Source organism: Amphiura filiformis, chromosome 10 (assembly GCF_039555335.1).
Source record: "Amphiura filiformis chromosome 10, Afil_fr2py, whole genome shotgun sequence".
Taxonomy (NCBI): domain Eukaryota; kingdom Metazoa; phylum Echinodermata; class Ophiuroidea; order Amphilepidida; family Amphiuridae; genus Amphiura; species Amphiura filiformis.
The window spans coordinates 3254005-3326093 of NC_092637.1; the positions used below are offsets into that span (position 1 = coordinate 3254005).

Below are 72089 nucleotides of genomic sequence, written 5' to 3' on the forward strand. Positions count from 1 at the left end.
AAGCCACCACAACTCTGTTACTCCTAGGATCTTAATATTGTTTGCAACCATCTCCTTCTCCACAACTTCAATCTTTCCTCCTGACATACTGCGTACATTCCATGTAGCAATATTTATTGGCTTCCTTAAAGGGGTGCTGTTCCTTTCCTTCCTGGGACCGTCAAGAACAGGACTTCCTGTAGCAGGCTTTAATCCTGATCTGTCATCACCAACAGGTGTACTCTGAGCAGCATCTCTCTCTTCCCCAGTAGCCATTGACGTATCTTCCGGCCTGCGGGTCGCACCTTCCGATACCATCGTTTTCTTTTGACTTTGTACTCTCATGCTTACATTCAAGGCCAAATAGTACGGTGGGTGGCCAGGTCCTTCCGTACCAACAGTAGAGGGCCATTCCTGAGTTCTTACAGTACTAGCCTCCTCTTGACACAAACCATCTCCCTGGATGCCAGATGTGAGCTTTGTGTAATTGTGTTTTGTCGTTGACTATACGGTTGATTCCTCCGGCGCAACACATACATCAATGCTGTTGACCATTGACGACTATTTAAACCATAGCTAGTATTCGCTATTTACCCATAGCTGGGTTAAAGAAGGTTCACCCTACGAAAGTGTCCCTTCCTTCTGCCTACTCATACCACACTGGCGAGATAACATGGTAGAGGCTGGATGAGCTCCGAGTTGGAAGAGAGGAGTTCTTGAAGTCAGCTCTTGCTGTTATACTGACAGGGGGTCTCAGCGCCCCCTGAGAATCCACATCCTACACAAAACACTATGATTGGGACAGCAAGAAAGAAAGATGAAGAGAAGAAGTAAAAGTAAAAGTCACAACACAAGCTGGCACCCACACTAGCTTTTACCCGACAAAAGGAAATGGATGATGTTGTCCGTCTGTGGACAACCTTTTAGTCCACAGTCCGGATTTAATTTGACAGTATCGCCCATTTCCTGATGCCCGTGTGGGGTTACGCTGTCACCTTCACACTGGGGATCTGTGTCCTGTACCGCCAGTGTGATATGATTTATGTACCCATCAGTACTGGAATTCAGCGCCTTTACCCTAGTATGTGGAATAAGAACTCCCATCCTCTACGATACTTAGGACGAAAGCTCCAATACAAAAACAACACCAGACAAAAAACAAACTACCAAGCCAACTAACTTGGCTCACCTTTCCTAACCAGCTGTGTTGCGAAAGGAAGTTTTAAGGTAGAGAAGGTAGACAGATAGAAGGATGAAAAAATAGAAAAGGATGAAATATAGAGTAGTGTAGGTAGGAGCATCCAAAATGGGACAAGGTGTAAGTACCCAATTGGAAAAAATCCAGCATAGATGGAAAGAGTTGGCACAAGTGCCAAAATGCTGGCAAAAGGTAGTTTTAAGCTCCTCGACACTGGGATAAGGTGTCTCCCTTTAATGAACCACTTATCTTGAATCAACGAAATTTCATTGAAGTAATTGGATTCCTTGCCCCCCCCCCCCACTCCAATATATTGACATACGTCATGTGCCCATGAAAAGCCTGACCCCGGTTTTTTGGCAAATCCTACACCCAATGACCGCGTTTTTTCAGCAGCCTACACTGAATGATCCCCTTTTTTGAACAATTAGTCCTCAAATTTGAAATTTCAACGCACTACGCTCGCATTTTCAGCAAAATGAACACGTTTTGTCTATTTACTGTAAAATTGAGTAAAAAGCTATTTTTGATTGTCAATGATGTGAAATTTTGGGTGCTCACATACAAAATCACCTCATTTTTACGTTGCCAACCCGAATGATCCCTTTTTTCAGAGAGAGAGAGAGAAATAAATAGACACTTCATATAACGTAACACGGATTTTTATTTGACTCTTCAAATTACGTAACATGGATTTTTGTTTGATAATCAAACCATCGGTCAAAGGTCCCGACCAACACTAGATTAACTTATTTGACATTATACTGTATTACATGCATTAAAACATGTTATTAAGGTATATGGTTTTCAGTTTGGTGTTCCATTATTCCGAAAAAACGGTGAGTGCCATAATGTCAACCGGTTTTCTGTAGCCGTAAAAATAAGGATAATAATTGTGGTCAAGATGGTACATTAGAATTAAAATTCACCTTTCATATAAACGTTTGACGGCTCTCATGTGTTGATACTTGTGTGCAAATTTAGGCAAGCAATACACGCTTTGCTGTGAGAGCTAGAGGTTGTGATGCTATTATTTCCAATCATTAAGCAAACAAATTGAGTTCTGCAATCTAAAATTTGACCCCTATTGACCACTAGACACACTGATTGAATTGTTTAAGCTTATCGTTTGCTGATCTAGAAACGTTGATTAGAAGTATATTTCCGAGTGTTCACGTTAGGCCTTCCTTCCAACTAAACTAGGAAGTCTGCATGTTATTACCTAAACATGCACTGAACACATATTTTCGATACAGATCTTAAATGAAAATTACAATTGCAGGTCGATTTAAATAGCAGTGCATTAGGTTTACCGTGGTCCTTGATAAGTAGAATAAGATCAACAATTTCTTTTCTTGTACGAGGACTTGCATATAAATTGGTTTTGAATAAGTAATTTGTATTTCTGTTTTATTCAATTATTCAGGAAATCGCGCACTGTAATTTGTCTAAATGCGGCACGAGAGGATATAATAACCTGGATTATATTACCTCCAATCCATTATTTAAAACCACGCATTGTGATTTGTCCAAACGGGTTCATTAATCTTAAGTAACCTGATTGCAACTAAAGTTTGTTTCGGCTTATATTACAGTGTACTTACAGGTTATATTTATAAATTGCGCTTTTATAAATACGCACGTGACCCATCGGTACGACATACCAAGACCAATAAACGTGACCAAATCCTCATGCATTGACCACTATACACAAAAGGATAGGAACTCTGTAAATAAATATCATCAAATTTAAGTATTAATTGAATAGCAAAATTATTACACACATTGCAATTCCGAATTTGTAATATGTTATCAAAAACAACATTTTGAAAGTATTTGACGACGGAAAAAGGTGAACAAAATATAATTTTTTCCGCCTTTTCATTCAAATGTATAGGAAGTATGTAGAAGGTCACTTCGAGATTTACTGTCTATAAGTTGTTATGGCAGCGCGGAGGAAGTCACGTGCGTATTCATAAACGCGCATTTATAAATATAACCGAAGTACACTGTATTAGGTGGACAAAATAAGACTCATGACATCTGTGTATTGATATAGATTCCATGCACGCAGTTGAGCGAAGCACTTACGCTACACAGGGTGTCCCTGAAAGAACTGTATCGTCGGAAACGTAATTGTTTGGGTATTTTAATGCCACAACTAAAAATTGTTACGCTGTCTCTACTGTCTCTCAGAGTAGGGGCTACAATGAAATATTTTCAGAGGTGAAATATGGACTGTTTGAATGAAAATATTCTTTGCATTTAACAGAGAATCTGTTAAGGCTAAGACGACGAAAAAAAACCTGTTCTACTTGCAAATGACGCCAAAAATCACCAAAATCAGTAAATATTTTGCAATTTGGGGAAACTGTGGATAATGTATATTGTTAGTGAAACAAATATTACAGTTTGCACCAAAATGCATCCCCTTTATTTTCTTTTATATTAAGTATAAGGCGCCTCGTACAGTTTGGTCCCATGTGCTATTGTTGTCCCGATGGGTACCGATGGCTCATTGTCATACCATGCAGATGTAAAAGAACTTAAGAAACGATATCACGTAATTTTCAGGGTATGATAGGAAGAGCTATATGATTAAACTTGACGTGGGGTGGCGTATTTATTCTATGGAACATATTTATTGGTAAATACCGCAAAATTCCGTCTACAAGCATATAAATGCCTCTAAACGAGTTTTTTTTTGACACAAGAGCCAAGAGGCAGACACTCTCAAAAACAAATATATTACTGATAAAGGCGGCTGTACAAACATGTATATTTGTAAGACCAATCTATTGCAATGTTTTTGAGAAGGGTATTGACCTTTCATATCTTTCGTTAAAAAAAACCCTCGTTTAGAGGCATATATGCTTCTAGACGGAATTCTACGGTATGATGTTTTGAATAGAACTGTGGTAGGAATAATAAAAGGTGTGTGTACAGTTATATTACAGGTTTGCAGTTGTGATCAGGTTATTAATATGGAAGAAGTCTTGGGAATCGAAACAGGTACAATATTTCCTTAATTGGGCTATTTTAGAAATTAATGGCACCCCTTAATGAAGACATGTAAGTTTGGGAATTCCCAGACCAAAATTTCCATTTTGACAATAAAATGATTAAATAATTGGGAATTCCCAGTGTCCCTACAGAAGACAGGCAAATTTGTGCCAAAATGTTTGGGAATTCCCAAACCTAAAATGTAAAGGTGTCTTTTTTTTTTGGAATTCCCATGTCTTCTTTAGGGTTGACCATTTTTTGGGGAATTCCCAGAGCAAAAAATGGTGTAAAATGTTAGGAATCCCGTGTCTTCTTTAGGGGGGTGCCTTTAATTTCTTGAATAGCCCAATTGAGGGGCTCAAGATACGACTTCAATTATCATGGTAGTTTTATAAAAAAATTAGAGATGGTGTTTTAAATGAGAAAACGTTGGTGTTTTAATGTACATGTAATATGGTATAAACATAGTCTATGGTATAAATTTGGTCAAGTAAACTCTGTTGGAGTTTTGATGGATTTTAAAAGAGCCGTTAAAACATCTATAACTTCCCGTGCACATTTGATAATATTTGCAAAGAAAAGCTTTTGAGCTCCTATCAATACCGGGTGGTCTAAATAGACCCTGGTGTAAGAACATAAGAACTATTGGCGCTGGTTAATAAAATCGTGACAAGCTGTATAGGCTCGTGTGGTACTTTAAAAGATTTAGAAAAGTGCACGTTAGGCAACCAGTAATATTAGATATGCAGGTTGTGGTCGTCAACGTAATTTAATAAGCTACATTACTACTTGAACTTTGCTTCAATAAAATCGGTCGGTGATCTCCAAGTGAAGATATGTCCAATTGCGTCAAGTAGTTCTAAAATACAGCTTGGGTCACTTACGTGTCTTTGTCTAACAAAAGTGACTGAATTGAGTTGAATTACGAACCATCTAATCGGCGCAGGTGCTCTTATAATATCCAATTTAAAAAAAGTGAAAGACAGACTTGAAAAACCTTAATATTGTTCTGAAATATTTGACGATAAGCGTGATACGCGGTACAAACTTGATACGTGCCTGCGGTGCAAACAAGGTCTGTGGGCAAAAAGTGACCCAACTCAGGGAAACAAGTACAATCAGACATAGCATTTGAACCTGAACTAGGAAAAGAACCAAGTAAAGTTTTTCTGTTAGCCAAGATGTTACCTATTCTACTGCATATCACAATCACGCCATGGCTTCTTTTATTTTTGTCTAAAAAGCAAAAATTCAATTGCTAATCATGAAAGTCAATTTGACGCGATGCAAGCTTGATATGCTCGAAAATGTCAAAAGTGGCCCAACTAGATTTCTGGACGATTTAGTTAATTAAGCATAGTGTTTGTGCCTGAACTAGTAAAGAAACCAAATAAGGTTTTTCTTGTAGCCACGATATTACCGATTCAAATTGTTGCCATGCTCTCTTAAATTTTATTTATCTAAAAAGCGAAATTGCAATTGTATAATTTTTATTTTTAGATATAATCATAGAGTAAGTTTACTTTGTGTGTGTATAGACCTTATACAATAAATCAACCGGAACAATTTAATTGACCTTTTCGGTAAATCTGCGTCGATGCGCACATCGTTTATATTGCACATCGTTACTGCATATGCAAGTCGGCGTGATGTCAAATGACGAGTTATCAGGTATACTCGCAAAGGCTTATGGGATTCACCGAAAAGGTGAATTAATATAGCAGACATGTTGGAAGACAGTTCTAAAATAGCTGGACAGGTTTCAATCTTTAAATTTATTCCATACTTACCACCTGTTTTATTGTATAAGGTAAAGGTAAAGGAGTCGAACTAGAATTTTACAGGACGGACTATCTTTCTTTCGTCGGCGATTAGGCTAGACTCCACCGTGAAATGTTGCTTGGGGGATCGCCACACCTCCTCCACTGCGAGTATGTTATCTTCCAGCATTTAAGAATGCCGGTACCCATTTATGTACACCTGGGTATAATGTATTATCATGAAAAATTCCCCTCTAGAGGCTTTCCAGAGGTCATAATTTTATTTAAATAAAGGTGGCAATAAGCCATTATCTCAACGATTACGAAGATTCCAATGCGGAATGCATTTCCCCCTCAAGTTTTCACTAATAATCACACAATTCTTACAACATTTTATGATATTTTTTGGTATTTTTGTAAAAACAATGTTAACAAAATAACGTTGCCAGCATTGGGCCAGTGTATCGAGGCAAAACGTTGCCCCATCACTGTATGGCCCATCACTGGTCATGCGTGATATTCAAATTTGACAACTTCATGTGTTTGAGAATCTACCTGTCTTTTGTCTTTTTCGGATTGTTTTGTGTTTCCCATATTTAAACGCATCCAAACATACCAAAAGCTGGGTTTTGTTGATTTGTATTATGGTTCAACAAATCAGTGATTGCTGCTTTACCATGATAATCTATCACCAACACTACACCAACAAACAATTCCACTGCTCAGTGCCAGAAGTGGGTAAGTGCAATAAACAGCTCTGTGAATATTTGGTAATTTACACACAATATATTATTCTCATCTAGACATGATGGGTACATATGTCAGCCATTGCACTTACTCACATCTGGCACTGAGCAATCGAATTATTCGAATTGCTTCGAGCTAATTTGCCTATATTATAATGATATCATTTTAGTCAAAATGTTCCTGCAAAGTGGCGGTTTCCGGCCACCAGCTCCTAATGGGAAAGTGAAGATTTACGAGTGTGAAGGAGTACCGCTAGCCGAACATTGTATGCAGCCAAGTACCATGGAAGCTCTGAAGACGTGGCAAGCAAGGCAGGACGATGTCTTCGTTGTAACATACCCCAAAGCTGGTACAGTGTATTAGGGACTTGCAATAACTATCAGCTCTGGGAGGGTGAGATTTCAAAAAGGTGAAGACAATATTATCCATTTGAGTAAGGTTTGCAAATTGGGTAGGTCGGGCGGTTTCTTTAGTTACAAAGGCAGTGGGGTAACCACTTGGGGTTGGGAGAGGGGAAATTGCCCACCCCCTCACATACAGAAATGTTCGGGGATGAAAATTGGGGACGGCAACGAGTAAAGTGTCATTAAAATTACTAATTTGGATGAAAATTTGGCTTCGCTCCTTCACACTACAAAAGCTGGCCGTGCTGTACAAAGGTAATAAAATTGTCTTTTTGCCAGTTTGTCATTAAAGGACTTTGTTATGCGTCGATATCCATCAAAGAATAATGCTTATGGCGCATTGACACAACAGCGCAAATAAATAAATAAATAAATAAATAAATAAATAAATAAATAAATAAATAAATAAATAAATAAATAAATAAATAAATAAATAAATAAATAAATAAATAAATAAATAAATAAATAAATAAATAAATAAATATAACAATTCTGTCCGAAACTGGAAGCCAATGAACATCTATAGAACTTGGTGTTATTATGTTCCCTTTGTTTTGTATGAGTTTAAAAATAGTATCGTAACATCGATGCTTTAGAGGTGAGTCAGACGTTTGATCTACCAATCTGGTAATAAACACCAAAGTTAATGTGACTGTCAATCTAATCTTGAATTGACGGAGCAGGAATAAACTGTTTTTAGCCTCTTGTGTGATGTATTTCGAAGATAGAGAGAAGATGATTTTAAGATTGAGGATATGTGTGATGTGATCAAGCAAAATCAGTCGGAAGTCAGATATATTGATTTTCAGATCTAGCCAAACAAAGACAATAATTTCTTTTGTTGCATGTTGTTTTGAAGACACTTCAACTGTTCGTATCTTTGGAACTAAATGATCAATTTCAACGGGGTTTTATGCAAAATGTAGCTTAGCTGTATACAATCATTTTGAAAAATGTAATATGCCCGACTGATTTTGCTTGATCACGACATCACATATGATAGTCGACTTATCGCTCTTTGATATTCGTATTCAATATTTTGTTGTAGGAACCACTTGGACACAAGAAATAGTATCAGCAGTTATTAGAAAAGGAGATCTGGAACAGGTCAACAAGACTCATACTTATTTGCGAAATCCATTTCTCGAGGCTACAATTTTTAGTTCAACAAAGGTATTTTCAATTCATTAATACTATCATGTTAAATGAAACACGCAACAATACTGGTATATAAACGCTTTTTATTCGGAAGGGGAGTAAAAAACCCCAACAAAAATGCATGTGTGTGTGGGGGTGTGTGTGTTGGGGGGTCATCATGAACTACGCAGTCTTTTTGATTAATTTGTTTTGAGGAGGGATGTGCGAGGGGGGTGGGTATTAACATTTTCAAACCGAGACGGGGCTTATAAAATAATAATAATAATAATAATAATAATAATAAAAATAACAATTAACACTTTCGGCCAAGAAGAAAGAAGCAAAGAAAGCCATTTCTATCAAAACAATTAAACAATTTCTAAAAAGATAATAAAACCACTAGTTTAGCCTATCAATTTATTCTGGATTTAATCAATACTCTTCTCTTTCTGCATGCTTCTTCTTTCGGATCCCGGGTGTATAGGATATCGACGTCCCACCGACCCATGAAATTATAGACAAGATGAAGTCTCCACGTACCATCAAATCTCACCTACCAGGGCATCTATTGCCACCTGACGTCATGGAGAAGAAATCTAGGATTGTCTATGTAGCCAGGAATCCCAAGGATTTAGCTGTGTCATATTATTACTTTTCTATGGGGAATCCAACGCTACCCCAATATGATACATGGAATGACTTTTTTGACGATTTTTGTGCTGGTAAAAGTAAGTAATGATATCCTTATTTCAACTACAGTATTGACTTCACTGCTAATAACTTGACCCCCATAGAGACACTACTAAACACGAAAAACTTACATTTTCGTTATTTTAATCAGCCAGTTTGTTCTCAAAAAATAATACAAACCTCAATTAAAAGTAGTTTCTAATAGCAGCCTAGGAAGCAACTACAAATCAATGGGAAGCCAACATGATCGCAAAAGCTTGCAATTAAAAACTTTTACCATCTATCTTCGTATATTATTTATATGGGACTATTTCAGGAAGATCGAGCTGTGCACAATACTATGTAATTGGAACCTTTCCTGCATATCATTAATATTAAATGTTGCTGATACTAAAACAAAATACCCGATGATTGTATGAAGTTAGCAACTACAAGCTTGACCGTCGTTTAATCTGAACTAAAGGTAAACTTCTAGTGCATCGCCATAAATGCTTATGAACCCAACCCCTCATATAGGGGGTTTGGTATCATTCCTACCAGAATGCATGATTTGAATGCAATTTACTCTGAATAGCTTTTGGCGGGAAAAGGTAATCGAACTATACAAAGGGTCATCAACCACTGACACTTGCTGGTGTCGACTTGCAATCTACTGATTGCGTCAAAATTTTGGGTGTGAAGATAACTCATGATCTTAAATGGGATGTGCACACTACAGATGTCATCAAAAAGAGCTACAGGGCGTTTGTTCATGCTCACCACGCTGAAGCGGTTCGGTCTAGATCTGGATGACCTTAAAACCATCTACATAGGCTTTATAAGACCGCTTGTTGAGTACGCTGTTCCAGCGTGGCATCCAGGTTTGACCGAGCAGCAGCATTACGCCCTGGAGCGCGTCCAAAAACGGGCATGCAAAATCATGCTGGGCTACAAATTTACATCTTATCAAGATGCTCTAGAACGTTGCAAATTGACTGAGCTGAGATCACGTCGCGATCAAATCTGTCTTAAGTTTGCCAACAAACTCCTGGAGCAGCCTGACTTCCGTAGCTGGCTTCCAGGTTACAGGAAGGAGATTGGTAGGAACCTGCGAAACGCTAACCACCTGTCTTTACCTAAGGTGCGCCTTCAAAGATACGCGCGTAGTCCCATCCCATACATGGTTCAGCTGTGGAACAAGGATGCTTCAGGAGCAGGTCAATAATTTCTTGCTAGCTTGTTTGCAGTTATATTTAGTTTGTATGTGATTTCGTTTTGGATTTCATGCTGATGTAAGATATATTTTGTGTTTTGTTGTTGCCAATTTCTTTGTAGCATGTATGTAATTCAGCCGTTTGGCTGCCATATGCTTTGTTGTAATAAACCTTTAATAATAATAATAATAATAATAATAATAATAATAATAATTATACCTAGGTAACACAGCAAAATAGGTCTAGTACCATGAGGTCAATTGACCTATATTCTTGAAACATTCTAGATTGCGCAATCCTATCTTTGTTTGAATTGTTATATCATAACACACATTTTGACACTTCTTTTGTCACAATCGGAGCATAAAAATATGACATTTGACCTTTATCGAAATAACTCAAGAATGGTAGCCTACACTATACATATAGGACAAACACACTTGTTAGGACAAACTAACACCAGTGTTACCTCCCGACGCCCGGCTCACCAACTATAAAAGGTTTCGAAAACCTCGTCGATGACGGCAATGATGATGACGATGATGAAGACTGTGAAGCCTAAGACGACGATGGTAATGACGATGATGAGCACGACGATGACTATGATGAAGATGGCAATGAGGATGATGGTGATGATACGGTAGTGATGATTATGATAATGAAGATAATGATATGATGATGAAGACGACGAACAAACTATCTCACCTTGTATCTCCTCTATTATTTTATAGCTGTGTATGGTCCTTGGTGGAATCATTACCTGTATTACTGGAAGCTACGCCACGAGCCTAATGTACTGTTTCTCAAGTTTGAAAACATGAAAAAGGTAATGATTATTGCACCGATTATTATTAACAGGTATATCTTTTATACTGTCAATGTACTGTTATGTTTATCTTACAAATTCTGCTGCCACCTTACACAAACCATCTTGTTATTCAACTTAAAATGGACAGAAACCCTTCCCGGCAGTTATTAATAATATATATTATTTCAACATTTTAGGTAAAGAATAGCAAAATTAAACTTTGACGGAAATTGGCTTTAATAGTATTGACAAAATAAGTTTTCAGGTGTTTTTGAAAAGACTTTTTGCCGAAATCGACGGTCGCAACACTTTGGCTTTGAGTGATTTTTCAAAATTGTCCGTTTCACGTAATCCTATAATAATACATTTTTTAAGTATTAAAATAAAGTTTAATAGTGTGAACCTTAAATTTCAATTTCAAATGGAAACGGGCCACTAAGAGAAAATAGTGGAGGAGAATCGACTCCGTCATTAATAACATAACCTTCAAACAAGGTTTCTTTGTCCTTTACCTACCCCACTATGTGTTGCAACCGACGAAATGGCCCTTTTCAGAATTTTGTCAGACCAACCCACAAGCGAGTACAATTTGCAACAATGGTAAATTTGGAACTGTTCGGGTGTGATAATGTAATATGCCCAAGAGGTATTAGAAAGGCTTTTTGGTGGCAACGAATCTTTAGTAGGAAGGCACTACGTGTATGTCATAGACCAAGGGACAGCCGACAATGATACTCCTTCTAAAGGCAAAGTCTACACGCATAATAGCTTTATCCTGAAGAAGTCAGAGCTAAACTTTGCGAGCGCTTGACAGGTTCATACAGGTCCAAAGACAGGGAACCCTATACATTCTGAATCAGTATGAAATGTATGCTTTCTATTTTGTTTTATTCTGATTTTATTGTATTTTCAGGATCTTAAAGGAACTGTAGAACGAATTGGACATTTCCTAGAATACACCTTTTCAGATGATGTACTTGACAGAATAGTCAGTCATTGTACATTTGAAAACATGAAGGCTAACCCGATGACAAATCCAGATACACTAAGATTTATGAAAACCAATGTGGAATCAATTGACAACAATAACATTATTCCAAAGGATAGCCACCCATTCATGCGTAAAGGTGAGAAAGTACGCGAGATATGGAACTGGTGTCGTCACTTATGCGATCCCTTTGTTTTTCAAAGAATGAGGGCCATTAATCGAGGATTCGAACATTACCTTTCATATGCAGAGATCGATAACTCACGTTTCATTAAGGTTACACGAAGAAACGTATAAAAACGTATAAAAGACGTTTAAAGTTGTTCTCTAAAACCGCGTTTTCTCAGCAATCAAATATCGCAGTGAGTCAAATGTTGGTGCATGGATGTATCTTAACATTATTTTTGTTTGTTTATACAAATTTTTAGAATCCGTTTGAAAATCCTTCGTTTAAATCATTTTTTACGCACCATGTTCACAAGATCAAAAACACGTTCCATGCAGTTTTTTTCAAATATTCGCTCCGTATAAAACTACGCCGAGTGATTGTTTTCTCCTTTTTTGTATTGTACTACAAATCGACCAAAGAAATAATGTTGCCATGGGGAAGAACCAAAAACAGTACCGATTAAATTTTATTAGCCCGTTTTTGGGAACAATTTTCGAGACATAGGGCCTGCACTTTGGCTCGTTTTTTGCAGGTTTACATGGTCCAATAATCACAAGATGACTGACATGTGGTAACAAAGGAAGCAGTCACTGCAATTTGATTATGTCCCATATGATTGGCCATTCAAGACACCCCTGTGAATATACTATAGCGGCCTTTTCAAAATATAATACCTGTTTGCTTGACTGCATTGACAATACCCGGGAACAATACACACAGTATATGCATTGGACAAACTTTTTACAATAAGCATGATAAGTGATGATGTGACCTCCAGATTTATACATCGTTCGTCTCGCACACTGACGACATTTGATTGAATGGACTGCGCCGTGATTACGGTGAAGGACACCGGTTCAAATCCTTTGTTTGGAGCCAATCGATAAAAGCATGCAGGGCCTCTATACCCTATACCCATGTACAGTTTATCCCTTACATAACCTATGTTTGAATAATCCGCGCTACAAAGTCCCATTCAGTGATCCCAGCGAATGTGAAAAAAAAAATCAAATTGTTACGTGTATAAATTTTTTAATGAAAAACAAATGGCAAAAAAACAAAACAGGAAAACGACAGTATTGACGAAGTTGAAGCCCCATTCAAATACATGTAGCTAATTTATATACTGTCAGTACCGGTATATAAATTACAGACTCACGTAAATGCATTATTTTTTGTCTTAGACACACGGCTTTCGGCTGAACCACTACACTAGCAAGCTATGTTAGCACATCTATGACAATGACGAAAGGTACAAAATCAGCCATAGGCCTTTTATGACCTTTGACATTCTTTTGTGGCGTGGTCTTTCAATTCACGCCGAGTGTCCTTGACAGGTTCGACTATGCTTCAGTGGTCATGAAAGAATTCAAAAGATAATCTCTGCCCCAATAATCTCAGGCAATTATCTGAAACTGCTCCTCGGATCATAAGAACTCAGTCCTCAAATGATAGTCATAATAATGTCCAAAATATAAAAATTACTGACTATCATTGAAGACTGAGTTCCGCAGTCTAGTATCCAAAATCTGAATTTTGATGATTTTTACGATCGTCGGGATGAAAAAAAAAATATAAATCAAAGAAAATAAAGAAAAAAATAAATAAAACAAGAAAAGAAAAAAAAAGACAAAGAAAATTAACCAAATTAAGGGATCTGGAATGAGCGTTTTGAGCGTTTCGATAGTATTTTTTGTGGGACATCAGAGCACATCAGACATATCGAATTGCATTCTGAATACGAAGAATGTCTTTCTGATATCAAATAAATTTCATTGTTTGGAATTCACGATATAATACAAATTTTATGACAAATTATTAAAATTTGATATTTTTCACATTTTGATATATAACAGTCCTCGAAGTAAATATCATAAATCTAATGATATATTCTTAAACAGTCCCTGGCATACCATACATGTATAGGCCTATGTATAGTACATTAGTCTGCTTTATCTGTTTTGTGCTGTTTAAGCAAATTTAAACATAATTTCCATAAAATGTAAGCTTTTACTCTCAGATATGTCCCTTTCATTGTAGGTGGGATGAAATGCCGACGATCAATTGAAAATTTTGACCTTTCGTATTGAAGATATGGATTTTTTCCCAAAACACCAAAAAAATTAGGTCTGTTGGGAAAAAAATCTATATCTTCAATATGAAAGGTCAAAATTTTCAATTGACCGTCGGCTTTTCCTCCTGCTACATACACTTTAAGAATATATCATTAGATTTATATAATTTACTTCGAGGACTGTTATATATCAAAATTTTGAAAAATATCAATTTTTTATAATTTGTCATAAAATTTGTATTATATTGTGATTTTCAAAAAATGAAAATTATTTGATATCAGAAAGACATGCTTCGTATTCAGAATGCAATTTGATAGGTCTGAGGTGCTCTCATGTCCCACAAAAAATACTGTCGAAACGCAATAAACGCTCATTTTAGATCCCTATTCCAATTAAAATTCTACCAGGGTTCGAACCCACAACCTTTTATTTAACAGTCGAGATCGAATACCACTACGCTGTGAGTGCTTCTGCCAGAAATGCGTTTGTTCATCATACTTATTGATTACGGAATAAATCGCAAACACATGATATATATATATTACTTGTCTATACGCTGGCGAAGTTACGTAATAATCGGATTAACTACCATAGCAATAGGTGAAAACAATTTTTGAATATACCGCGCTGCACTGATACTTTCACGCGGTACTCTGCATTGAACCATATCATGCTGATCCCTTGAAAAAACCAGTATTGTGTTCAATCTATGATTGCAGACATACACAGGTGATTAGTTCAACCTGCTTGTAGTGCAGCGCGATATGTTCAAAATTGTTTTCACCTATTACTATGGTAGTTAATCCGATTTATTACGTAACTTCGCCAGCGTATTACTAATAAATACGTATATAATCTCCAATCAATAATGAACCTTGCCTCCGGCTATGCGGTTCCTATGCAAATGTTGACTAGTAAATTAATATAGGCGTTGTAGCAGATGACAGTGCTCATTCAAGCCTGTCAAGGTCAGTTAGTAGCCACTTGCTGAATGGATGGCCATTATCAGCTATCAAAGAGATGCCTTGTGCAGCTGCCAATCACAGTAGAGGTTTGATAACATTTGGTTAAAAACCCAAATGTGATATAAGGACAAAGCTGTGCATGTTGGTACTTAATTGTTTGGATTCTTATGTTGAAATTCCCTTGTATTAGTATTTTTATGTGTAGTGTATATTGTTCATAAATTATATAGCTTTTAAATTTTGGGCATTTTTGCTCTGTTGCACTGTACCATTATGGAATTTGAGCAAATAAATTACCGACACAAGCAGGTATACAGTGTATTATTTTATTTTTATTTCGTATCTCAGGAGCACAGCTCACTTGGTAAGGCGTCAGAATTTGGTACACGAGCGCTTCGAACTTTAAATCGGAAGGTGGTGAGTTCGAGCCTCATCACGGTCACATTAATTTTATAAACCAAATATTGTTCGAACTTTTCATATTTGTTTTTCTTTTATTGTTTCTTTTTCTTTGTCTTTTTTTTCCTTGTTTTATTTAATTTTTTCTTTATTTTTCTTTGATTCATATTGCCAGGGTAAGGAGTGGAGGGAACTAACGGCCCATTCAGTGATTTTTTTCATCTGGACGATCGTAAAAATCATCAAAATTCAGATTTTGTACTAGACTGCGGAACTCAGTCTTCAATGATATAGTCAGTAATAATCTTTTGATCATTATATGACTATTCGCTTTACTTTATGCACAGTTCCGCCATTATGCACTATGTGCGGGGAGAGCCTCGAACTGGCAGCATACATGAATGGGAATTGAACTAGTCATAACGTTATGTGTAAGGTTACATATTTCTTCCTTTCATGTATGCTGCCAGTTCGAGGCTCTCCCCGCACATAGTGCATAATGGCGGAACCGTGCAAGTAGCGAATCATCATCCGAAGAGCAGTTTCAGACAATTGCTTGGGATTGTTGGGGCAGAGGTTATCTTTTGAATTCTTTCATGACCGCTGAAGCAGAGTCAAACCTGTCAAGAACACTCGGCGTGAATTGAACTGATTGAATTTAAATACTGACAGTATATAAATTAGCTACATGTAGGCCTATTTGAATGGGGCTTCAACTTCGTCGATACTGCCGTTTTCTTGGGTTTTTTGCCATTTTTTTCATTAAAACAATTTATAAAAGTAACAATTTGATTTTTTTTTCCACTTTCGCTGGGATCACTGAATGGGGCTTTGCAACGCGATATATTCAAAACTTGTATTCACCTACTGTTATAGCATTAATCCGATTATTACACAACTTCGCCAGCGTATTCAAGACATCCAATGCAAATAATCACCTAGATTATGACGTTCATACCGTAAATATGGCGGAGTACTCAAATTCATTCAACAAAAGCATGATTACAAGCTATTGCAATCTACCGCGTCAGCTCGTCTCACACACATAACAAATGCACTATAGGATCAAATAGGTTGACGACAACGTTTGATTGAATGCACTGCATTGCGCCATGATTACGGTGAAGGACACCGGTTCAAATCCTTTGTATGGAGCTAATCAATCATTTCACGCACATCCTCTATTATTGCCCGGGATGATTGCACACTGTAAAAGAGCTATTGTTATAATGTTTGATGAAATCGTGTTTAACTATTTGCTTAAGAAAGGCACAATACAGATAAAGCAGACAGATTTACTACATGTGGTACATGTATATACATATAGGGAATGTGTTCGAGCATTACCTAATTATAATAGGGGCGTATCCAAAAATGAATTCACACCCCTTTCAAATGTCGAGCCAAAGTGCAGGCCCTATGATCTTGTACCACAAAACACTGTTATGTTACATTATCGATATCTGGATTGTGGAACATTAATTTTGATTTCTAACTGTCTACATTATTTCTCAAAAGTATGTCGATTCCTTTACCATTTGAATTTCACTCCAAATTTAAGCTACTTTTGCAAAAATCGAGGTTTTTCGCCATCGATACCTCCGACATTTACAGCGGTGATGAGATTGTTTATCATAAGAGCCTGGTATGCACTATTCCATAATAGTCAGTTTGAAATCAATCGATTTCACAGATCACTCAGTAGCTCAATCGGTTAGCGCGCTGGACTTACGTTCGACTATATAATACTATAGTTTTGAGCTGGAAAACTTTGGTACGTGTTCGAGTCCCTAGTGGTCCATTCCATCTATTTTATTTTATTTTCTCTCACTTTTTTCTTTTTTCTTGTTCGTTTCTTTCTTTCTGACTGCAGCGATTGATTGTTTTTGCCCGTTTTTTTTTCATTATATAATTCAGGAATTTTTAGGCTATACTAGTCTAATAGGCGCGGCCTATGAATATATTTTTACAAATTAGATTAACAAAATATTGGTTGTTGGTTTTGTTACTGTTGTTGTAGTTATTGTTGTAGGCCTATATATTGCATAATCAGGGTATAAATAGGCATACTAGGCCTAGTATAGCCTATAGAAGCATTGATTTATTTCACGACAGATATCATCCAGGATAATTTTAAAAATTGAAAATTTAGAAAATCCAAAGGAAAATGGCCGAAAACGGCTGCCCACAATCACCCCCCCCACCAGCCCATATGGTCCTATCATGGTCGCCCCTTCCCTATCCCTGCAACATATAGGATGACTCACGAGCCGCGGTTTGTCCGTGGCCCTAGTTCAGATTGATACACTATTGTACGCGTGAGTTCATTCTTTTCTGCATGGCTGTTTCCATTATTAACTTACGCCCCTCTGGAATCAAGGCTTGAAAATCAATTGCATTTAACCTTAATACTACACACACTTGCAGAGTTTTGTGCGTGACGTATGCGTTTTCAATTCTCGCGTCTCTCAGATGTGATCAGCACAACCTCTCGTTTGATACTAGCCCAAACCCTAACCTCAACCTTAACCACAATCCTAACCCTAACCTAAACCTAATCCTAATAACCTAACCATATACCTTAACCCTAACTCTAAACTCTAGCCATAACCTTAAGTGTTGGTGGTATTTCAGCCCATTATGGTAGCAAAAAACAATACGCCGGACAGGGAACGGAGGCATTGTCAGGTGATGCTAAGTGGCTTGCTCAGTAAACAAGGTCGCGGTGTGTGTTCCATGATATGATTCAATCAGCTAATCACTAAAAAGTGTTCTCTGCATGGTAGTGCCTATTTCCTTACCTAATATTGCAGACATTTTCCATCGTAAAAATATGGGTCAAAAAGATCAACAATTTTTTTTTCAATTTTGACAAACATATTTAGTCGAAAGTAATTCTTGAATTTGAAAAAACAGTTACCAGCTTTGTGTTTAAAAAAAAATGAAGTTTTCATCGATTTGTAAATTTAAGGTATTGTTATTGTGGAAGTAAAAATACAAAATCAATTTTATTTTCAGAATCTGCTGTACTAGTTAGATTTCTTGCATCATTTCCTTTCTGAAAAAGTATTCTTTATCATTACTTTTAAAGATACAGTACAAAACAATGTCTAAAGTTTTCCACTTTAGGGACTCTGCCTGCCCCCTAAGATTATTTATTTTACTAATAAGCAGTACAAAGTCACTGTTGTTTATATCACTCCATATATGTTTTTCGCAGGTAAAGTTGGTGATTGGAAGAGTCACTTCACAGTATCACAGAATGAGGCTATGGACGCACTAATACGAGAGAAGTTGGCCGGAAGTGGACTCGTATTTGAATGTTAATTGGGCGCACGAAATAGTGACTTAAGGATACTAGTGCACTGGATGGAATCAGGGTCATAGCCAGGAGGAGCTGGAGTTGGAGCGCATTGCTCCCCAACTCACGAAATTTTCTCAGGGATAAAATAGGGACGCCAAAGAGTAAAGTGTCAAGGCGCTTTTGAAAACATGAAATTCTATCAAATTCCAGCGCTTTATCAACTGAGCTAAAGGAATTGAGACACAGATTTGCAGGTTTACTTGTTCGTAAATAACTATGTGTATCGATGATTAGCTCAAAACCCTTTACACTTTTGTGGATGGGGCTCTTCATTATATTTGCATGTTTTAAAAGCGCTCGATAGTAAGCACATATGCTAATTATCGAGTTTTTACGGTATAAGGATAATTATGGGTGTAACAATATCATGGCCGGAACTGGAGGCGTGAGTGTCGGCTGAAATTCGGGATGGCGCTGTTCAGGGGATCGTATCTCTAAAGTTTGTCTCAAAAAATATAATTTAAATAAAAATATAATCTTTATTTAAGACATTGGTTTGATAAATATTAAAAATAAAACTTATTTTCTTGTATTTTCACGTGTATTTCAGTGGGGGCGATTATTTAGTGGTGTGCGCCTCTGAAAATGTATTTCAAATGCCGATAAATGCAGCTCGCTTTCCACATGGAATGTTAAAATTCAAAATAAATTTACATCCATTACGTAAATATAGATCGATGTAAAAATCATCAAAATCAGATTTTTGTGCCTTTGTCATAGCCTGCTAGTGGTTCAGCCGAAAGCCGTATATTTAAGACAAAATAAGGCATTTACATGAATGTAATTTATATACTGATAGTATATAAATTAGCGACATGTATTTGAATGGAGGCTTCAACTTCGGCAATACTGCTGTTTTCTTGGGTTTTTTTTGCCAACTCTTTCATTTAAAAAAACCAAATGACAATTTGAATGACTTATCCTTCACTTTTAAGCAATTTATAAACAATTTGATTTGTGTACGCCATGGGCGGGTTAACTCTGAATTGACACTTAATTTAGGTGTACTTTGTCTTGCATCCATTCTCTACCATGGAAAGTTTGCTATATCTTTATAAATATAATGATTGTTTGTTCTAGATTTGGGTTTTAGCATTTCATATTTGAAATAACTAATGTTTAATTGCAATATTTCGAAACCACAAACCCAAACTGGGTGCTATGATGTACGAGATTGGGCTACAAGTATGCATTTTACCAAGTTGGCAATATGAATTTACTTATTTTGCATATGCATGACTTTCTTTATTATACTCAAAAACGGATTTTATTATACGAAAGTTATCTAGTACACATAGACTCCTTCACAGCCGAATTCTGTCGTGTCTTTTTGCGACTGAGCCACATGCAGACTGGGGCTTGGGCAAAGTATCTGTTTTTTACTATAACATATGAGGAAGGTCATACAATGTTTTTGTCCAGACAGTCCTAGACACCCTGCCGGATTACCGATAACAGTGTATGACTAATCATAGATAGACTAATTGAATTTGATCACCAAACGATTATTTTGTAAACAGATAATACTGTGTGATTATTTACGAATGAAAATTAAGAAAAAAATGCTAGAAATGAAATAATTAATATATTAAACATACATTTTGTTTTCCTGTTGAAAACCCTGTGTTAGCATGATTAAAAATGGTATCATCCCCTTAAACATCTGTACAACCACAGATCTGTGCTACTTCATCTTAGAGATTCTTTTCACAAGGCAGGCATTTTACAGAGGCACAGCATGAGTCCTCATGGGACTGTTACCATATCTATTGGTCCTGTACCTTGGGACATGGTAAGTGCTGGATCTTCTAAGACACATACCATGGGAACTCTTGTTGAAAGGGAACAGGTGAGTATATTTCTCAGAGGTGGTACAATTCTTTGCAAATTGACAGCAAAGGTGATGACGCCTTTCTTCAAGCGATTGGAGACCCGTGAGGGACAATGCATCTGTGTACGAGGTATATGTTGAACCAAGAATGATGCGGCAGGCCCTTTTTTGGATTCTTTCAATCCGTTGAGTTTGCTGGATGGTGATACTGCCGTGCCATACAGGCGTAGCATACTCAACAGTGGGACGAACATATCCCACGTACACAGAAACAAGGTCCTCCACGGGTACTCCAAAACGCTTCAGTCTGCTCAGCATGTAAATTCTGCGACTGCTTTTAGAAATCATACTGTTGACTTGTAAGTCCCAGCATAGGTCTGACTGAACAGTAAGGCCTAGAATCTTGGTTTCATTCACCAACTCAAGCTTTTTTCCAGCAATAACAAGATCAGGTGGGTTGGGCGGCTGCCTTTTGAAGCAGATTTGCATAACCTTACATTTGGAGGGAGTAAGCTTGAGGTGGTTCATGTTGGCCCAATCATCCAGGTTCTGGACATCCAAATCTATCTGAGAAGGCTGGTTGGCAGGACGGACTTCCGCAAGGCTCAGGTCGTCGACATACTTGAAGCTGCAAGCTTTGGCATTTTCAGAAGCATCATTGATAAGAGCAATAAAAATAATGGGACCCAGTAAGGTGCCTTGTGGCACGCCACATGAAAGAGTCTCCCACTCAGATAGTGCAGATTGATATTGCACTCTATGACGCCGGGATGTGAGGAAATTGGCAATCCATGGGATGAGCTCACTTCTAACACCAAGGTTATACAGCTTCTGAATGGCCAGGGTGTGGTCGACGCAGTCGAAAGCCTTGGATAAGTCCGTATCCACCAACGTACCGACTGTTTTGTTTTTATCAGTACCCTTGTAGAGCACATCGAGAAGTTCTATCATACAGTGAGTAGTTGAGGATCGTTTAATGCTCCCATACTGATAACGATCAATTGAGCTGGAAATATCCTCAACTATCTATCTGGATACAAAACTTTCACTGACCTTAGCCAGAAGAGCAGTTAGGGAGATAAGCCTGAGCTTAGCACTTGTTGCACTTGTTGCTGGCATTTCTTTAGGGATAGGCACAATAGTGGCATCCTTCCATATTTGGGGAACATATCTCTCAGCAAAGGATGCATTAAGTATGTCAGCATCGGGGGTACTAAACTCACATGCAAACTCCTTTAAAAGTTTACCTGGCAGTCCATCAGGACCGGCTCATTTCTTAGCATTCAATTTTCTCAATTCTCTATACATCTCCCAGACATGAATTTGAGGTGGTGGTTTGGAAGGCAAGAAAGCAGGTAAGTCGCCATGATTGACAGGGGGCCTGCTTTGCAAAACAGAAGCAAAGTTCAGGTTAATTGCTTCAGCAATTGCTTTCTCGTCATTCTGGGGAATGCCAGAGCAGAGATAATAGGGCGCTGTCTGTTCTTGTTGCAGATCATTTGGATGCCCTTGTGCCATCCTGATGGATCACTGTTTTTGAGGTTCTGGAGACGGTCTCTATAATAGCACTTTTTGGCTTGGCTAATGGTACGAATCACTTTGTTGCGAAGAAAACGCCATCAGTAAGTTTTGCCCTCTGTAAAAGCAGCTTGACGTTTTTTTAATGAGGTTTTTGATCTCAGGAGTGATCCATGGTTTATCACTAGAGTGAAGTTTGACCACTTTAGATGGAAAATGGGTATCAATGGCTGAACTAACAGTGGAGTAAAAGCACCAGTCTTGTCCTGAGTGCTTTTAGCATTAAGAACCTCCTTCCAGGTGTGATCAGTGATCCATCTCCCAAATACATGCATACGAGATTTGAGCAAAGGTCTAACATTTCCTTTTTGCACTCTACCACCTATCACTCTACTATTTCTAGGAGACCAGTAGATGGTGTTATGGTCACTAAGACCTACAGGAGAACTTACAGAAGGGATATTGTACAAGTTCTTAACATTGGTAATTATCAAGTCTAAGATTGCATTCTTACGAGTTGGTTTGTTTACAACCTGACTCAGAGAGTGGGCTCGACAAATGGGGTTAATGTCAGTCCTATTGAAGTCTCCTAGGAGGGCAATGCCCATGTCAGGATGCTTAATTTTGAGTTCATCTAGAGTTGTAATTATGTGGTCGACCAACATATCACGATGTTCTGATTCAGGGGGGACGTAGACTGCGCAAACCGCTATTCCAGATACTTGACATGGTAATCGATAAGGGCGAACCCACAACCAGATACACTCTAGCTCATCAGGAACTTTGATATCAGTTAAAACAGTTACTGGGATATTGTCTCTTGTGTAAACTGCGACTCCACCTCCACGTTTAACAGCTCTAGTTCTGGTGAAGAGATTAAAACCATCCAGTGCTAGGAATTCATCTAGGATCATGCCAGACTGCCAGGTTTCTGTTAACACAGCAATGTCAATTTGGTCGAAGATCTGTCTGATGGAGAAGAATATCCAGTTCATCTCTTTTATTCAATGCTGATCGGGTGTTGGTAAGGAAGAATCCAGGTAGGGTAGAATAATCATACGTTTCTGAGTTAGTAATGGATTTGTCAGTTCTGGACGAACTGGGGTCAGCACAGAAGGGGGGCGTGGCACATGAAGAGTTTTAGAGGGTCTGTGTCCCTCAATGATAGTGATTTGGTTCTGGCGAAAGCGTCCTCCACGACAACCACGTTTAGTTCTTTTCAGATATTTCTGGATGTCATCACATTGTTCTTGGATATCGGGGCTTGGTATTAGACTGGAACTGTTCAGGCTTTTCAGGAAACTGGGTGTATATGATAACCTGACCATATTAAGTCATGTATTGAAAGTACGTATACACTGCACAGGGCTGACATTATGTCCACTTATATGTACGTGGATTCCAATTTATAGATACGGAAATAGTAATGTCACCCTTATGTTAAATAATACGCTACAACACAGTCAGATATGTGTACACGGTAAAGCTTACGAGTTCTGTAGTAGTCAGAGCGGCACGATTATTAGCAAAATTACACAATTGATGCAGTTCTATAGTTACTATGACGGTGCAGATGAGGCACAAACACATAAAAACAGCAGCCACAACACGATGAATAGAAAACAATGGTGTAAAATGATGTAAAATAACTCAATAATGCAGGAACCAAATTTCCTACGTCTTGTCAGCTGATTGTAGCGCCCTCTACAAAATGTTATAATGCATATGTGAAGGATTTTAATACACTTAGTCTTTGAACTGCTATGGATGCTATTATCGATAAAGGGGCGACTAAAGTATCAGAAGCATTGCGGTCTTGGTAAAGAAACCTTTTTAGGTGATCCAAGTATTTTACATGCTGAAATCAACACAATCATGAGTGTTGTATTGGGCTAGCTAATGTGCTTACAGTCCATTTCATTCAAAGAAAGGAACTTGCAAACCAGAAATATTTTATGTAGTCAATGCACTACTGCCTGCCAGTGTTGTCGGAGGAGATCTAGTTTACGTCAAAGGACGTACCTCTTCCAAGAAAGGAAATTATGTTCTTCTGTCGACTTGCTGAAGTCTGGTTTATGAAACAACACATCTGTCAATATAAGTGAGGACAACCACCCGATACAGACAATAGTACACATTGACCAATATGTACTACATACAAATAGTAACCATTAGGCAATGTGCAAAATTATATGTCCATATACTGCCGTGTATGCAGTACCCATTTCCCAATGTTACTAACATGTACTACAGCGTACTTACTAGCCAGCGTGGACGAGTTGGTCACCGCCCAAGCCGATTGCAGCCTTGCAAACCAAATTTTGCCCAACCCTATATTGTAGTGGCCGATATTATGGGCGCATTACACCAAATCACTGCGCGAAAGGTGCAATTGTGATGAGTTTGTTTGTTTGTTTTAAATGATCTTCCCGTAGGAACTCGACAACAACCCATAATAGGAGAGGGTTACGGCCCGCACTACCCCACCCTCGGTCTACGCCAAGCTGGCCCAACTAGGCCAATTTCTACAAACTTTTACGTCTTTCAGGAAATGCCATTTTGTAAGACTTGCATCTTGACAATCCATTTTGGACGGTACAATATTTGCTCTAGCCTTTTGGGTAACGAGAAAGGACTAACTGATTCCAGTCTCTAACAAGTTCCAGTTAAAAGTATATGGCTACTGGAGATGATGTCATGCGCGTATTTGGGTGGGGCTTTGGGGGCGCCAGCCTCCCGGTGTAAAAGCAGGGGGCGGCTAAAACTAAGGGGCGGTGGAAGAAGGGGTGGCAAAAAGTGGGGCGGCGAAAGAAGAAGCGACGGCAAATAGTATTAGAAGAAGAAAGGGCGGAAAAAATTTGAAAAAGTATACAAATTTGTGACTATAGCCTACATTTATTGCTTTTAGGGCGCTAGCGCCTATAATCCTTATTTTTTTCAATTTTTTTTTCTCTATTCACTTTTTCAAACAACCTTAAAAAAATTGGGTCAACCTTTTCGGGCTGTTGACTAGGGGCGGAAAATTTTCTTCAGCCCCCGGGATCCGGGCCCGGATAGGAGCAGCCATGGTACGCCACTGGATGTGGCATCCTTAGGGACCATGTTCTTCGTGAGGTTGGCATGTTCTGATTTAAATGAAAGATGCTAACCTATTAATGACTAAAATAGATATGATTTTATACCAATCGATTTCACAAGAAAAGTAGGCCCTGTCCAAATTACTGCTAAGGGGTGGTGCAATAATTATGTGTACCCCCGGGGGGAGAATTCTCAAAATGGTCTGCCAAAAATCGCTTGCCCCCCCTTTGGCCGTGCCAAAAACCTTTGCCCCCCCCTTTCGACGTGCCAAAAACCTTTGCCCCCCTTTGACGTGCCAAAAATCTTTGCCCCCCTTGCACATTCAAGATTTTGGGGAAACCACATTTAAAACCTTAAAGTGTCTAAACATATAATGCGAGCGCAGCGAGCAGGAAATTTTGCATATTTGAACGTGTTCGTAACGTTTTCCTACGCCATTTTAGGGCGTAATATAGAAACAGTGCCCAAAATATCTGTGCCAAAAATTGCTTGCCCCCCCCCCTTTCGACCTGCCAAAATCACTTGACCCCCCCTTTCGACCTGCCAAAAATGCTTGCCCCCACCCTTTTGGCCTGCCAAAAATCTTTGCCCCCCTATAATTCACCCCCTGGGGGTACACATAATTATTGCACCACCCCTAACGGAACAAGTTTTAATACTAGTTTTGGCGTTGAAATAGCGGCGTCGCTTTTCAACATTTTTTTATAAAAAACTGAATCTGTAAAGTTCCCAAAATCGAAGCTTAACCTTAATTAATACAGGGATGACGTTAAAAAGTGTAAAATATTGTCACGCCTGGTAGAAAACGCCGCTTAAAAAAAAAAGTTGATTTTTACGTGCTTTTCAAAGGGGAAGTTATTTGGTGGTCTGCGCCCTTATAGTACTTATTTTACCCAGAATGCAACTCGTTGGCATACTATATTCCCAGTAATGACGATACTTTTCAATATTCATGATAATGACGTCACAAATATGCCAGATTCCAAAATCTTATAGTAGGGCTGAGCAATAATTAGCAAGCTGGGGGGGGGGGCGTAAATGTCCAAATACGGTGATTGGCCCACCCTCCTGTTCTTGGCCTGCCAAAAATCCCCATGCACATTGCAAATTTTTGTAGTTGCGGCCGCTTTGCCCCCCACCCCCCCGGGCTGGACAAAAACTGTCATTATTAGGATTGCATCCAGTGGCTTAGGGCTGTGCAATAATTATGAGCCCCCAGGGAGGGTAAAATTTCCAAATGGTTCGCCAAAAATTGCTTGCCGCCTCTCAGACCGCCAAAAATCGCTTGCTCCCCCCCTCAGGCACGGCCCATCAAAATTCTTTGCCCCACCCCTTGCGCATGGGATCCCAATTTACAAACCTTAAATGGTGCAGATGCATGTTGCGAGCGGAGCGAGCAGGAAAATTTGCGTATATAAGCGTGATCCGTACTGTTTTCCTAAGCCTTTTTAGAGCGTATTGTTTAAAAGGCGCAACATGAATGTGTGCCAAAAATCGCTTGCCCCCCTCTCGTCTTGACAAAATTGCTTGCCCCCCCTTTCGGCTCACCAAAATGTCTTTCTCCCCCCCCAATTTGACCCTCCCACAGGGCTCATAATTATTGCACAGCCCCTTAGCTATCGGGCTTAGCTAGGGGTTGTGGCGCCCAGGGCTACGGATACGGATACATAATGGCACCCCCAAATACAATCCTTGAAACAATTGCGAACAGATGCGTGCCAAAATTTGATAAATATGGCCAACCACAATTAATTTTGGTTTAATGAAGGTGAATATCGGTCTTAATGATCTTTCAAATGATTTTGCGTTGAAATGCACGCGAAGCGTGCAAAAATTTTGACTTTAATCGCTTGGAGGGGCGCAGAAGCGATGTCGAATCGGACAATTCAGCGCTCCCGCGCCCCCTTGGAACCCCGACGCCATGCTACTGGGCATCTTGTGGAAAGGGGGGGCAGGAACATCAGTATTGTCTAGTTTTAAGTTTTGGTTTGTAGTTTTTTTATCGTCTAGCTTTCTCTTACAGTCCTTCTCCTTCTCCTTCTTTTTCTCTTTCTCCCCATTCTTCGTCCCCATTTTTTCCACTTCTCCATCCCCCATTTTTAGGTGTCCAGGCAGGGCAGTATGTCCCCTGCCCCCCCCCCCCCCCTTTGCTGGCTACGCTTTATGGTGTCATGCGATTTTGGCAGTTCATTTTGAGAACTGGCCACCTGGGGGCAGGTACGGATATTTATTTATTTATTTATTTATTTATTTATTTATTTATTTATTTATTTATTTATTTATTTATTTATTTATTTATTTATTTATTTATTTATTTTTATTTTTATTTTTTTTTTTTATTTTTTATTTTTTATCTATTTATCTATTTATTTATTTATTTATTTATCTATTTATCTATTTATTTATTTATTTATCTATTTATCTATTTATCTATTTATCTATTTATCTATTTATCTATTTATTTATTTATTTATTTATCTATTTATCTATTTATTTATTTATTTATCTATTATCTATTTATCTATTTATTTATCTATTTATTTATTTATTTATTTATTTATTTATTTATTTATTTATTTATCTATTTATTTATATATTTATTTTAATATTTATTTAGTTATTTAGTATGTAGTTATTTATTTAGTCATTTAGTTATTTAGTTTGTTTGTTTGTTTGTTTGTTTGTTTGTTTGTTTGTTTGTTAGTTAGTTAGTTAGTTTTTATTTTTGTATTTATTTCTTATTTGTTTGTTTGTTTGTTTTTTCGTGCAGTCCTAAATATAAGCAATGTCAAACGGTTGTTGCAACGTGATGACGTCAACAATTAATATTAATGAGGTCAACGTGTACCTGACGTGTATGGACAGAAGCAGGTCAAAGATCATCCTACGTTGCAGTCAGTAAGATCTTGTCCAAGTCTCCAAAATATTTATCTGTGATCGAATACGGAAGGAAGCGCAAGATTCAGGGTACTCCAGCGAGATTCATGCTATTGCTAGACACTGTCATTTATTTACGATTGGACATATTTTTATACTATGTCCCGGGATAGTTGTACACTTGACGTTGTGATTTTCTTGCGTAGAAAATAGAGTAGGGGGTCCTACTTAATGTCATCGAGTACATGAGTAAGTATGGGAATTATTAATCACATAATATCACAAATGAAATAATCATGATAAAGAAGAGCTGCTAGCTGTGGTGCTGTGTGTATTGTGTGTGAACATGTGTACTAAAACAACACATTATCATGGCTATGCCTATGCAATCAATACATGTACCGATAACCCTACAGGGCCACACAGGGTGATGAGTACAGTACAGAAGCAGGGGTACAGGGCGTTAGTCCGACACGCCGCTTGTCCGACACTCCGCTAGTCCGAAACGCCGCTAGTCCGAATCTGAAATGCACTGCACCAGTCCGACACGCCGCTAGTCCGAATCTAACATACACTCTGCCAGTCCGACACGCCGCTAGTCCGAAAATGAATACCACTACGCTAGTCCGAAATTGAAAACCACTGCGCTAGTCCGAATCTGGAAAACACTCCTTCAGTCTGACACTGCGCTAGTCCGAATCTAAAAAACACTGCGCTAGTCCGAAACTAAAAACCATTGCGCTAGTCCGAATTTGAAAAACACTGCGCTAGTCCGAATTTGAATTGGGGGAAACACTGCGCTAGTCAGATATTCGGACCAGCGCAGTGTTTTTCAGATTCGGACTAGCGCTGTAGTTTTCAGTTTCAGACTAGCGCCATGTTTTCAGTTTCGGACTAGCGCAGTGTCGTACTGAAAAAGTGTTTTCCAAATTCGGACTAGCGCAATGTATTTCGGATTCGGACTAGCGGCGTGTCGGACGGAAAACTGTGTTTTCAGATTCGGACTAGCGGCGTGTCGGACTGTTGCAGTGGTTTTCATTTTCGGACTAGCGCCGTGCTTTTCATTTTCGGACTGACGCACCTCTAAGTATAGGGAATTTGTTTTGTCGGACTAGCGGCGTGTCGGACTGAGCGGTGCACCCCCAGAAGCAGAAGCATGTGCACATAAATAATACAGACGACGGTGGCCGACATTATTCATGTGGCAACAGCCAATAGCGTATTAAAACAAAACAGACAATATGACGGCAACACTGCCTGGACATTCATGATGTTGGACGCCCCGTGCCGAGCCCGAGCCTGCCGAGGTGCGTTTTAGCTCTATTGGCCCTGTTAGTGCGTTACAGAAAAAAAAGCATAAAATATATTTCTCAGTGCAATGTATACATTTTCACATGAAAATAAATATTTTTGGATTCAAAATGAATGTGAAGAAAAAAAATTATTATAGCCAGGCCCAGGAGTGGGAATCGATCTCGGGACCCTCTGCGTGGGAGGCGAAGACCTTACCGCTAGACCATGCAAACAAAGATACACGATGGGAGAAATTTTTAGTATGTGTCATAAACATATCGTTTGTTATTCATACAAAACATTAAAAAACATGAGGTTCACTGTCGAACCTCAATGGATTTAGACTAATAGTAATAAAATAGTGCTTAATATTACATGCATACACTTCCACTTTTGGAATTATTGGAGACATTTTAGTGTTTACGTGTAAAACCAATGACAACATCAAAATTCAGTCAATCTTGCCCCCCCCCCTGATAATGTACATTGTGTAGGCCTACATGTATGATCTCCATAGTCAATGGTAGTAGTTCGGCAAGAAAAGTGGCTTATGGAATTCAATCCTAGCAATTTTTGGCACATGTGTCGAGAGGTGGGACAATTAAATTTTTTGCACACATCCGACCATGTAGCCCGAGGTAGGCCTACTCACACCTCCGTCACTACGATTTCCACTTTTCAATGCAAAGGTCTGAGATGTCTACCTTAAACCTTTCCAGGGACATAAAATACCACTTTTTCTAATTAATAAATACCACTTCATACCATTCCTCATGTGAAGATGAGTCTTAAACAAAACATATTTGGTGCATGTTAGTAAATTTTGAGCACATTTGAGGATGTGAAAGACCAGACTTGTATCGTCGCCGTGTTTTGAATTCTTCCTATAAATAGATGCTGTCAGCGTGACGTCATCACCGCGACATCAGTTCAGGGTGCCCGACTTTTTAACATGGTACCGCGTTCATGGCCCTATGGTGAGGAAGGAACAACTAGGGCCATGATGTTTCGGGCTACCGACCATGGGGCATGGCGGGGGTGGTTCTAGTACTAGTTCTGGCCACGCGTTTTGAACTCGCCACCCAAAAATGGTGGTTATTTTGTTGCGCTTTTCCAAATCGAGACTTGTTCAAATTGTTATAGCTCTGATAAACAAAAGGTATTATAGTGTGTTTGGTGTCAGTTTGTAGCTAAATGAGTGCCCTAACAGACCTCCAAAGGAGAATTGTTTATCAGCTACATGTAAGATAGTGGAGTTAGAGTTGTTTGAGTTCAGAATGACTGAGGTGGTTGATGAGGTGGTGGCGGATGAGGCGGTGGCGGTATGAACAAAGTCTATGGGAAATAAAGATTTTCTGCTAATTGTTTTTAATCATTTTGAACTCTTTATGATTGGTTTAGTCTATAAAATACAAACTTTTACGTTTCGGTACAAAACTACCCGTTTTCATATTAAACACTGTAGTAAGCAATGCGGATGTCTTCAAAATTTAAAAGTTGCTGTAAATTTTTAATTACGGTACTTACCCTATCATAGTCAAAGTAAACATTTTCTGAGAGGAAATTTGATGAGGAATCTAAATATGGACTTACTTTTTCTGTATGGGTTAGGGGTAAAATGTTTCAGTTCAAAACATGTTGAATTGTAAAAAAATTTGAACATATTTTGGGACACCCTGTATTCCGAGATTACCAAACAGCTGTGATTTTTTTTCTTCCAAAGTCAGTAGGCTCCCCCTAACCTCTAACCAAATCAATGTTGTTTACTTTCAGTTTATCTGCAAGTTAGTAATGTAAGCAATGACCCATTTTATATATATTTGGAATTTTTTTATTCCACCCTGTATAACTTCAAGGTCACCCTGTACAATGAGTTGAAATGTGTATATTTAAATTGCTTTTGGACTTCAGCTTTCCAAAAATGTATACTTTTGCTAGTTTATAGGGTTGATAGTTATGGAGATATTCTAATTTGAAACTTGATTGGTGTAAAAACTCATAATATTTGTGATGCAACGCTAAGGGTGGCGAGTTCAAAACCGTGGCCTTCTACTAGATTTATTGGTAGACAACTAAGTTAGGGGCTATGCAATAATTATGAGCCCTGTGGAGGGTAAAATTGAGGGGACAAGAAATTTTTGGCGAGCCGAAAGGGGGAGGAGCGGGTGAAAGCAATTTTTGACAAATCTGAGAGGGGGGCAAGTGATTTTTGGCATACATTCGTGGGGTGCCTTTTAGTGCTTGCGGTTAAATTGGATTGATAAACAAGCATGATTGACAGTGTGTTTTAGAGACCAAAGTCCCGGGTAAAGTTCTGCTTAAGATCCAATGTACATAGTCGGATTTTTACTCGTGCTTCAGCGATCAATAAACTGGTTGATTCCAATTCCAAAATCAGAATGGTTTAGTATTGAAGTGAGCCATTATAATTATGCAAGATATGTTGTATTCGATAACTTTTATTTTCACTAATCATCTAATTATGATATTTCTTATCTCTTTATGACCATTTTACTATTGAACACTTTAATTTTAACATGTTTTAAAATAAACATCAATATAATTTTGAGTTCAACGGAATGCTTTCATCATGATTAAATTATAATAACATATTTTTATCAAAATTCGACTATGGCTTAGTCTCGCACCGCTTACGTTGTATGTCTTGTCCTCCTCTTTTCGAATAGCTCTGATGACACTTTAACATGCACAGGGATGAATCCTCCTGAACACGGGACAAACGGCTTTATGTGACTTCCGAATCACGGACGTTGCACATACACTACCTATATCTGCACATGATGCTAAGCAGTGTATGGGGGCGAGAAGAAATTCTCAGGGGTGTGATTTTTCCGGATTTCCGGAATTTTGGGATTTAAAAAAAAATCCGGATTTTCAAAAAAAAAAAAAATTTTTTTGTTGGTTTTGGAGTGGCCCTGGACCAAGAGCTAAATGCTTAACAGAGATGTCACATTTCCGGAATTTTCAGTTTCCAGATATGAGAAAATCTCCAATTTTAAAATGAAAATTCCTTAGATTAGAACCCTGACTGGATGATTTATAGACACACTGTACTTTGCAAAAATGGTGATGCAATTTCTCATGTGTATGTTAATGATATGATACTGGAAGTATGTATTCACAGATAATAAATGTTTTTATACTATAAAGTGAAGTATTTTAACAGTTTCTCATTTTTGCATTTTACCCCATGAAATTGCATCTCCAGTGGTGCTCAAGTGTGTAAAACCCCTCTGGCTTCGGAGGGGCTTCGCCCCCTCTACCCCCACAAACTTTCCGTTAACACTTGAAGCCTCCGAAACAAAAGAAGTCTCCGAAACAAATTTCATTGCCTTAGGGTTTTTTTTCAAAAAGCACCAATCACACCCATATATCAACACTTGTTTAAATTTATGACATTCTACACATATCAAGTAACAATTTAATACATTGCAGATATCAGTATGAAACGCTCCCAATTTAGATGCGCAAAGATGATAATTAATCTTATTGTTGTTTCGGAGACTTCTTTTGTTTCGGAGGCTTCAAGTGTTAACGGAAAGTTTGTATTAGGTCCCATTTTCATACGGTGATGTATATCTCTAATGTTTTAAAGACAAGTGACTTGAGGATATAAATGCTACATTTTGATAAATAGATTGGATGATCTCTTTTATTTATATTTGCACAGCTCGCTGAACAGTTTGTTTCGGAGGCTTCAAAAGAGTTAACGGAAAATCAACTCTATGAGTCAAGATTTTATAAAAAAATTTCAAAGCTTGCAAATCAGCTAATTTTTGTTACCCCTTTCAAGTTAAGTCATCAACTGTTATGAATCAAGAAGAAAATGAAGCAATAACAAAGAATTATGAATCAAAGCTATACCCACAAAGTTCGGAAAATGAAGCCTCCGAAACGACAAATATCGAAGTCTGGGGTCGAAGAAAACTTTATTAGTCATGCGAAATATACACAATATATGAAGAGCTTTGTTGCAAAACCCTTACATCCACTTGAGCAATTTTGAGAAAACATCAATAAATCATCAAAAATGATAATTTTCAACAAAAGCAGTTTTGGGCGGGATGCTTGGGTAGGATGAGCATGAAAGTCCAGAACATTTTTTTTTAAATCAACAAATTTTTGGATTGATGGGCAATAAGAAGATATATTTTTCAAAATAGGCACGTTATTTTACTCAAAAACATTACTGGGATAGTCATTTTTGCCAAATGATTTGAGAGGTGCAAGTATTGATGAAGCCGTTGATCATGGCGAAAGTTTGAGACAGAATATACCCCCAAAATGTTGCATTTTTTAATTAATGGGTCTTGCAGTGCATTATTTTTCTGCCTATCTTGAAGTTTAAACTTCAATGCAGAGCCAGGTTGTTATTAGACTACTCCGTAGTCCACTTGCCCATTGTGCATACGCTGGATATTGCATTTAAGTGTAAAACTCTGATTTAATTAATTTGTGCACAATTGATAGATTTTCACAATTGATCATCTGACTTTGGATTGCGGTTTACATGCTTAACACGGCTGTCTATGAGCTTCTATGGATGAGATTGTCGGATTCCTGGCTTCTAAAATTGGCCATGATGTAATGCATCTTTAAATGGATCTGGCTTGTGATTGCTCGCACAGATCTCGTTATGGTTTAAATACTCCGGGCACCTGCCATTACCATTAATAACTACATGGTACAGAACTATGCGGCCTTTGTGTCGGCGGGAACATGAGCGCGTCTTGTACCATGCTTGTATTTCCAGGCTATGTGCGTGCGGTTAAATTGGATGATAAACAAGTATGATTGACAGTGTTTGTTTAAAATTCAATGTCCATAGTCTATCCTAATATGCGATTAATAAACTGGTAGATTCTAAAATCAGAATTGTTCAGTATTCAGACTGAAGTGCTTATATAATGACATTATGATTTTGCATTTAATAATATAAGCCTACATATACTTTACTTTTACTGTCACTAATATAATATAAACTTTTTCATAACAATTTTATACTAGTATTTTGATGTAATAAATATCAGTATAATTTCGAGTTCTACTCTTTCATCATGATTAATAACATGTTTTATTTGTCAAAAATCGACTATGGCATAGTCTAGGTTGTTATGAGTTATTATTTATTCTATCATTTCATCCGAAATATCCAGGTTCGGCTGTTTTCTATCTCTGTTAGTCTTTTTGTTCATAGGTCTATAAAAAGATACCATGCACGTATTAAAATAGGCTTACAAGAGCATAGAGTGTAAGTTATATTCACAACTTGCATCTCATCGATCCAGAACACAAAAGGTATAGAAATCGTTGACATTAGAGTACAATGTTGCCAACACTGCGGTTAAAGCGCCAAATTGTTCTAGTTCAGTTTATAACATAACATAGTCTCTTGGATTGGATTAATTATAAACACTATTAAATCAAACACAAAGGAACCACCAGACTAATGCACATACAAACTGATTTACATATACATAGAGTTGCATTTGCTATTTTAAGATGAAATTCATAGTTCTAGACTTCTAGTCCAATAAAACAGCATTTACTGTGGATGTTTCAAAGTCTGAAGATTTTCAAACATGTGAGTTGGATTGTATTGCCCCTCGTCTCTGCTCATGGCAATGCCTTGCTGCCTGATTTTCACAGTTTCCAATGTGGTATATATGTCTGCCGCTCTGCCTCTATGATGTGGTCTTTTTCTAGAACATCGATCAATATTTAAAAATCAAAGAAATTGGGCAGATTTTGTGAAAAAAATTGTGTCAGGTGTTAAATGTAGGCTTGATTCCAAGCATCTAGCCAAGATTGAGAAAGATTCTGTGTTTTTGTCCAGATTTTTAATGTATTTCTCAAGCCGCCACTTTCTAGGTATAATCACAAGTGTCACTATTCTGAAAATGAAAAAACTTGATAGTCTTCACGGTCCACCAGTAGTTAGAAAATTCAATAGTCACCAATATATTGTTTTTTGTTTGTTTACTTTCTTGTTTGTTTGTCTTTCAGGAAAATATTGCTTCGAAAACTTGAGTCACTTCATAAGGTAGCAAGAGCCATTTGAACAGAGGCCATTTTGTACACAAAGTATAGGGAAATTTATAGTATTGTGCACCATGAAGGGAGTGTATGTGTGTGAGCCTATACGAAGGATGTTTTGATCGAGCAAGTTGTGCCAAACAGGTTTTGATTAGCAGTTGCATATTGATTGAGGTGTTTTTGATCTTAATTCATATAATTTATAGCTAAAATCACAGAAAAAAAGCAACATATACTAGTTTACCAGTGCTAAGGTGAGTTATAGCCCGAAATGGGAGACCGGAGAAACATCAGTATGGTGGCACTCAGTGTTGGTCAATACCTGGACAGCTTACCTTTTGTGAGTGGGGGTGTGTTGGGGGGGGGGGGGGTGTGGGCTAGTGTAGGCTAAGCTTAATTATGACAGGCAGCCAAGTTGGAGATAGAGAAAACATCGATACAGTTTCACTGTTATAAAACTGTCTGGATGGGGTATGATGGTGTGAGTGTGGGGGTGGTGGATAGGCTAAAATTATGACAGACATACAGCAAGAAAGACACACAGATATGAAAAACATGACCACAAATGCAATGCATGAATTATAGGCCTATTTATTGTTAAATTACATCCGTCTTTGGTCATGTTGGTGAAATCATAGCCTACCCACCCACCCACCCCCCCACACAAAGGTAAGTTTACCTGATCCAGGGGCCCATGACATAGGCTCCAGTAGCCTTTGTGTTTGTTTGTTTCCATGCATTACCAAATTAATTTGATGCCTCAAACATTATACAGATGGGGATCAACATTTTCAAAATAAATTGATTTTAATTTGATCCATTCCAGTGCCTCCATGACCTTTTAAATGTGAGCTATCTACAGTAGATAGCACATTAATAGAATTTGGTGCCAATTTGAATTTGGCCCCAAAAATGTCAACTTGAGATCGGTCCTCATAGTGAAGTTATATATAATGTTAATTAGTATTAAAACCCTTAGAAAATTATAAAATCAGACATCTTGAGGTCCCTGAAGATTTCCCATCACCAAATAATGTCTCTAAAGGCCTTCCATCCCCGATATGCAGCGTTTAAATTACATTTCGGTAAAAGTTAAACAACTATAAATCAATATTAAAAATCAAAGAAATTTGGCAGATTTTGTGAACAATTTGTGTCAGGTATTAAATGTAGGCTTGATTCCAAGCATCTGGCCTAGGTTGAGAAAGATTCTTTGTTTTTATCCAAATTTATTCTGAAAATGGGATGAAAAAACTTGATAGTCTTCACGGTCCAGTAGTTCGAAAATTCAATGGTCACCAATATATTTCTTTTTGTTTGTTTACTTGCTTGTTTGTTTGTCTTTCAGGAAAATATATTGCTTCGAAAAATTGAGTCGCTTCATAAGGTAGCTAGAGCCATTTGAATAGAAGCCATTTTGTACACAAAGTATAGGGAAATTTATTAGTATTGTGCACCCTTCAAAGCTATAGTGCTGGTGACTGGAGGTAGAGTATAGTTTTGTTTCATCTTTCTTATTTGTCTTCTGCATAGGGGTGTGCATCTGCTGTGGACCTTTTTCAATACAATACAGCCGCTGTTACTAAGAACTTTCTTGATGGTGCCTTCTTCATCTTTCTTGACTTGATTTTCTGTTTTATGAACTTATTTTTCCTGCCCATGAGGGTATGTATTGCTCCCAATTTCTGATATAAGTTCATGTAATGGATGGTGCGAACTGAAAATCAGATATTAGTTGGTGTGGGTTGCTTTATGGTACACCAATAATTTCATTGTGTCATCTTCACGCTGAACTACAATGTATCAAAGTGTCTATATGAATTGTATGTTTCATCATTTTCCTGCTATGTAAATTTGAGATGTTCTGTGTGCAGAGGTACTGTGTCCTTATTGTCAACCTCAAGCATTATTTATAAAACATGCTATTTGTCTACAAAACTTTAATACTGGATTTGACGAAAGAGCACCAGATATTTTTTTTTTGACTTGGTACATGGAGTCAGTGTTTCAAATAAAGTGGGCCCAAGGGCCCACAGCTAATAAAAATCAGTCTGGGCCCACTGCATAAAAAAGCTACAGTACAGGTCTGATTGGCCCATGATTAGATTGTGTAATATTCATTGTTCTGATCGTTCTTCATAATTATTCATATTTCAACTTTTTGGGCAGTTACACGGGCCCTGAAAATTTCAAATCCAAGAGCCCAAATGGCCCAATGATTTTACTGCATAAATACTTACGAGTAAACATTGGATGAGGGTGGACTTGGTAAAAGTTTTGTGTGTGTGTGTGCGCACAAAGGGTAATGCTACAATGTACATAATTTCTTAAGCATGCTTCTGTGGTTTATCCTTAGCATAAGAGAGCACAAAATACTAATAGGATTAGAGTTAGGGTTAGGATTTAGGGTTAAGGTAAGGGTTAGGGTAGGATTAGGGTTAGGATAAGGCTTGGGATTTGATTGGTGTTCTTTTACATGAAGGATACACTGCTTTCGTGAATGTCTCTTCGACACAATGGCCTTTGGGTGTATTGGCACAAAAGATGTCAGCATATTAGAGGTCATCTACAGGTCACATGATGGATTGGCGCATAAAAGATGTCAGCATATTAGAGGTCATCTACAGGTCACATGATGGATGTCATTTGATAAGATCATTGCTAAATAGGGCACAAAAGCTAAATATCTGGCCATTGTTAGATCCACAGTGATGCATGTTCTTTGGAGCAGTGTTTATTGTTTATTAATTTTATTATTAATAATTGAATTCAGACTAACTTTATAGAAAATGCTAGATATGCCATCAGTCATAGATGTAATGTTACTTCACTGTAACATGTGTGCCAGTGTACTGCAAGGAAAGGTGTTGCTAGTTGTTTAATATTTTACTCTCTATTTTGTTATGTCTATAAATAGTTAGCAGACAACAAGTGTGGGGATACCGTGTGGAAGGCTGCAGGGGCTCAGAACACTACCAAAGCTAAACAGGATGAGACAGGCTTGGCTGTTGCAGGATGTCGCCATACATTGACCCGAAACATGTTTAGCGGTGAAATGTATGGTTACCCTCATTTTCTCCACACCAGCTTCATGCTGCAAGAAGGGGTGCAGTTATGTGGTAGGATGTGATATGCAAATATTGGCTGTGGGCAAAAAAAACAGCAAAATAAACCAGATTATATGCCAGGGGTACAACAGCAATGAAGCCTGGGACCGTCAGGTGAGTTAACTTACTCCACGTGGTGACAATGTCTGACACTATAATTGAAATGTGCAGTATATCGCCAGGTCTTATTTTGGGTAAGACCATAAGAGGTGGATGTATTTGTATTATTTTTTTCTTTACATACCCCACCAACAAGTACTTATTACTTGGTAGTTATTGAAATACATGAATACAGATAGTTGAGATAAACAAATGAGAGCATCATCAAGGAGTACATAGATCAGTAGGTCATCCTCTTGTTGATGGGTTATTACCCAGTGAGTTCAGTGTTTTGCTTGAGACAAAGTAAATGCATCATAAAAACTTGATAATTAGCATATGGTCTCATGTCATAATTTTGGTATGCAAAAAGGATGGAGGGATTACACTTTTCTGAAAATTGTGATACAAATTTGATTGGCTTTCCATAACCCCACATCCTACTGCAGTGGTTGATACCTCATTTTTTTTCCTTCCTTCCTTCCTTCCTTCCAATACTGTGCAGCTCTCATTTGGTTCAGAATAAATGCACAATGTGTTGTGGGCATGCGTCGCGTAAGACGACAAGAAAATTGAAAAACAGGTGCGAATATAAACATGTGCAAGTAAAAAGTCTGGTGGCGCCTACTTCAGAAGAACATCCCTCAGAGCAGTCTTGAAGCAGTTGAGAGATGGGTATGCAGCAGGGTCTACTGGTAGACGGTTCCACTCCGGGATGGTGCGAGGGAAGAACGCGCTGGCATACGTTGAAGAGTGGGTGCGTGGAATAAAGAACCTAGAGCTGTGGCCTCTGGTGGTTGATGTACATGTAAGCTGAGATATGTAGTGGACTAGTGGTTCCACGGGATGTCGACCAGGTTGAACATCGATGTGCAGTCTGCTATTGCGGCGGCGTTCCTGAAGTGAAATCCAGCTAAGATGTTTCAGCATGGCGGTGACACTACTGTACTTGCTGTAATCACCCATGACATACCGAGCTGAGCTACGTTGGACTTGCTCCAGTTTGCTTGTATTCCTCTGTGTGTGGGGTCCCATGAGGTGGCAGCATATTTGACTGTTGGGCGGATGAAGGTAGTGTACACAGCTTCTTTAACCTTGTGTCTGCTGTGACTCAGGTTTCTGGAAAAAGAAGGCTCTGTTAGCTTTTGTGGGGTTGTGTCTACATGGGTATTGAAGCTCAACCGAGAATCTAGACTGACTCCAAGCTACTTGGCCATGGATGGTGTAATATTGGCTGGGATTAGTCTACGCTTATTGGTGATCTGTACAACCTGACACTTGGACACTTTTAAGCCTAATTTGATTCTCTTTCAGTCTACTGAAGCATATATAATTATGCATTACTCAGTAAAAAAATCACATCAGTTGAAATGAAAAATGCCAGGGGTGGAGGAGCAGGCGGATGCGGGAGTGTGCAATAGGGCCTATATGTGAAAATTCACGTGTCAGCATGTCAAAACTACTGGTTACTTTTTCAAATCTAGTTAGGGTATGATGTATTGACAGCTTTGAATGTTGAATTTGTACTAAAACAATTACTGAATACTTAAGGTGGTACTACACCCCCTGATAAATTTTGTGACTAATTATTCATTTTTCTCAAAAAGTAACTACACACTGGTAACAAAAGTTTAGTATATTATAGGGGCAAGGAATCCATTTACTTCGCTGAAATTTCAGTGATTCAAGACAAGGGGTTCATTATATATGTTAAGAAATGAGGTGCTTTAGTGGTACCTCTTTTCTTATCATAAAATAATGTACTGCTTATCTTGAGTCACTAAAATTCCAGTAGTAACTGGATTTCTTACCCCTATAATATACATACATAACACATCAGTGTGTTATTATTTATTGAGAAAAATGCAAAAATGGTCACAAATTTATCAAGGGGTGAAGTACCACCTTAAAAAGGTTATATGTTCCATTTTTAAATTTTAATGAAATCCTAGTTGAATTTCAGTATTTTTCATGCTAATCATGCTAATGTACATTTCTCTTCTTGATATTCTTTTCCTTAATAATAGAATAACCATCTCGCTATTAAATTACTCGTAAAAAAATATCAAGAAATACATTTTTGTCATTTTGACCATACGACATGCGACTATATTATGTATGTGCTTACTATCAAGCGCTTTTGAAAACATGAAATTGTACCAAAGTCTGGCGCTTTACCAACTGAGCTAATGGGGTTGAGACACAAATTTGCAGGGTTACTTGTTCGTATATAGCTATAATGTGTATCGATGATTTGATAGCTATCAAGTTTTTACGGTAACAGGCACCCATATGACGATACACAATTTTATTTTCAAAATCAAATAGAAATGTTACAAATCATTGTGATGTTTAAGTGATAAATTTACATGATGTACATCACATTAAACACTTCTTAAATTTATTAAATATCTAAATTTTGCCTTTGAAGGACACTTACCAATTTATGTTTTTGATACCTAACAGGTCAAATGGGGCGGCCGATACCAAGAAGATGCAGGCATGGGCAGAGGTGAAGAAATGGAACAGATATTCAGCTACTTATCAAGGTTGAATTCTATGACAAAGAATGTGTCTGCTGCAAGTAAGTGAATACTGTTAATAATGATCAACCTACTGCATAATTCTCTGAGCCTTGTATACATATATTTCATGTTTATTATATGGACGTGAAAATTTCCCACTCAAAAAATAGTAAGTCCAGTTGACTAGATTATAGTTCAAATTTCATTATTGTTTACTACCTGGATGAATGATAATCTTCACAAACATGAAAAACTCCACATATTGGTGCTTTTGTATTTTGAATATGTTTGAGAAGGGCTGTATTAAAAAGAATTGTGATTTCACATTTTGGACACAACCCACGGGTCTAAAAGTATTGCTGCTGTAGGTAGCTGATCAGGATATTTTTATGGGACAGGCAAGTGTAGCCAACAATCGGGGTTATTATCCTGATCGGAACCGATTGTAACAAGGTCTTTCATCATGGATCTTCTGCCTGGCCTTTATCAGATGAGTCACATAGAGAACGGATAAGGTTTTTTTGTCCTGCAGGGAATTGAACCAAAGACTGCTTGCACCAAAGGTAAAGACCTGAACCAGTATGTCACACAACTCCCCTATACATACTATTGGTTGTGCTACCACCAATAGTATTATCATATATATTATTTCAAGATATTAGTGCTGACATGGGAAGAAATTAATACTCACATTTGGACAATCCTAACATATCCATTTAAAACATTGTTAAACAATTGACACAATAACAAAATTGCCTATCAATTAACTACACATAATTATGCATTATGTATTTTCCATCACCATGCAAAATACAAGAGCAAAGGGGTTAGAAGGAATGAAAAAAACGCAGATTGTGCGATATTATATTACTTTACATCTGCACTGCTGCATGCTCAATTATCCAAATGGTATGCTTTTAAAGGTGGCACATACTCTATGTGAAAGAACAAGATATGCCTATAGCAGTATCATTTTTGTAAGTAAAATGTAGATAAATGGCAAACAATGTTTTTATGGACACATACTTTAAGTGCACGGAGGAGATTTTATCTTTGCAGTTTCAATGCCCATTATTTCACTATGAAACTTGGACAGAGTTTGTCACTTACCCTCTGGTAGCAGAAATTGATAACTCCATTTTTCAGGATTGTGTGACTTAAGCCCATTCTATATTTATTGTTTTCAATTAATTGTACACAAATTTGGTGCTGTTGTTGTTAGTAGACAGATGTGTTTATAACACCATCTGTTATGCTATGAAAAGTTCTAGGTGCACCAACGGGTGTCTTGTTGTTCTTGATTTTGTGACTACCTGTAATGATGGAAGTCATGTACAGAAAGGAATTACACGTACCAAATATCAATGGGATCAAACCCCATTGTTGTTTTATTGCTATGTAGATGACACCCAATGCAAAGTGAAGAATTTTCATCAATCTGAAGTATTTACTGATCATCTGGATCAGGACATTTAGTTTACCAGAAAAGGAAAAAAACTGTTTGTTTTCTTAATGCCATATATTGTAATATTATAATATTTCCATAAGAAATAGATTGTATTGTATTATATTGTAAATTGTATTTTTTTTGTCCATAAAATGTTATTTTTCACTGTCAGATATAAACTCACATCCAAAACCCCAGTTTATAATTACCAGTTTTTTATTTGTTTCCTTTTTATTTTTATTTTTTTTTACTACACAGACAGAGTCGATACCATAACAGAACATGTATTTTTCTGGAATACAAGAAAGATCGTACCAATGTCAGCACATCAGTGAATAGATTCATCAGGTTTGTAAAACATATCAATTAGCAATTTTCGCTTGACAAAACCAGTAAGTTTTTACTTACTCTAATATTTCGTCCTACACATCGGAGGACTTCATCAGATGTGACCATCTGATGCACTTTCCCAAGAAATGTGACTTTTGGTTGTGATTGGTCTGGTCTCCAGTCTTTAAAGAGACTGAAGAGTAGGTTCATGAAATGCTGAAAGACGAAAGAACTTAAAAAAATTGAAGACTGACCCCACCCCAAAGTACAAGCGAGAGTTAACTACCATCCTCGCTAGACTTAAGAAAGAGAACAAAATTGATGGTAAACAATATAAGCTTTTGTACCCTACAAGAGCAAATACACTACGACTTTATTGCACTGCAAAATTCACAAGCAAGGCAACCCTATATGATCAATCTTCGATTATACAGATTCCCTCGGCTATGAGACATCAAAAGCCCATGTCGATTTGCTCAATCCTTTGGTCGGTACCAAGGAACACCACGATAAAAATTCAAAAGAATTAGAGGAGGACCTAAGTGGAGTGTGTATTGAGGAAAATGAAATATTTAACTCTCACGACGTGGTATCCTTGTTTACCAACACCCCAATAAAGGAGGCCTTAGATGTGGTTAAACCAAGACTGGTGGATGACAAAGATCTTAAAATGCGCACCAAACTTGAAGTTGATGACATTATCGAACTCCTTGATACTCACCACCACATATTTTGAATTCAGAGGTGCCATATATAGGCAAAGGTTTGGTGCAGCGATGGGCAGCCCAGTCAGCCCCATCATAGCGAATTTCTTTATGGAATTCCTGGAACAGCAAGCAATCGTGACTGCCCCGATTGATTGTAAGCCAGTACGGCATTGGCGTCATTATGTGGATGACGTGCTCGAAATCATAAAAACAGATGAAGTTCAAAATTTAACTGATCATCTAAACCAAGTTGACAAAAACAGACAGTGTAAAATTCACGTACGAGGAAGAGAAAGAAGGGCAAATACCATTTCTCGACACGCTTATTGTTCGGAAACATGGCGGTTCGGTAAAGCTCCTGGTATACAGGAAACCAACCCATACTGATCAATACCTCGGTTTTAATTCAGAACACCCGTCCTTCAGCAAATGGGTGTAGTCTGAACTCTATTTGACCGTATGTACAGCGTGGTCACGGAAGAAGCGGATAGAATGAATGAAGAAAAACAGGTGTGTGGAGCCCTTAAAAACTGTGGCTATCCTAAATGGGCAGTGGATCAAGTCAAAGCTAAAATGCAACAAAAATCTAAAGCGGCTGTGAAACCTAGCGCAAAGAAAGATCAAAAGAATGAGGACAAAAGCAAGGGGATGGTAGTGCTCCCTTATGGAATTTCTGAACGAGCACATAGTAGACACTGCAATGAAGCCCCATCAAACCCTCAAAAGATACTGGTCCACCCAAAGGACAAAAGAGACAGGCTATAAAGACAGGCAATTGTATTTATGAGATCGGCTGCCAAAATTGCGATCTTAGTTATGTTGGTGAGACCTCTCGTTTGTTCAGGATTAGGCTTGCTGAACATCAAGCGGAGGTTAAGAAAGTGAATGAGAAAAAGTTCACTCGGTCAGAACGAAGGGCATCAGAACAACAATAAACAAAGTCATGAGCCATATCTGATTACGTCGCGAGGGCAAATCATGTTGTCAACTGGGAGGACTCCAAGATACTTGGCAAAGTGCATGTCAGAAGATCCAGAGAAGTACGAGAAGCGATGGAGATCAGAAAGAGGAAACAAAGACCATTAATAGAGAGGAAGGCAATTATCACGTATATGACCCACTTTTAAAGACTGGAGACAAGACCAATCACAGCCGGAAGTCATTTTCCGGGGAAAGTGGATCAGATGATCACATCTGATGAAGTCCTCCGACATGTAGGACAAAATATTAGAGAAAGTAAAAACTTACTGGTTTTGTCAAGCAAAAATTGCTAATTGGAATGTCAGCACAGTTGTGCAAAGGGTACATAGATGTAAGTGTTGATATTGATAATGATAATATATGTTTTATTTAATTAGATGTCATTCAAGATTTTTTTTTTCTACTCATTGACAGGTGGTTTCAATTGCAAATTTGACAGTGCACAGTTGTAAAACTTGCTCCCAATAATTATTAGGAATACTTTTTTTCTGGAGGATGAAGGAATTAAATGAGCACTCCTGCAAACATAACATTGCATTATGCCTTTATATGTTAGAAAATAATTTATCAAGCACGAATTACGTGGTTTTATTTGAACAAACTCATATTGACCACAAAAATGAATTAATACACCCGTCTCTCAACACACAATATTTAAAATTTCCAGGCTGAGAAATTGTCCAGTGCAATGACGTCCCAGTAATATAATGAAGACTGACAACAATTGAGCACAGATATAACCATGACACTAGAACATTCTGATGGGGGAATTTTGAATATTACGTGTTGAGAACTGGTTGTTTCATTTTTATGGTCAATATGAGTTTGTTTTAAATAAAACCATGCGATCTGTGCTTGATAAGTATTTTTCTAACATGTAAGGGATAATGTTGTGATTGCCGCAGACATATCCTTTAATACATATCACCTAAATAAACAAAGAATTAAGTAGAATTTAGGGAAGAAACCCCCAACTACTTGGGATTTTATTATTATTATTTGCAGCCAGATTAGCCTGGCCTGGTCCAGTGGATTTTATCCCAAGAATATCTTGGTTGTTAATTGTGTTGTCTGAACGAATATTCATGGAGACAATTGCTCCCATTTCTTTATGATGCAACTTGTACACACATGTCCATGAGTAAAGTACGAGATATAGGCAAGTTATGTTTGAGTTCAATTTCAAGTAATGTTTGAGAAATTTGTACCAAAAATGGTTAGAAATGCTCAGTTTTGCCAAAAGAACCATAAAAAGTAAGATTTTCACCTAAATTTCAAATAGAAGTTGAAAATTTAAAAAAAATATTCAAAATTGAAAAAAATAAATTTTACTCAAGAATTATTTGTTACGGTGACTGAAGAAATTTGGGCGAAAAAAAAACTTTTCGGGATTTTCTCCAAAAATGAGCAAGTTAGTTGAGTACCTTATTCTTTAAAAAGTCTTGCATTTAATTAATGAAAGCGGTGTATGGATTTTTTTTGGCAGGATACCTCAAATTTCAGCATTGCTGAAAATTGGATGTGACTCTATATGTAAAAGCAAAAAAATGATTGATCCAACTAATAAAAATATGTCGTTATGTCTTATTTAAGGCATTGGTAAAATTCATATAAACTTTATCATAGAAGACTTTTTAAACTATTGTATAATGTGCTGTTAACTAATTAGTCATGTTGGTAAGGTGTTAATGTGCAAAATTTGTTTTTGTTGTTATTGTTTTAACTCAGGTGGAAAAGGGAATGGATAAAGCTGAGCAGCAGTGGGAGGAATTTTGGGCTGCCAATGGAAACAGATACAGCAGGATAGATATTGAAAGATGGCATGCTGATATTGCCAATATAGCTGAAGGTAAGTATTGATATGACAGCGTTCAAGATCTTGGCACCATGGAAGCCAAAATGGTATGAACATAAGTTACTAATATTATGGTCAAATGAACTTTTTCTAGGGTGAAATTTTATGCAGATTATGAATATGTAATCAGAAATGCAAAATCTGTGTTGCTTTATTTTTTTAATCAAATACATTACCATTCAGTCAAAATTGAAGATAAACTTGTTATAAGCAACTATTTTGGACACAACAAGTTTGCATTTTTATCTCAAAAGCTTGTTTGGTTTTTGAGTTTTGATGAAACTAGTTAATTTAAATTTAATACCAGCATATTAACTTATTACATTGTACAAAATAAGGGCAAAGTCATTCTTCTACATTTTCCAATCAAATTTTATGTCAGAACCTAGACTATGCCATAGTCTATTTGTGATGTTAATCATGATGAAAGCATTCAGTTGAACTCAAAATTATACTGATATTAATTACATCAAAATACTAGTATAAAATTGAAAAAGTTTATATAATTATATTAGTGACAGTAAAAGTAAAGTGTTTACTAAAGGGCTTATATTATTAAATGCAACATATCATAATGTCATAATTGTATTGTATTAATCGCGAAATTCCAGGTTAAAAATAGACTATGGACTTTCAATTTTAAACAGGATTTTGAACGGGCAAAGTCCCTAACACTCACACTGTCAATCATACTTGTTTAGAATTTAACCACAAGCAAATACAAGACGCGTTCATGCACTTAACTGACGCGTTCATGCAATTACACAACACAAAGGCGGGGTAGGCCACATACTTGTGTACCATGTAGTTATTAATGGTAATGACAGGTACTTGGAGGATTTAAACCATAACGAGATCGGGCGACCAATCACAAGCCAGATCCATTTAAAGATGCATTACATCATGGCCAATTTTAGTAGGCCAGATTTCCGACAATCTCATCCATAGAAGCTCATAGACAGCCGTGTTAAGCATCTCTGACCGCAATCCAAAGTCAGTAGTCCACTTGCGAAGCTAACAAACAGAGGGAGTAGGGTGACTGAAAAGAACAGATGTGAAAATCTATCAATTGTGCACACATTAATTAAATCAGAGTTTTAAGCTTAAATACAATATCCAGAGTATGTACAATGGGCAAGTGGACTACGGGATAGTCTAGTCAGAACCTGGAATTTTACTATAAGTGGCCAATTTTCGGGAATCATTTGTCACTGGGACTGCAAATTTTGGGTAAACATTGCGAAAATATTTATCAAGTTATACTTAAAGTGATTTTTTTAATGGAATAAACCTATTATTGTCTGAAAAATTAAATCATAAAATAAACAATGTTTAAAGGTTTAATAGGTGCAATCACATATTTGAAATCTACTGGGGGAAAATTGTCAACAAATAAATCCCCATTTTTGGCCAAAAATGCATCTACACATTTTAGCCTAAATATGATATATAAATACAAATTTATCACTGTTTCCATACCTAAATACTTTTTGCACACCTTTGGCCCCAACTGGTGCCAAGATCTTTAATGCTGACATATAAGCATACATACATACATACATACAAGATTTATATAGCGCCTTTTACAAATAGATCAAGGCGCATAACAGTGAATGACAAGAACATACATAATAGTAAACAAAGCATAAAATTAATAAACATAATAATAAGATTTTAAGAGTTTCTTGAAACTTGTGATTGAGCGTGCCTCCCTGATGTTACGTGGGAGGCAGTTCCACAGTGCCGGTGCAGCAGCTTGGAATGCTCTGTCGCCAATTTGAATTCTGCCAACATGAGGAAAGAGAAAAGTGACACTCTGGCAAACAAATGAAAGAGAAAATCAGAAAGGCAAAGGAAAAGAAAGGGGCAAGGAGCCTGTTTCTCACCACAATTTACCCAAAGCATGGGCCAAATAGTATAAAACCAAATTTTGGCTTGCTACAAGTGCACATTGTCCAAATGAAATTCTTATTTGAAAGCTCAAAGACTTAACATGTGCAGTCTCTTTAAGGAACATCATATAAATATTTAACTGACAGATATTACCGGATGAGGATGATGCTACCAGGGTTTTTCCCCAATATTTTTATTTTCCTCCCTTGACCAAGAATGCAGGCTATGCCCCTGATGACATTATGCAACTATAGCAATGATATGAGCACTCTCAAATTGAGGAGCAATTCAAAAATGCTGTAACATTGGCAAGATTTGACTGATAGATTCACAGTGATAAAAATATTGTTAAGTACAAGTGATTTTTTCAGTCACCAAGTATAATCATGGTTGATCTGACCTGTGTGTTTCATCAATTTCTATACAACAATATAACTTTGCAAAAACCAGTTTAAATAGCTTGCAAATAAAGTAGCCGTTGAAATTTATATTTTCTTATTCTAGATAATTCCGATCTCTCAGATGAAACTGACACTGGCAGTGCCGCTGAGTTTTTCTTTGTATCACAGAGGTTGAAAGAAAATAAATCACTCGGCACATACACAACATCGTCAAGTGACAGGTTATCTCACTTGACAGGAACACACCTGCATTTCTCGGAAGCAAGAAAGCATACTGCAGATAAGCAAATGCTGCTTCAGAGGAAAGAAGACATGTTGAAAATCCTGCAAGACAGTGTTCCATTTCTTTCTGAGGAGGAGTTTTTGAAGAAGGCCAGAAGCAGGCTGCAGACCAGAAATAGCGTACCCTCCAACAGGAGATTGAGGTTACCTGCTATGGCATAGAGAAGAGAAAGGTAGCACGGAGCAAAGAAGCTGGTGAGGAAACTGTACTTATTTTTAGGTTGTCAGAAGGAAGATTCCTTATGGCATCGCAGGTTGTGAGTATGGGTGTCAGTCAGTGTCACTCAGTGTGTGTGTTTCACTATGGGATCTTTCATGTATCAGTGGTGGGCAGGTTATATACAGAGGTCAAGGGTCATTTGAGGTCAACTTATAAAATAACATTATGTAAGATTTTGAGTTAAAATTTTGTCTCAAATGAACAGTTTAAATCATATTTCAACCAGTTTAATTCATATTTCATAGCTGCATTATGGGTATTGTTGATATGCAAGGTCACACACGGATGTCAACAGTCATTTGAGGTGAACTTATAAATGGGCTGAAAATTATAAAGCTGGTCTCACATGAACAGTTCAGATCCAATTGCAACCATTATTATGTGTAAATATAGGCTCATTTGATCCAATTTTATACATGTAACTTGAACTGTACATTGTAGCTGAACAATGTATTCTTCTCATGTGCATTACACTTTATGAGTTAAACCTTTTTAGGCAGATTATCTGAAACCTGCACATTAAACGAATATTATATATTTTAGATAAATATTGCTCAGGATAGGGAGGGGCAGTAAGTCATCCTCAAATACTAGAAATACCAATTTAACACAACCAGGGGAGTGACATTGGAAAATTTACATAGCAGACTGACCTAGTACCTCTCCAATTATATATGATCATTTGCGTATGGCAAGTTACTCTTGAGGGCTTACTTAGTGACAGCACATTTGTTATATCTCCCAGGTAGAGTCCAACACCACAAAGTACTAGAAATGTGTGTCATAATTCTGCATATAGCATTTAAAAAAAAGTGCAGTGATTTATAGTGCGCTACGCACAGGCACAACGCCTGGACATTGATCCACAAGCCTCAGCACACTTTACAGGTCGTCGCTGACCACTATGGCCCCACACCATTCCATAAACCATTAAACAACAATTCAGGGACTTGCTGCTTCAAGAGCGCACACCCTAGACATACCACAAATAACCATCGCAACCAGGATCAGCTCCCTGAGTTTCGTACGGGTTACAACAAGACAAATTAGCAGTGACTTCCTTGTCCAGGGAAATTTCAAGCTAACTCAATTTTTCCACAAGAGCATACTAGGCACCACCAGGGTTTTAACCAGCAACCTCTTGCACCATAGTTGAACGCCTTATGAAATTGGTACTGGCCCACCATCTGCACTGGAAACATTTTCTGTATCCAACTTTCTCTTTAAGAACTTTGTGAAAGTATTTTTAGCCCCAGTGTCCAGCATTGTGGTGCAAGAACAGTTCTATATCCTCCGAATACATCTTATCAGTGGGATTTGCACACTTCACTTGCTGTATTTTTCCTGTTTGTACTGGGGAAAGTCTGGATAACTATATTTTGACATGTTCTTTTAAAAAACATCAACTTTTATTCTATAGATCCCAAATATGAGGGTGCACCTGCAGAATTGAAGAAGAAAGCTGTTGATTTGCACATGCTAAGGAAAAGGATCGCAGAAGAAAATGACCTTGTGATATTACATGGACATATGTGATAATCTGGAATGTTAAATTGCCGCAAGTATGTGATCCTTTGGTAGTTATTAATTAACTATAGTGGTATTAATGCTGGCTGAGTAAATGGAAGCGATCACTCATTTCTGTTATCATAATCCCGTACCCGTAACCATACTTGCTACATAACCCCATGTACCTGTGACCCGTCCATCTACCTTCTTGTCCCCTTTCATTTTTTTTCCATATTATCATGTCCACTAGTCACTGGGACGTAAGTATATGGCTTTTGCGCCGTTCATGTGCATGCATTATGCACGCGGCGTCTGGACAGACGTACACTCAGAATTAGTATTATGATGTCCTAATAATGTAAAAACGTATAAGGAAATATGCAGCAGTTTAAATGCCTAAAAATATAATAGTTAATAAAATATGATTGAGTCTATGTCAATGTTACCTTCATACATGGCATAATCAGAAAAAGTGCATCTGCATTTGGATGTCCCAGTTCCAAGTGTCTGCCTGCCAGCAAATATAACCATGGAGTGTTAGACACCCATATTCTAACCATGTGTCCAGTTCTGAGTCTCTTCCTGCCAGCAAATATAAACATGGCGTTTCAGGCACCCATATATATTCTAACCATGGAGTTTCACACACTCACGTCCGTACATAACCAACTTACTGTCAAGGTCTGCTTATTACAAAATGGGAGGCGTTATACCCTATATGGGTCAAAGACACTGTTTATGAAACTTAATCAACTATGGAGCTCCATGGTTGCAATCAGACTCTACACTGGTATGTGAATAACATGCAAACCTGCACAATTTGAATACAGATATAAATGCACTCATTCATTCCCATTAGATTTGAGAAGCCTACTTTTGTCAGGCAGTCTGGTGTCTGGCAAAAGTGTCCGTTGGTTGTAATGCTCTTTAATTAATTAGGTGCATCTATGTGAAGTCCCTTGATGATGGTTTGTAAGAATTATTAATTATTAATCTTATTATTATTATTATTACATGTATTATACTAAATTACTGTCTTATCTTTTTGCATTATATTTTGCAGCCATGCATGACCGGTGAGCTGGAAGTCAAGAAGAAAGGGCTTGCATTTGTAAAAGGTGCAATTGACAAAGGTAGCTCCATGTTAAAGAAAGCTCTTGCACATGAATGGGATAATGATGAAGACTTCAACCAGGACTTGCGCATGCTGCTAGAGACACTGCACAAAGGCAAGGAAGTTGGCATTGATGGGGAAGACGAGGAAGATGACGAGTCTGAAGATGACGAGTCTGAAGAGGACGACATAGAGAATGACGACATTTAGGGTTTTGTTAAGTAGCCAATACATAAAATCTAACATGAACAGGATAGGGTCCCATTTGTGACACGATCTGGTCCATGGGGACCAAAGGCAGCAAATTTGAAACTGAGATAAAGGTAAAAATATGGAGTAAAAAAACAATAAAATACATAAGAAAATAGACATCAAAAAACGTCATTACTTTAGAACCAAGTATGCTAGACCTTGGTGTTTGCAGTAAATGATAGCCTATTGTATGTTTAATGTAATAATTACAGTAACTCAACTTTCAAAAATGCCTCCTTTGGCCCCCCATGGACCAGATCGTGTCACATTTGTTAATCACAACACCCTTTTTCAAATGCATGTATTTCTGTTATATGTTAAGTATTCAAATTTCTCGCATCACATGCATTCAACTAATATACTAGTTATCTCATAATGTGATAATCTCCAATTATCTACATGGTGTCCCATAATGGTATGTACCGTGTTTGGAAAAATGATTAGAAATAACAAATCAACAACCTACAAAAAATCAATTTATGCAATAATAGACTGGCTCTTAATAATTTTGGAAAAATGGTGTTCTTTGCGGCAAGTTTGCATAAGAGTTGGTAACCAGCTTCTTTTTTTTTTTTTTTTTTTGGGTATGCTGAACTCGAATCTTTTTTCTGCCAAGCAATATTTTGAGACCGTAACCCTCAAAAAGATCCTCAAAATGATTCCATAGGATTGTGAGGGAAAAAAATAATTTTATTCCAATAACACTTTCAAACATGTCAAATTATGCCTCTGGTCCCACGGATCCCAGAAATGTAATTTTTTAGCGTACAACCTACCATTAAGAGGTTATGGGCCACAGAAGGTCACAGGTCGATTTGCTTGTTGTGTATGGATCAAAAGTTGCTCCAATTTTCGTAAAAACTGAAGCAAATTGTTTGCCTAGCTTAGAGGTTTCAGAAAAAGAATAGTTTACGATGTCTAGTTAGCATGTTACACCGTAAAGCATCAAAAGATATGTAGAATTCCATAGGATTCAATGGAATTTGTATTTATTTATCATCTATTTTCTGAACTTGACATCGTAGATAAAAAACCTATTCTTTTCCTGAATCCCTTGAACTTGAGAAACAGTTTGCATCCATTGACAGAACAATTTAAATTTTTCAGCCCTTTATAACATGCGAATTAACCTTGGACCTGTTGAGCCTCACAACTTTATAACTTTTATGTCCTACATGCAAATATGTTTCATTTTTGTGGTCCTTAGACCCAAACGAATAAATTGACATGTTTTTAGTGAATTTGGTTCAAAAATAGCTTGAAATATTATTTTAAATTCAGCATACCCGAATTAACCAAGCTAATTTCCAAAATAGAACCAAAATAGAACCAGTCTATAAATTGATGGACATGCCTTCTACTCATTCTGTTAATTTCATTACAATATCTTAATCAATGGAAATTGGTTTTGTTTTATTTACAATGCAGAAGACTTATAATGCATAGGGGCCACTGTTCACTGACCAGAGGGTATCATACGTGACCAAACATACAAATGGTTTGTCATGACTAGGCACTGTATGTAAAAAAGGAAGGTTTTATTTCAAACTCTAATGGTGACCTGCAGGTCAAATTGCTAGAATTGTACATTAAACACACCTAAACAGACACAATGCAATTTGCAGGCAGCAGCTTTTAATCAGCGCCAATATTGCAACATTGAAACAAACAACTATACAAACATCCAATGCAACCCAACCCCATCCCCCAGTAGGCAATGAGGATAAAGTTGACACGAGCGGGGCTCGAACTCGCAACCTATGGATTATGAGTCGGGCGCCTTATCCACTCGGCCACACATGCTCCACATGGATAATATCAAAAGCGATGCACTTGTGCTACATGTGTCTCATTTGACTTAATGGCTGGGAATAAGTACCGGATACGTCTGGAATGCAGGTCTGTTCAAATCATCCCCAAATTATATGGTTTCAGGCATGTTCTCTTTTTCCTGAACCATGTGACTTGGGGATGATTTGATGACCTTCACTTGAGATGGGTCTGGTATTTATTCCTAGCTATTATCCACTATTATAAAAAAGTATCTAAAACAAGGACAAAGGGCATAGATCACACAAGTGCATCCATATGGATAATTATCGTGAAAACAGTATCTAAAACAAGGAAAAAGGGCATAGATCATATGTAATAAACCAACCGGGCAGCCATGTTGGAGGACAGTTCTAAGATATCCTAGAGGGACAACAGGTCTCTTGATCGATTCCACAACCATTCATACATATTGCCTATTTTATTGTATTATTATAGGACAGAATTTTATTTAAACGACCTTTCTGACCCTGTCATGAATGTTTATTACATACTTAATACCTGCACAATAAATCAGTGTTTTGAGAGCTTAAGGCAATATGACTCTGTCATGAGTGATGTTGTATTGCATACTCTCAATACCTGGCACAATAAATCAGTGTTTTGGGTTCTTTGAGGCAAATTACCATTTGTTATGACAGGTTTTAGGGTTTTCAGACATTGCAAATACTTGTTTATTGTGCTTTTTGAGACTTTTTGGTCACGCATGATACCCCCTGATCCCCAATGACCAGTACTGATCCATCTGGGCTTTATCACTATCTTTCAATCACTGCTACCGCCATATGGTGTAGTTCATTAGAAAAACACCAAATTTGGCACATATGTAGTGCGTGATAAGGCAAATAATGTTTGGGACCTATATGTACATAATATATTATGATGTTGGATATTTTGCATTTTCTTGGGATTTTTACCATCAATTTTTACTCAAAAATGTCCATATTAATGATATTTCAATGCCTTTAACCTGCTCAAGGAATTACTGCAAAAAGTATCTTCTCTTTCAAGTAGCTGCTGGCAGTGGCGTAACTAGGGGGGCAACATGCCCCAGGCGCCACCCTTAGGGGGCGCCAAATTGATCAATTCAGCATCAATCCTGCGCCCCTCCAAGCGATGCTTTGCACGCATTTCAGCACAATATCAATTGAAAGAACATTTTAAGACTGATATTCAACTTCTAGTAACCAAAATTAATTAGTGGTAGGCCTTATTAATTGTTTCAAGAATTGGGGGGGCATTATGTATCCCGAGTCTAAGATATTCTCGGGGGAGGGGGGTAGGGGCGCCAATTTTGTTTCTTGCCCCGGGCGCTACCAACCCTAGTTACGCCACTAGCTGCTGGTTTATTAATATGCATTGTACATAAGCATGCGCTGTGGCAAAGCCACTTTTGCATTTCACATGATAAACCCTACACTACAATGATTTGATTAAAAATTACTGCCAAAGGACAGATACCATATTCCATACAAGGATTACTTCATAAGTTAGTAACAATCGACGTTTAGTGGATGTAAAAACTGGACACAACACAAATACACACACATAACCTTTTAAAATAACTTAATGCTGAACATGGTCAATGATTTTACATACTTTAGATCATTTTGGCTGAACTTGGAATCCACCATTTTCAAGTTATACATAGATAAAAGAAACAAATTGCCTGGCACAGATCATTCAGGGGACACCTTATGTAATATTTTACTAAAAATAGTTGTTAAATGATTGTCATTGCGATTAAACATTGACAGCATTGTTCAATTCCAAAGATCAACTTGTCATATTGAAGCTGATCAAATTGTTATGAATTTGGCAGAGTGACGAATAGAACATTTTGAGCAAATTTTGTTATTGTATGCTTGTGATTATGTTTCAGGCGATCTTTCATTTCCACCAAATATTGATAATAAATTTTACTTCCTGACGTAGATGTTAAAATTGTGAGTGGGACGAATCGTGCCTAAGTGGGATTAATAAATTTCACCAAAAGACGAATCGTATTCTTAGTTGTACAAATCAGGTTGATCTATTGTATACTATAGCTGAAACTCTGAATTTTCTATATTACATGTCCTATACTATTATATTTGATACCAATAAGTAGCTGTAGTTATCTTCTATCCATTTATACCAAAAACTTTCCACACACGATATCACTCTGGCGTAATTATGTGAGGGCGCCATCGCAAAATTGGGAAATCACAGAATATTACACACAAAATATAGGTCATTGTTGTTATTTCTACTCTAAAATCCTTGAATTCAACTGGAGTTTTCACTAAATAGTATGTGGACTATAGCTTATATACCAAGTATAGAATCTAAAGCCATAGGACAAGCAGTAATTTTTACATAAAATCCCCAAACCAAAAATGAGTGCTATAGTTAACACATAATTGAATGCAGATTTGTCCCCACATACAACTCTTTGCGAAGCAGTGGACACTGTTTGAATTTAGCATGAAGCTTGATAGCTATAAATACCTGTTTTGAGGGATATATTAATTGTTTGAAAACATGCAAGTATTGCAAATAATTGGTATATACATTCGCTTCTACAATATACATTTTAAATGAGTGCTCACGAATGTTCTCAATCTTTAGAATAACCAATAATGGTAACAAGATTTTCGAATGCCGTTTACTCAGAACAGCAATTTTGCGTATTCGTCACTCTGCCGTGTTCATAATGATATGTTCTTTCAGGAAATCATATTTTGTAATAAGCTTATTATTTTATTGGGTTCAAAATAGGCTGTGGAAATGAGATAAGAAAGTGTTTAATGTTTCATGAAAATATTCAATCTTTAATAATAGAATAGAATTGCTTGTAGCAAATTTGGATGTCATAACATGTGCTTCATTTTACTCTTTGCAATGTAGATAATATCTGGAAGTCATAAATAAGTTCACTTCAGTTGTAGGACCCACAATGTTAATGTGCCAGCACTTATAAACTGTCCTACAAACAAATAAATGTTTGAAACAATTTGTGACTGACCTCTGAAATAGCTTGCCAACTAAACAAGCCCATTGCATGGTTCTGCCAAATACAATGAGAGCTTCAGACAAAAGACATGAAAGGAAGAATGATGCAACTTTACACAATTCAATTCAATCAAATTCAATTCAATTAATCAATCTTTATGATTCAAAACACAACAATACAATAACAGCAAAAACATACACATTTGAATGAGGAGATGCTCAGAAGGCCACAAAGGTTTGAACAAACACCCCATTAACCCTTAAAGTTTCCTAATTTATCTTATAAACTGAATGTGCAGAATACACAGTCACCCTACTCCAGATGAGGCATGGCAGGAATGTTTTTGTTCGAAATGCATTGGAATGTGCCAGTTAGTAATGTGCCAATTAGTAAAATGCGTGCTTAATGGTGTTGTTGATGGAGACAATCTTGAATCAGAACAAACTGATGAACTAGCTATAATTTATGTATGATGATAAAATGTAAATTCTAAATTGTAAAGGAACATGATAAGGTTTCTAGTAAATGTAGGCTACAAAATCTAACTGCATATAAGCAATAAATGTTTTGCCTGTTAAATTTACATGTTTGCTGCATGCCAGGATTTATTTTGTGAGCTGCAGGGTGCAAAAAAGTCAATGTGATGTGATCAAGCAAAATCTGTCGGAAGTCAGAAATAATGATTTTGAGATATAGACAAACAAAGGAAGTATTTCCTTTTGTTTCCTATTGTTTTGGAAACTCTTTAACTGTTCATAAATTTTGAACTTGTTGTCCGAATTCAACGGATTTCTGCAATATTCTGTTTATAATCCTATAAGAAATTGAAAGTTGATTAAATTCGACTTCAGACTGATTTTGCTTGATCACACCAAATATGTGAATTTTCCTTCAGAAATGGCTCATTTTCAGGGGTTTTTTTTACAGAAAAACTACAGACATTTTTTCAGATAGGCATGGGAGGTTGTGTTGCATCCTCACACTCCCCCTGGCTACAGCTGTGGTTATAGTATACATACTGTTTTGTTTTTGTTTTTGTTTTCAAAAATGGTGGCCTTTTTCGATAGGAATAAGAAATTTATGATGATGATACTTTGTCAGTTTTGCCATGATTGCTGCTCCTGTGGCCATGTTGGTTTCAAAGGGACAGGTCTCACAAACAGGAGGTCCTGGGTGGGATCACTTTCCTGTTTCTTCTTTAAATAATTGTTCAGTTTTTGACAAGAATGTAGTGAGTATAAAAACCTGTTGACATTGTAATGATTCGCCATGGTCACACACCGGCAAGTACATTTATTTAATCAATGCTTTAAAATTTATGTGAGATTTGTTTTAACTCCAAGACCCAATTTGATACCAGGGGATGAGAAAAGCTTGTATGTATATTTCAGGGAACATACAAATGCGTGTTAAAGGAGTATTATGTGATTCTATACCATCCTCTTTTAATGGCATGTTTGAGTAGATGTCCACAAAAAGTTTATTCCCAAATTTTCTGTCGATTCCAATTTTGCATCTGTGACTTATGCATGATTATTGTGTATTACACTGCTCCATGCTACTGTACTGTAATTACATTCTGTTAACAGAACATATATAAATTTCACAATGTTTTTGCTAATCGAATAAATCTGCAGAAATGTGTTTTGCACGTATTATAGTAGCCAGAGGTTTCCAGCGGTATACAAATTTCAACTTTTTTGTGAAAACTGGGGGATGAGGCTATGGATCACGAAATGCTCCATTAATACTCTTTTTAGACTATTTATAGTTGTACCAGCGAGATTTGTAGGCAACAGAATCAAATTGCCAAGTTGATTAAAACAGGGTTTTTCATGTAAGTTTTAAATTTTAATAGTCCAGTCATGTGGATGTTCAAGTATTTATACCTGTTGTATTTTCTATGGGATTGACTTGTTAGGTGTAATTGGTAAGTATATATTTATAAATTTTATTGTTTTTGTTTGTTGCCTAAAACCAAACAGGTGCTTGTGAAAGTGCAATATCTAGAATTGGGGTAAAATCATTTAAGATGTATCATTTATTAGATTTTGTGTTAATTAAGATTTTTCATTCTCAGCAAAACTAAAAATTGTGATCTGATGAAAATTGGTGGTGCCCATTCCCAATGGTCCTTTAAATCATTATGATAGGTGGTAAGTTGCTAAATGAGCAGTTTGTAATTATTCTTTAGTACATGTTGTAGCAATTAAATGTGTGTGGTATAGACAGTCACAAAACATGATGTAGATGAATACAGGTGTTGAGATTTTGTATAAAACACCGGAACCGGTGTTTAATTAATGATGGAAATATTAGTTGAACGTGTACACAATACAGCACATACATGGTAGGTGGGACGATCGTACACATCAAAGGAGTGTACCGTAGCACGGCCAATGGAGTGACATGCATTGGCCACATCGGCGCTGGTAGTAAATTCCAATTTCTTTGCTTTACCTCATATTGTTTCATTTTATGGCAAAGAAATACTAATCTTTTGTATAGAAATGTTACAACATGTGTAGATAGGAACCAATCTGACGGTTATAGCTAATTATTACTTCATCATTTTTTTGTTAAAAATAACAGGATTTAATTTAGAGGAATTCAAACATGGCATTAATTTTTGTTATCTGACATTTTTGTAATGTTTGCTTTATATCAATGTATAATTTTATAAGGGCTGTTGTCGAGTAGAATTTTCATTGTCGGCAATCGTCAAGATCCGATGTTGGCACGTTGTCGACAAAGTAATACATTCATAAAGTCCAAATAGAGACCTTGTTGCACATTGTTTATGTACATCATATCAGAAGCTTACCATTTAATTAATTATTAATCCCCCTATCATTGTCATCTTGTGGTCAATTATTACTTGGTAAATGGTAAATAATTGGGATCTTAAGCTTATCTCTAGTATTTTTAATGACTAGTCTTTGTCGACAGTGATACATGCTTGTCGACAATCAGGAAAATTGCTTATGGACAACAGCCCTAAATTTTATCGACTTTAATTACAGACAATAAAAACTATGTTCAAATGTTTCAGAATTGGGTATTTTTTACCATGATCATGTGATCATTTATGAAGAGTTACATTGTATATGCTAATAACAAGAAAATCTGACATTAAATATGGAATTTTTTTTCACAAAGTGCCAAGACTAGTCTGAAAATGGTCAGCATAAACCACTAAATATTACCTGGGGTGTATCGGGACGAGGTGTCAAATAATTGTTTGATAGAACATTGTATTTTCTATGACTTCACATTATCACGCTATGGTGCTCATAATATAATGAATTTTCCTGAATAGTGAATTTAAACGGGGTACATTTCTGCATTTGGGAAATATTGTTCTGTAATTATTGGGATTCAATGTAATATTTTCTTAACTAAAACACCAATAAGTGTTCTTCAGAACTGAAATGCACTTGTAAAATATGTGCCACTTTTGATAGTGGGAGGAGCTTTAAAATGTGGTTATTAAAAGTGGTCTATTATGCCACATATACTCAGAAAGTTCAAATGGCCCTCTGAGGTCAAAATTGTTATAAAAACATACTGTACACAAAAAAGTTGCGCAAGTTCATTGCACAACCAGAAACGTAAAGAGCTGTTTTTTACAGTAAGTTTAAAATATTTCACCCCAGGAGGCCATTCAAACTTCCTGAATACTACATGTACCATACTACCATATTTGTAAGCTCATATCATTTTCAAAACTGGTACATTACAAGTGCATTTCAACTCTCACGAACCACGATTGCTGACAAAGTTGAGAACATATCACCTCAACCAGAATAATTTTGATAATTGTAGGACAATATGGCATAGATTTTGAAATTTTGTCCCCACAAAGCTCTACCATTTTAGGCAAATTCACCACATCATAATAAACACCATCATGTAAACTCATGGAAAGCACATTTTGTACCAAACATTATTTGACACCATCTCCCGACAAACTCCAAATAATATTTAGTCTGCACGGTTTATGCGGAACCCTTTCAAACTAATCTTGGCACTTTGTGAAAAAATATTACATACTTCATTTCAAGTATGTACTATAAAGCTGTGGTACGAAACTACAGCATATATATTTATACTATGCAGATTATTGACAAAAATACAATTGATAGGTGAAAATATTAGAAAGTAATTATATCAAGTGCCAAGGGGAAAGTAAAATGAGATATGAAGGGAGAAAAATGTAGATACCATTATGCTGAAAAATAATTTTACATAAGTAACAATGTAATTTATCAGAAATATGTTAAATATTATACAGGGTGTCCCAGAAAAAAAGACTGTGTGAATAAAGATGAATGTAGGTCGAGGAATAGACATCAGAATCAAAACATTTAAAATGTAGCGCATAGCCTATTTCATTGTGCGTCACATACAAAAATTTAATTTGATTCGGTTGACTGGTTGCAAAGAAATTAACAATTACATTGAGAAATTTTACTCCACCTTGTATTCAAAGAAAAATGTTGATTTAAATTTACCAACTTCAAAGGCCTGTGAATGGGAGTTAAAATATGATGAATGTTTAAGGTACTCCAAAGTATGCCCAATGGGAAATCCCCAGGTAACGATGGTCTGACAGTCCTTTTTTTAAAGATTTTTGGGGCAGACTTTGGCAAGTTACTTGTTAACAGTCTTAACACTAGTTATAATGAAGGTGAGCTAACCAACTCCCAAAAGCAAGGTGTAATAGCACTTATTCTTAAGAAAGCTAATGATAAACGAAGAGTTGCTAATTATAGGCCGATTACATTATTGAATGTGGACTTGAAAGTTGGATCTAAAGATATTACTACCAGAATTGCAAACGTGGCTCGTAAGTGAATGATCAGTGATTATCAAACTGCATTTATTAAAGGTAGATATATTGGGGATGCAGTTAGAACTGTTGCTGATATCATGTATTTCACTAAGGAAAGAAATATTCCAGGCATTCTGTATGGACTTTGAGAAGGCCTACGATTCAGTTGACCATGAATTCATGGAGGCTTTTAACTTTGGCCCTTCTCTGAGGAGTTGGATCAAGATGTTTTATAATGACATCAGCAGTTGTGTTATGAATAATGGAATAGCTATGGAATATTTCTTCATAAGGCGTGGGTTAAGACAAGGGGATGCCCTCAGTTGCCAGTTGTTCAATCTAGTGGTTGTGAGAAATTTTGTAAGCCAGCTGGAATTCTTTATTCATACTCTTTATGCAACAGTTTATATCAACATTAGTTGTAAATTTAAAGTTGGAGTAGGGGGTCAAATTTGGACCCAAAAAGCTAACTTCTTCTTTATAAAAAGAAAGAAGTTGAAACTTTGCATAAAGCATGCCCAATTTTCATAAAAATGAATTGCATTAAATTCAAGTTAATGTGTAAACTGGCAAGTGAATTCACTTTTTGTCAGATTAATATTTTTGAATTTTTTTACAAAAAGCAAAAGACGAAAGGAATTTATTGTTTCAAAGATAAAACAAGGAAATGCCCCAGTAATTGTATAGGTTGACTTCATATATTGACAAGTTAACCACTATTTATGTTGCATGTAGTGTTGAATGTGCTTCTTTCAAATTGTAATGAAAATATGGAAATAAAAGTAAATAGAACTTGATGCATCTAGTCATTTATTTTCAATATTGTGGCCATTTTGACTTTTAAACCTTCCGAATTCGGCAATTTGCAGTACATGCAATCAGTTTTTATGAATGAAAATCTATATTATCAAGTTGCATTTATTAATGATGTGAAGGTTGAATATTTGAATAAGTTGATGCAGGCATTCTGAATTTTGATTCTGTCATTTTTAATTGCATCAAACATCTTCGCGCTTCCAACTTTAAATGGCTATTCTGGGATATATTGAAAACGAAATGGAAATACAAGTTAGGGCCAATAACTTCATCTAATCATTTATTTTTAATATTGTGGCTTTAATTTGACTTTCAAGCCTTCCGAATTCGGCACATTTGCACTACATGCAATTATGATTTTTGGGCTTGTCATTTTATATGAAGTCAACCTATACAATTACTGGGACAGCAAAGTTGTAATTTAAGACTAGTAGTTATATAAAAGTGATGTTTTATAAATGAAAGGACCACATCGACTGGAAATGTTGAATTTGCAATTCTTCGTGAGGGCAAATGTAAATGAGTTGTGACAATTTTTGGGATGCATTGTATTTATCCTATATAATCGGTGACAACAAAAAATATTAATCTGACAAAAATGTGAATTTAGGGGCTAAACTAGTTTACAAAACATTAATTTTTTCTTGCATATGCAATGACCCCGTGACACAACGCGCAATTACAGAATTTTTTAATTTTTTTTGACAAATTGGGCATGCAGTTAGTGTGTTATGCAAAGTTTCAGACCTCTTTTCTTTTTATAAAGAAGGCACAGTTCCCAAAGATGAATTTATTTAAGGGGTAACTTTTGTTTTAAATGAAAATCCGTAAGAGCTACAGACCTCAAATTTGCAGGTTTTTAATATTACAACATATGACTAAAATATAAAGCAAATCTGAGGGGGTCTTGGGGCGCCTGATATGGAGTGACCCTTATTCATAATTCTTTATGCAACATTTATATCAACATTAATGAAAAAATATATTTCCAAGTACTGGGCATCATTTTACATGCAAGCTTTCATTTTGAATATTGTGCAGGTTTTCAAATTTGAACACAACCTGATTAACTGTTTTGCAAGAAACAGATTGTTTAAAAAGAACAGAAAGGATTTCACCAAACAAAATATGAAGCCCATTGACAGTTAACCACTATTATAGTGTGCACAGTGTTGAATGAGCTTTCTTTCAAACTTGTAATGAAGTGAATTGATGCATGCGTTATGTAATCGCTCATTTCTTCGCAATCAGTGAAGCGATTCCAGCAAAATTAGCGTATAAGATGCAGAATAAGATGGGGTACATGCTGAATTTTTGATTCGATGTCTATTTCTCGACTTGCATCCAACTTCATTCGCCCGGTAATTTTTTCTGGGACACCCTGTAGTCGAATAGATTTCTGGAGTTTACCAAAAATTTCTTACAGAGGACTTCTTTCTTGTGTACCACATATTAGATTTTTGGAGACAATGAAGAGATTATTTCAGCATGATACCCTCCGAAATAGTTTCATATAATCTGTGAGCAGTAGACTTGTATTACTAAACAAATAAATATACCAATAACACTAAAAAGCAGTGACTCTTTTGTGTGTTTGTTGTCTTATCTGGTTTGTGAATTTGTGGTAAGTTAAGGCCAGTTCATAATATTATTTCTTGCCTGTTTGATGTGGAATTAGTTGAAAAGTGTTAACCTATCATGCTATTAAAATTCTTTGCTTCTAGTCTAGTGAACCAGATAACTACCAACTTTGTGATTAAAATTATGACTCTGCATACTTGTTCTTTGTCTTTTGTACTTTTCAATATTAATTCCATTTGATTGCCTGAAATAGAAATGAGGCTTCTGACTGTTAACCCTAGAACTACTGAGCCATATTTTGTAACACAGACTACGAAGAGAGGGACGGGGTCCTCTATCCACTGATACCAAAATAAGTACAAACATTCCCCCATGTCGCTATGACGTCATACGTGAGGGCACCCATGCAAATTTGCAACAGCGAAATGAAAATCAAGTTGGGCCTCACCACCACCCCTCCCTATGGTCATCTTTGATGGCCAGTCCTATTCCCAGGTAAGGTGCTGAGGTAAAAATTGTATCACTAAAAATCGCACACAGTCATTTCTTTAGGACGGATTAAATATCTGGGGGAGTATACCCCCCCTACCTAGTTCTATGGTGAACAGAATACCGTAGCATATTAGTAACAAGGTATAACACACAACACATACACACCAAAGACTCGCACAGGCGAGTCTCGAGGAATATTCCTGAATCATCAAGCCTTCCAACACCCCCTTCCAAAAAAAAAAAAAAAAAAATGCATGCATGGGGGCCTCTGACAGTTCATTATTGTTAAAAGTGACTACCAAAACATCTCTTGTCAGTAATTGGATTAATACATGGTGTCTCCCTAGCCGTTTTAGACAAAGTTTATCCACTTTAGTATTAGGGGCAGTGCAATAATTATGAGCCCTGTGGGAGGTAGACTATGCCATAGTCGAATTTTATTAAAAATATGTTATGGAGTAGGGTGACTGATCAGATGTGAAAATCTATCAATTGTGCACACATTAATTAAATCAGAGTTTAAGCTTAAATACAATATCCAGAGTATGCACAATGGGCAAGTGGACTACGGGGTAGTCTATGTGGGAGGGGGAAGAAAATATGGGCCAGGAAAAGGGGGAGGGAGTGTGGGGGACTTTTGGCACACATTCATATCATGGGGGCCCTTTCAAATAAAACACTCAAAAAAGGTTTTTGGAAACAGTACTTAAACACTTAAAAATATGCAATTTTTATATATTATTATCTAGACCATTTAAGGTTTGCAAATTGGGATTCCAAAAAATTGGCATATACAAAGGGGTGGGAGCAAAGATTTTTTGGCTGGCCATGAGGGCGCGAGAGATTTTTTGCATGCCAAGAGGAGACAAGTGATTTTTACCAAGCCGTCTGGAAATGGGGGGGGCATACTGGTAATTATTGCACATTCCCTAGCTCATTGACCATTTCATCACAGTGTGCCCTTTGGAATGTTGCACCCCCCCCCCGTGCCTTCCCTATAGGGGCCTACATGCCTATGAAAAAGTCCTGGCTACTGTAATGCCACTACAGGTTTTTAAGGTGCCTCTCTTGATAAGTGCTCACCCCTTGGTATTCTACTGTCTGGTCCAAATAACGCTTGTGTCCCATACCCCCCCCCCCCACCCGCTTGTCTACCACCCCACGGTTCTGCCACAATGGAGCCCCGGAAGTGACGGTAGCCATGATTTTTTCGGGGGGGGGCAATGTGACGGGGTTGGAATTGACAAAAATGGTGATTAATTATTTAAAATGGTGAAAAAGCAGTTGCGTAGCCATGTGAGGGAAATCTGCCCCATGTGAGAAGTTTTACAACCCCCCCCATGCTGGTCAGCCTGACTTTTTGATTTTTAGCCCTTGCACTCTTTTATCAAATTTTTGACAATTTTGTCAAAGCTCGCCCTCTTTGAAAGTTACATCCCCATCACCCCCCCCTCCCTAAATAGTCCTGTCTCCGACATTGTCAAAAAGGCTTTAAAATTTTAAATTTTGGCAGCCAACCCAAGGCAAACATATTTTTAAAAACCTCAAAACATGTCTTTCACTGACCCCCCCCCCCCCCCACCCACCCGGTTCTGCCACAACTGATCCCCAGTAGCCTATATAGTAATGGAGCCATTAGCGCCAATCTGGCTTAAAATGGGGGGGGCAGTCAGCATGAATTGTCAAAAAGTGGCTGAAAAGAACAAAAATAGGTAATTTTGCCGAAAGGTGGGAGGCATGCTCCCCCCTCCCCCCCCCCCATTGATGCTCAATAGTGGAGCCATATTTTCAGGGGCCAAGGTGACTTTTTTGGGGGGGCAAAATTGACAAAAATGATGATTGATTATTCACAACGTGCAAAACAGTTGCGTAGCCAAGAAGGGATGGGAAATATACTCCACTCCACCCCCATGTGATAGGTACCCCCACCCCCTTAGTATTAAATGCCCGATGCCTGACCATACAACTACAATGTGTCCTGTGCCCGCTTGCCCCACCCCCTGTAACGGTGCATGATGGAACTGCAAACTGAATTAGGGGACGGGAGGGGTTCAATAGACAATACATATGTCATAAAATAAAATATAAACATAAAACAAGGCAAAATAATCATTTAAAATGCTTCATAACGATGCATTCACGTTTTATGGGCGTTAAACTTGATTAGTCAATAAAGTAGCATAATAAGCTATAGAGTTTAAAGGCAACTTTAACTACGCAAAATTTTAACGCCCAGAAAAGGTAAATAACGAACGTTTACTTATTTTTTCTGGATTTTTTGCTGAGGATGGTAGTTTATAGTGTTTTACTGCCAATTAAACCGATTTTTAAAAAAATTTCAATTCTTTTTTTAATTAAAAAAAATCCATAATTACAAGAATTTTCATTTCGACAGAAGTCGGTAAACGAAAGAGCGCACTGGAATACATTTGGTTTTATGGGTACTAGGCACCTTCCATAACTGTCCTTTATGTGTATTTTTGTTGAAAATAATTACCAATTGAAGATGTGAACACTTTGCAGCATGTTTAAATAGAGAAACGTATTTTAAAGCACTTTTTACACGTTTTGTATACCAATTTCTGAACTAAAAATGAAGTTCGATTTTGTTGTTGTTTTGCGTTTTGTTACCTGCTTTAAATCTCTGCTGAAATAGCGCCATCATTAACACCTCTCATACAAACTATATCGTTTTCACTACTGTGTAAATTGTGTTGTAGGTCAGTTGATTTGGGGCAGGGTATAGAACGAGTTTATAGGGGGGATCATCTTAGAAATTGTTATAGACTACTTGATTACTGAATGTAAGATATTAAAACATAAAATCTGACCAACTATAGGGCTACGGCCCAGCTCTGCCCGAATCAGATGCTATATTGTTAGCTCCGCATCTGGGTAGTTGACAGTGGACCCCGTGGGGGGGGTACTCAAGTTTGGAGGGACTAGATTTTGGAAGTAGACTTCCAATTTTTCAAGAAATTTGGACCCATTGACAAAAATCTTTCGGCCGAATTTACCCAAAATTGTTTAGTTTTTACCCCAAAATTTTGGGAAAATTTTGAAAATTGTCGCTAGATTAAGGAAAAATTGGGCGAAAAAATTGAGAAAATTTTGAAAAAGGACCCATTCATATACTTTTGAAAAAGGGGCCATTGATATACAACGAAGTATTTTGTTTGCGGCCGTCCCCGTATGGTCATTTGTTTGGGATTAATTAAATAAGCTGAGATGATGGCCGAAGTTTTGGATTAATTAAAAGCTGAGGATGGCTAAAGCCCAGTGTAAGCAATAGCATGGTAAGTCCGAGTGTAAGTAAATAATTTACATGTTATTTCTCATTAGTCACAATAGTGAAATTCTCATCTCATGCCTCACGTCCGGGCGTCCGGCATCACGGTGTAGGTACACGTATGTCGGATACACGGTAGGAATGTTCAGGATTCTATTTAGTTCGAGGTCGGTTGCTCAAACTCATACTGATATTCTCCAAAATAGGCCTAGGGCCTATATTGCAGAGTAGTGGAATTCAGCTTGATTCAGTGATCCGAGCGCTAAGTGTAAAGAATTAAAATTGTTTTAAAGGTTGTGCAATAAGTATGAGCCCTGGTGGGAGGGTAAAATTGGGGGGAAGAGGAAAGAAAATGTTGGAAAGCCGAAGGGGGGGCAATTTTTAAGTTGATATGCATGGTGCCAAAAATATTGTACAGGGTAAAAAAGTTATATTTTGTTCAAAAAGTATAAAATTTTGTTTTATTTACTAACAGAAAACCTATGATGTGTTAGGCTACTGCAATGAAATGATTAGTTTCCCATCACATTTTTTTCAGTGAAATATGAAGTCATGATTTCATTATTCATTATTTTGAAAAATTTCATTATTGTCAATAATGTCAAAACTTTCATTTATATGGCTATTACCTATATTGTTGATGAAACACCATCTCAAAACAGGTATTAATGCTTAGATCATCATTACAGACATTTTGCAACAGATTGAGAAAAGATTTGAATTTGTTTTTATTAAAATGAAAAGAAATTTGCAATTTTTGTAATTACTAGAAACATGATGAGGTAATCCTTAAATTTCCATTATTTACTACATCCTCTACCCCTACTAAGAAAAACTGCTGATTATGATCAGCAGGGGATGTCAAACATTTTGAGAGTTTCAATTTTGATTATTTCCATCTCAATTTTCAGGTAATCGACTTTTATACGAAAATAATGAAAGTTTTGGTCAAATTGAAAAAGTTATGAGGGCGGGTGACAGGAAACTAATCATTTCATTTCATTAGCCTTATGCTGCCTAAACTGAGATGTAGGCCCTACATGGTATTCAAAAGTCGTACATATTTTTTATGATTTTTTATGACATTATCATTCAAATCTTTTTTTCTCCATTCCCTATACAAAACAACAATGGCATATTGAATTCATTGTCAAATTTCAAGGTTCGAATCCCGGAGGTGCCAAGTGACTTCTTTGTGAAATTGTTCATCTTCTCTCCTTTTTTGTATCTTCTTTAACTTCCAATATCAAAAACCAGGGTTGGGTGTTAGGGTTAATATTAAGCTATTCAATGAGGAGGTAGTTTCTGTGGCACAGCCATAAATGCTAAGCAAATTTCACCAGAAAGATTGAGTAAATTTCCCTGTAAAATCTAGACTATGCCATAGTCGATTTTTGATAAATAAAAATAATGTGTTTTTTGATCATTATGAATACATTCAGTTGAACTCGAAATTATACTGATATTATTTTATTACATCAAAATACTATACTAGTAAATACTGGTTATGAAAAAGTTTAATTATATATATTAGTGACAGTAACAGTAAAGTATACGTAGGCTTATAATTTTTTGAATACAACATATTATAATGGCACTTCAATACTGAACAGTTCTGATTTTAGAATCTACCAGTTTAAAAATCACTTGGGAAGCCAACAAACAGAGGGAGTACGCTGGCTAAAAAGATCAGATGTGAAAATCTATCAATTGTACTATGTGCACAAACTGATTAAATCAGAGTTTTAAGAGAATGCACAATGGGCAAGTGGACTACGGAGAGTGTAAGTCTATCATGTAAGATTGACAAATAAACCGGGGTAAATGGCCATTTCCATGGACATTGACGTCTCTTGGAATTCTCCTTATAGCTTAAAATCTTTAAAAAAACAGTATATCAAACATAAGTGTAATTCAAACTTTTGAAATGCAAGAAAGTGCTAAAACCCCACAAAATTTTCAGGGATAAAAATGGGGATGGCAGAGGGTAAAGTCCTGGAGTAACTTAGTGTCCCTAAAATGACTACAAATGGGATGAAAATGACAAGTAGGGACAAAAATTTGGCTTTATCCCCTCACACTAAAATCCTAGCTATGCTACTGCACATTGTTGTTATAAAGTTATTGGTAATAATATGGTATTAAAACTTACCAAAATTTAAAGTAAAATATATAAATACATCATTGTGGCCCAGAATTGCTCGCCTATTTCACACCATGCAGCACTGCATAATAAAATTAATGCTCTTATGAAAGTTCCACTGCGATTTGTTCATTGCCTATTATTTTATGACTATTAATACCATTTATAATCTTACAAAAGAACAACAAATATATCTTCAATTTATAGCAGTTGAATATAAAAATTGCTGTTGCAACAATCAAATTCACATGATTCTAGATTATATATGACATGATAAATTTACCAACTTTTATTGGATTTAATTATACAGAACTGAGTATATTGACAGTTTTAAAATAATGAATCATGTAAAGACTGCAAAGAAAAAAGAATTTTCTATTGACTAATAAAGGATGTAAAGTTATGGCTATTGCATTATTATAAATACATGTACTACTTGTGAAGTTGATGTAGCCTTCAGAATATAATATTTGCAAATGATCCAAGGGGAACATGAAAAAAATCAATGATCCGCTTTTTTATTATTCCTTAAGTTAATTGCACACTGAATAACTCACTATTTATAGGTGGAATTTCTGTTCTCCTTGAGAAATAATGGGATTTCTCAAATCTCTGCTGAAATCAGTCCATTCATCCAGTTGTTTCCAATTATTGTTTGATTCAAATTCACAAGGTGGATGTTTTTTCACCGTTGGGCACTTAAATATGACAAGGTTCGAAATGTCACCCCGGTTTGACTGACAAATTTGCCAAAAAGTTATTGCTAAAACAATAAAACACACTTTTTCTATAGTGAAATTTTGTGCAGAATCTGAATCTGAAGTCAAAAATGCCTACAGTGCTTTCGTTTTCAAAATCCAAAATTCCTATGGCAATTTCCTATACGAAAAAGTGTGTCCATGGCTCTAAAATGGGCAGATCAGATTGTTAAAAAATCCAGGCTTTTTGATATAGACATTGAGCACCAATAACTCAAACTTGTTATAGCCAAGTATCTTGGGCACATCAAGTTTGAATTTTAAGTACATAGGTTGATTATTAAAAAAGTCTGGATTTTTTAACAAACGTATGTATTTTTTTCACGCCCTTGAAAATTAAGAGGTAGGGGTTACATTTTGTGATCTTTCTGAATATTTATAAACAATAATAAATACAAAATTATTATCAGCATTTAGCTTATTAAATGCTGAATAAAATGAGGGGTAGGCCCTAAATCTTCTTTGTAGTACCTTCTGATCAAATTTTATGAATGTTACAAACCGTTTGTTGTCCGAAAATTGAGTTTTTTCGTGAATCTTTTGTCACGGCAAATGTCAATTTCAGTGACCATTACAAGAAAAATAAATGATCAATATAGAAAATAATGGTTTTGACTGAAAAGTACTACCCTAAATAATGAATAAAAGTGATAAATGGATCATCACTAAATGTTAAATGGGTATAATCAGTGATTCTAAATGAAGGCCCCAAAATTTTGTCACATGAAAATGGCGTTTTTCGCACAAAATGACCCAAAATCAATATTTTTCTCAAAAACTGTACTAGATACAAGGTTTTAAGTGGTAAAATTAGAAACTACAGACAATTTTACCCCAGAAATGATAAGCATATGTTTTATTGTTATTTTCACCCTCAAATATTTTTTTCACGCTCGTGTCAGTCAAATCGGGGTGAGTTCTTGAATGCTGCCATATGTTATTTATGTAGGCCTATGTGTCGCATGACCATTGAGAATCTTGTACCAAACCCTCATTTTACAGTTTGTTACCCTGTTGCCTGGGATACCTGTGAAAAGTGATTTTTTTAGTGGGGCGGGGGCGCAAAATCAGCAAAATTGCAGGTTTTAAATATTGA

General features: G+C 36.9%; 2 protein-coding genes across 5 annotated transcripts; both read left to right on the forward strand.

Moving 5' to 3' along the window:
• Positions 1-6861: 6861 nt before the first annotated feature.
• Positions 6862-18842, forward strand: LOC140163328 (sulfotransferase 1C1-like). The gene is made up of 6 exons (XM_072186726.1): positions 6862-7036; positions 8140-8264; positions 8713-8956; positions 10843-10937; positions 11833-12046; positions 18736-18842. Exons 1-6 carry the CDS (start codon positions 6862-6864, stop codon positions 18840-18842), a joined length of 960 nt encoding a protein of 319 aa, XP_072042827.1.
• A 9230-nt stretch (positions 18843-28072) lies between these two features.
• On the forward strand, positions 28073-53556 carry LOC140162426 (uncharacterized). 4 transcript variants are annotated; one of them, XR_011860274.1, is made up of 8 exons: positions 28073-28432; positions 38451-38754; positions 41206-41323; positions 42970-43059; positions 46458-46578; positions 48982-49355; positions 50801-50942; positions 51953-53556. XR_011860274.1 is itself a non-coding variant. In XM_072185655.1 (6 exons), exons 4-5 carry the CDS (start codon positions 46470-46472, stop codon positions 49320-49322), a joined length of 450 nt encoding a protein of 149 aa, XP_072041756.1. In that variant the 5' UTR covers positions 36214-38754; positions 41206-41323; positions 42970-43059; positions 46458-46469; the 3' UTR covers positions 49323-49355; positions 51953-53556. The 4 variants fall into 4 exon arrangements, 1 of the variants encoding a protein (XP_072041756.1); XR_011860273.1 differs by lacking the exon at positions 28073-28432 and adding an exon at positions 36215-38094 and having other exon boundaries at positions 38150-38754; XR_011860275.1 differs by lacking the exon at positions 28073-28432 and adding an exon at positions 36215-36920.
• Positions 53557-72089: the final 18533 nt, after the last annotated feature.

Coding starts and splice junctions, on each gene's coding strand:
- LOC140163328 (XM_072186726.1), top strand. CDS start 6,862: ATGTTCCTGCAAAGTGGCGGTTTCCGGCCACCAGCTCCTAATGGGAAA. Junction 8,957..10,842: donor CGATTTTTGTGCTGGTAAAA/GTAAGTAATGAT, acceptor ATTATTTTATAG/CTGTGTATGGTCCTTGGTGG. Junction 12,047..18,735: donor CCACCCATTCATGCGTAAAG/GTGAGAAAGTAC, acceptor TGTTTTTCGCAG/GTAAAGTTGGTGATTGGAAG.
- LOC140162426 (XM_072185655.1), top strand. CDS start 46,470: ATGGATAAAGCTGAGCAGCAGTGGGAGGAATTTTGGGCTGCCAATGGA. Junction 46,579..48,981: donor TATTGCCAATATAGCTGAAG/GTAAGTATTGAT, acceptor TTCTTATTCTAG/ATAATTCCGATCTCTCAGAT.